Raw genomic sequence first — 72,089 nt, 5'->3', positions numbered from 1 at the left:
TGTCGTGCCGGTGGTGCATACTTTCAGTCAGTCATAGTTACCATTGCATGTGTAGTTATACCTTTCTGCCTACTGTTAGTACATTTGATAGGGTGTCAGTGGGGCACAGTTGACATTAGTTTTCACATTAGGGACATCCCTGTAACTCAGTCACAGTTGCTATGTCCGATCTCTTAACTATTAAACTATGGCAGTGTTTATCCTGCTCTGAGTATGTGTGTGGCTTGACAAATGCTAGTGACATTATTACCTAGTAGCTACCAACTAGCATGACTGTTTCTCAGCACAGAGTACTATTTTACAAATCCACTAGATTTGACAGTAAATATACATGACATGCTTTGTGTACTACACTTGCTATATTCCCTTTACATTAATTCCTACTATTTTATGATATATTTCTTTCAGCACAATGTTCTTGTATAGCAGTCATGGCTTAGTGGTAAGTCATGCAGACTAGTGTTTCCAAGGTCCTGGGTTTGAGACTGAGGGAGGTATTTTATTTTGCTGCTGAGAATACTACATGCCTTGTCATTCAGAGTGACTAAGGCACTTTTAAGCAGTTGTAAGTGGGTTAGCGCTGGTTTGCGTGGCACTCACGCATGCGCACCGCCGCTTAACCGCACACAGCAGCTAAGCGCACAGCACACTCACTTACTACTGCTTAAAAGTGCTTACTCTCAGACACCAGCTATTTTCTTTTAAAGAAAAGAAAATGGGGAGATAGGAAAGTGGTGAAAAAGGGGGCACAAAGAGGGTAGGACAGTAGGAAAACAAGCTCAGGTTTTGCAGGAGGGATGTAGGAAAGGCCCATAGCTGCCCATTTCTTTGTCAGCAACAGCTGTGCATATGTTTGTAATTTGGTGTGAAATTTGAAACCTTCCACCCCTGAGAGAGGTGTGAGGACAACAATAATATATGTTGTACAGCCAATTGTAATTGCCAGTTTACATGTCCAGCAGATATGTGTGCAAAAGGAACAGCTATGTATGGGGCATAATTTTTTTGTGGGTACAGAGTGTCCTTTTTTTTTTTTCAGGTGAGAGTGGTATGTCAGGTACAGGAAGTCGGTATAGCTGGGGAGGTAGGTAGGGGAGGTTAACAGACAAGACAAACAAGACGCATACAGGGGCGGTGTATGACACATGTGGGGGGGTTACACAATTGACGGAGACGGATGTTTGGATATCTCACGCCCATGAGCCCACAGATGGCAACAGTGGAACTGAGATCCCCACCCATGGGCAGTTGCCACTGTGCCTTCACTGCCCAGGACGGGACTGTGCTGGGGGCTGTGTAGGCCGGGCAGCATGCACACCCGTGAGTTGTGCCACCCATGCCTCAAGCTGGTGTAGGGACCCAAACACGGCGTGCCGGATCTCTCTACGCACCACAGTCCGGACACTACGGAGAGTGAGTGGATGTTCTCCTCCGGCCACGCTTGCAGAGGGGGGACGAGCCCCATCCCCTGCAGCGCTTCCACCCGCAGGTGGCACAGGGCCACCAGAGGAGGGTACAGCCTGGGCACTACTGCCAGGTGCACTCGGCAGCTGAGGTGGGAGAGGTGAATCCGCTGGAACCTGCCTTCCCTGTCGTTCTATGTTTTGCGTTATTTAGTGACAATTTGGGTTAGTAACGTGCAATACCATTCACACTTAGTTGTAACAGCATGCATTAGTATTCCCATTAACCAAACACCCATAAATTCAAGCCATTGAACAGCAAGCATGACACATGCATAATTTGAACAACAATACACAATCCAACAACATGCAGGGTTGATTGATGGCAACAGGCCATCAGGTTTGGATGTATGAACAGGGCACATGCATCAACGTACATGCAAATATGTATGAACCAACAGGACAAATGCCCAGGGGTGTTAATTGTGGATACACATACCCATTTCACGTGGAATGGATTATTTGTGGTTATAGGGTAGGGTGAAGAAATATTTCATTAACAACTTCAAATACCTATACATATGCTGTACATTTCTACTAGCTGCAGATATATACACAATACAGGTCTGACTACAGTTTCCTATGTGACAACTTATTCAGGTTGGTGATAGGAATGTTACTGCTACATCAATATACATTTCATATTTATTCATACACATTCATATCTGGCTCTGTTCAGCTACATCATCCTGCTACATTTGCTTTATATGGCTATAGACAACTGTGGATGTTTGGTATTTCATACAACCATACTATCTGCATATTGCAAACTGAGAGCAACATATCCAGATTTTGGGACACACATTCCAACTTCAGTACTTTTTTCAACACATGTTGCTGTTTGGTTCTGCCTGTCACATTCATTTCATTCTGTACTGACTGCAGTATACTTTATTCAGGAGTTATTACTACTTTATTGGTAGATTCATACCTCTTTCTCACACTCTCTCACTTGGTTTATTTTTACAATTCAGGATGGTACTTAATTCTAGGCTTTATTGACATGTTTTACTTTTAGTTATAACAATCCTTTCCAACAGTCTCACTTGTGTCATGTTTCAGAATTTAAACAGGGATATATTTCACACATGTGTTTTACTCATCTTCTGTAGCTGTACTTTTCAGCCTGCTGCAGGTTATGTACTATTATATTACAGGTGGGACATCTTTATTTCAGACTTGCTTCATTTTTATTTTTGGATTACAGGCTGCATCACACTTTTGTAATCAAACAATACTTTCAAACTCTCTTACACTGTTACTTGCACATTTTATTAATAAGTGACTACACTGCACTCTTTTGCAAGCTGTCATACTTATATTTTTTTACAGTTACAGGGAGAAAATTACTGACCTGCCTGGTGGCGCAACCGCACCAGCCTATCAGCATAGGCTCAACGGTTCGCAGAACGGACACCTGCAGCTGCAATATAAATGAAGTAATGTTGGAATACACATCTCCATAATATCAGCTAGGTTACTTTCTTACATAAATAATTACATGTAACTTACTCAGTAGTGGGTCATTGGGCATTTGTCGGGCCTCCTGGATCCAATGGTTCAGTTGGTCCTGCTTCCATCTCTTCAGGTCCGCATGGTGGTGATGGACCTGTTCACCAGTCCTTGGTATTCCTGTGGCACTGGTGAGATCATGTGCCAACCGGTCCCACGCCTCAGCCCTATATGCTCCCCACAGGACCTGGACCTGCATGAGTTGGGCCTCATGATCCTGGACGAGGAGCCAAACCATATATTTGGACTCCTCAATACCCCACCTCTGTGCTCGGAAGCAACTACCCTCTCCTACACCTGCCATCCTGACTGCAAGTCGGTTCCACAATCGGTTATGCTGTGTAGTCCCGCCTATGGGGCTTATATATGCCGTTTTTCCCACACTTATTTGTGATTGGCCATTTTGGAATTGTATCAGCTTCACAAAACCTGCTTTGTCATGCTCCTCTTTCCATTCATTCCTATATATATGCTATTACTGCATTTCTAAGAGCACCTGTCATGGCTTAGTGGTTCAGTACTTTGACTATGGTGCATGATATCCTGAGTTCGAGCCTGGCCATTGCTTTTTATATTTTATGACTGTCTACACAGGCTAGGAGGTGTGTCTGTGTAAAGGCAGTTTTGATACAGCTTGCTCAATGTTGCTCGCCGGTTAGCTTGTTGGAGCCATGTGCAGCTCCACGCAAACAGGTCACGCTGGTTTACACGTCGTTTGTCTGTCAGCACGCAAATTACACTCAGCTCAGCTATGGGCACACAGTTTCAGCATGTTAGAACTCTGCTCAACCCCGGGCACTCATTTTACACCTGTTAAACCACTGCTCACCTACGGGCACTCATTTTACACCTGTTAAACCACTGCTCACCTACGGGCAGATATACTCAACTTGTTAGAGTGTAGCTCAGCTATAGGCACATCTGACATTTTTTTTATTTTTTATTATCTCACATTTCTTCAAAATACATGGCCCATTTCATTACATTCTACATAAAATATAATTTTATATATGTACATATATGTCAGGGAATTGTTTTGTGCTTATTTCGCTAAAAATAAAAATTGATGTTGTGGGAGCTCGAACCATGACTGCCTCTTCTTCAGCCAACATCTCTACCGCTACGTTATTGCTTCGTGGCTTACTTTGTATATTTAGTTCTTATATGCTTTTCCACTGAGTGCTAACTGTGGCTAAGCATCGGGCACGCCCGCGCAAACGAGCGCACTCACGGGCAAACATCTTTACAACTTATAAAAAAAATATAAGATGTTCATTTATACATTTTATGTTCATAGTCTGTGGGGGCATGTGTTGTGTTGTGTTTATTCACATTTACACGGACTCTGTCATGGGGGTTTACTTTCAGGACATTTACTCTTCTGGGGGAGTGTCCGTTTGCAGGGCTCGCCCTACAGACATGTCCCCTACTGTCTTACATGGACCATGTTAACCTTAGGTGTGATTCAGCATGCCCTCGTGCATATGCATGGCATGCTGACGTCACACCGTTTAACTGCAGCATCCATGTAAGCCTTGTAACTCTTACACGGAGGCTTTGTGAATCCTGCCCCATATCTATTTTAGGAAGACTAATGAAATTTTGCTGTCATTTTCTTTCATGTATTAATAATTTTGTTATCCTATCACATTTAATGCATATAAGAATTTATCATGACTTTAGTGCATCTCATTTACAGTGGAGTCCCATTTACACTTATTTGTAGCAAACAATAAAACTTTTAGATTGAATAATAGAATTGTGTTGCTGTTCCCATTCTTAATTATTAAAATTCCCTGCTATCCTATTTTAGTTAGAATTCTTTTAATATAATCATAAATTTATTAGTTTTTAGTGCTGTCTGATTCATTACTTAATAAATGTTTAACTGGCATTCTTATTTGAAATGTAAGTACTTAATTTTATCAGCTCTTTCATCAGCTGTCAAAACACTTGACTTGACTTTATTGTTCTGCCTTCCTGCTTTGAGTAATTAATTATAATTCATTCTATCATGCTCATTTAACATTTATTAGTGAGTCTTAATTGGAGAAGCAGGGCATTTTAGTGTATTTATAGTACTTGTAAATCATTTATAATATAGATGGCAGGTAAATTTAATTTTCTCAGCTTGTTTTTTAATTGTTAAAACCTTTTATCAACTATCAAATGCATATGAACTAAAATGGTTGTGAACATTGCACTGTCTGCTTGTATCTTTTACCTTTCTTCTAGTTCATTTTTCTGAAGGAGTTTGACAACCAAAGTTCAAGTCTGGAATATATTCACACTACTTTATGCATGCTGCAGCTGATTTCTGTGATCTTGGTGACAAATGTTCGATTTTTAAAGTATTCAGAAGAGACAAAATTCATATTCTGTGCTATTTGATACCATTACAGGACATGAAGGTAGCATTCTGAAAAGCAGCTAAGTTCACAAAGTAGTAATATTCAGATGTATATGTACACACTAATGGCTGACAATCACCCGGAGGGAATCCCAATGCAAAAACTAGACCAAATACAGTTTGAAGAATACCAGAATGGCCATATTGTGATCCATACCAGTCATAATGCAGAATCAGGTACATACTGTTTACCATGGCTTGTTTGGCCTACATAATCCACAGTAGCTGCCTGCAAAGGGTGTGTACTGAGAAGTAGGTAATGTAAAATAGAAGGCCTTTTATACGAGTCAGAACTGCTCATGCAGAGAATCGTTATATAAATAGTACACATAAAAATGTCAGTAGTATATCACTGGTAGCTTGGTAGCAACATTTTGAAATACACTTTCCAGTTGGTAGATCACGCATTATCAAACAAGATTACTAGAAAGGAGATGTAATCCAAGGGTGAGGAAGAAGTAATGTTGATTCCATCCTGCTCATGGAAAAATGATTCAACACTTAAACCTTGAATAAGTAATGGAAGATTCTTGGAAGTTTTCTAACCCTGTCTGCATGTCTTTTGTGAACTTGAAGAAGGTATGTATCTGTCTACATTTAAATATTTAGTGCAATGTTCTTTCTGGACCTAAGCACTCTACTGAATATCATTTGATGGTATATTTGAGGTGTGAGAATTGTGTCCATATTTCATTTTGCAAGATCAATACTTTTAAGATCATTGGATCATATGAGTTGCAAGGCAACTGAGCCATGAGGGCATTTCTGCCTTTCCAGTATCTACTCTTAGGCCTTGACTCTCTTTTCAAGAAAGGCCAGACCAGTCATACCAGGGATGAGTTTATGAACACCGTTCGGTTGTCCATCTTCTTTAAAATGGCAGACTGTGTATCACTCTGCTTAACTTGGAGAGGAAATTTGTTGCAGAGAATTGGTAGGGGTTGTGCAACAAATCTATCCCCCCTGTTTAAGTTATTTATTTGTTAGAGTAGATTTAGATCTCTGGCCCTAGTGTTAGCTTCAGTGTTTGAATTTTTGAAGTATAGGAGAAAAACATATGATCTTGCAGGGATTTGAACCCTCAACTTGTCGACTGACAGCATATAAATAACTTTATGATCAAGCTGAGTCATGAACTCAGTTACTTTAATTGCTTGCATTCTTTTCCATTCATAATGCTCATTGTGATTAGACATATCACAAAACTTTTTAGAAATATCTTTCACAAGTACATTTATTCAAATACTGCTCTGTTTTGCAAGCAAGTCCTTTGTTTATCTTCTTTGTCATCAAACTGTAATACCAGTTCAGTTTCTTAGATGTAATTCTGTATAAAAATGATAAAACTGGTGAGACTTTTTTAGAGAAAATGTATGCATTAATAATTTATTGCATCTTAAGAGTATGTGACCTAAATGGCAAAAGATACACAAAGTACAGGTGATACAACTTGCTTGTAACTCCCTTGATTTATGTAAAATGAATGTACAAATGGAGAAAAATGAAAAGATTTTAGAAAAGAGAATCACCATAATATTAGATACAACTGACAAGAAAGGAATTGATTCAGAAAATATGGCAATGTTATGCAACTGCCTGTATTTGCTCTGAGAATGGGCAGGAAGTGAGCACTGAAGTGGATCAATCAACAAAACACCTACATTCATTCTGGCTACTCTATAAGCATAAGGTGGAAGAAGTCATTAAGCAAAATTAGAATCTGCTTTTAAGTAATAAAAATGTTTCTCAAGCTGTTGACCATAAACCTAGCTTTAAATAGTTGATGGCCTAATCTGAAAGTATGCCTTAATTTAAACAAGAAACAAACTTTTTCTAAAGACAGTTTTTACTTGTTTTGCTTATCAATATAAAAATAAATATAAATGTTTTTACACACTATGACAGGAACAGAAAACACTATAATCAGTTACAGTGCGTGGAAGAATTATTGGAGTGGTTCACGTTGCATAATGCTCCTTTGAAATGTATTAACAGGTAAAAAAAAACAAACTCTTGAACTTCTTCAGAAAAGTGCTCACCACTCCTGGAAACTGTCTACTGCAGGTAGCTCCATTTCTGCATTGGTGAGAATATGCAATTCAGTGACAGTTATGGCAGCAGTGAGAAAGAACTCTTTGTCACCTCATTTGCATGGCTTTTAATTGCACTGTAGCAAACACTACTGTGGTAGTGTTCTCCCTAGCAGCCCACGGATTGCTTTGACAAGCCACCATCCATACTCTCTCTCTGACATACACACATTTAGATACACATGAACATGCACACACGTCACACATCTATCAACAGAAAAATCTGAAACAGACAAATGCCACACAGTTGATCACAGTCATGGAATCACCCAATATGCTAAATGCAAACTCTAACATATATACATCCAGCCTCACAATTTCCTTCCTAGCCCCCCTCCCCCCCAACATGTGTGACCACCCAGACTGACAACATCCCCATACCTCTCAACTGTCTGGATTTTCACAGACTGTCCAGATTTTTGACTCATTTTTTTGGTCTTTTCCTCATTAAATTTGTTGTTTTTTGGAAAGTCACTGAGGATTGAAGTCAATAAATAATGACATATATTTGTGTTTCAGATTTAGTATCCTACAGAAAATGCATACTAACACAAATTCTGTTATTGTAGAAACCTCATAAGTTTGTATAGCAATATTTAAAATCTGTCCTAATTTTTTGGCCTTTGTCCCTCCATTATTTTAGGCTTTGTCCAACTTTCTTGCACTACGAAGTTGAGAGGTATGAAGCCCCTATATGTACACATGCATATACACACACGCACACACACACACACACACACACACACACACACACACATGCACATATATATATATATATATATATATATATATATATATATATAAAACACATGCATACAATCATATACACACATGCACATACACACATACATACGCCTGCCCCCACACACACACACACACACACACACACACACACACACACACACACACACACACACACACACACACACACACACATTCTTCATTCATGCCCCTAGAGACATGCTCACTCAGATTCATACACATCCACACATGAACTCTCAGCCAGTTCCACATATTTGTTGCACTAACTTGGAGCAGGACTGCTGTAGGAGTGAAAGGGTGACCAGTGTCTTTTGATTGTTCCTTTTTTTCCTCCAACAATGACATTTTATAGTGCTGAGTGATTACTTGGCAATATAAATTGGGATCCACTGTTTTCCTGGGGGACAACAAATGGCTAGTTTGCATTAGCCACTCCTCCAGATTGCCATTCTAACATTCAGCTATATCAAGTGGCTCCTCCAAGCCGAGGCCTCAGCTGTGGGAAATCTCAGTGGTAGGGCAGTGTAAGAATTAAAAAAAGCTTAACATGAGAGGGAAAATAGCTGTCATAAGGCTTTCCCCTTGCAGTAAGCCTTACTGAATCCAAATAATAGTGTACATTTTAGAAGATCTAAGCATCTGAGAGCCACAGAAAAAGCATGTAAAGTGTATTAAGAAATATATTATAAGATGCAGTCGTTGCATTGGTATTACTCCTATTGAGATGGAAGTCATTAGTAGCAAATGACTGGAGGGAACATAGTGACAAGCTACTATTTAGTGAAGCCAAATAGCGATGCGTGTTCAATGCTTATACTAGTAAGAAATTTATGTTAGAATCTTCCTGAAGCCTGCCCTGTGCAGATGTAGGTTAACCAAAGAAAAATAAATGACTTATCTAAGAAACAGACTGATGGAATCTTTTTGTTAATTAAACTTACTATATTGAATGCAACCTGAGAACAGTCCACAAATGTAAAAAAACAGATCAGCAAAATCTCCTGCCTCAGAAGAGAAAAGGCACCAGCACGACACAAGCACAGTTCACAAAAGATTTAATCCAAACGATAAAACAATACACAAGAAGTTAAGCGCTTTCATCCACTAGGGACTTCTTCAGAACACTTAATTGTACTACTACTACTCCATTAAATACATTAAAAAATGCTGATAATTACATCACATGTCATTTCCTCATTAGGAATTTAAAGTGCAAGTGCATGGGAAATCTCTAAAATTTCCTGATTTCATAGCAAATATACACTATATAAGCATAAAAAGTACATATATACAAAAGTTCTTTTTCGTATAACTTTTTCATAAAACCTTTTTCTTAAAACTTTTTCATAAAACTTTTTCATAAAACTTTTTCATGAACCCTTTCAGTGCGTGTTGTGATGCCAGTGCGTATAAATCTTCCATCAAAGCATGATAGTACTACAAAATCATGTATATATAAAAAAATTGTATGTCTGTGAAAAGTATATAATTATACAAAAAACAGCCCCTTTACTATTAGGAGCATCTATTTAATATTATCCAATATAGGTTTTATGGAAACATGTTCGTTGATACCAGGATATACTGATGCATTTAATTTCACCTGCCATCTCACCTCCTTATAAACACTAATTTCTTAACATCTCCTCCTCTCACATTTGTTCTAACCAGTTCTAGAATTCCAAAACTGAAGTTAGAACATTCCTTATTATTTTTCAGATGTTTCCACAAAGCGTTAGTCTCGTCCTTCTTCCTGATACTATACTGGTGGTCGTAGATCCTATTGCGTAAGCACCTGATGGTCTTCCCTACATAAAAGCAGGGACAGTGTGTGCAAGTGGCCATATATATCAAATTAGTGGATCTACAATTACCTTTCTGGAAATGAATTTTGGTTTTATTAAAATTCTCTAAAGTTAAGTTCTGTACTGTTGTTATGTACTGACACTGGGGGCATGTCCCACATTTTGTTGTTCCCCTCTTATTATCTGTGCGGTTCTGTTTTTTCTCTAATAAAGACTTTAAATTCTGTCCGTTCCTATACACGAAATGGGGTACCCCTCCAACAATATTCCAAATCCTTCTATCTGCTCTAAATACCCTCCAGTTCTTCTGAATGATCCCTTTGATGAACTTACTATGTGGTCCATATTGTATAATACAAGCTTTCCCAAACCTACTTGTCATGTCTGTACAAGTCTCATGGTTGTTTTTGGGGGGAACAGAAAGTGACCTTCCCCCTCCAAGCAGAGGGGTATACCTCTTACCCCATTGTTGCCAGACATAAGTCTTAAGCTCCTTGATCATACCCTCGGGGTATCCCCTTTCCACAAAAAATGAACCTATCTTCCTTAATTCTACATCCAAATCCATAATATCGGATGTCATCCTCGCTGCCCGAATAAACTGCCCTTTTACTATATTTCTTTTCTGGGCCCAAGGATGACTACTATTGAAATGTAGATAGGAGTTACTAAAAGTAGTTTTTCTGAAAATGTTGGACTTAAAATTCCCTTCTTCCAAAGTGACCAGTACATCTAAGTAGGAAATGCTCTTCCTGTCCATATTGATGGTGAATTTTAAATACTCAGTACATGAATTTATGTAAGTAAAAAAATGATCCAGCTCCTCTTTGCTCCCTTTCCAAACTAGGAAAATATCGTCAAGGAAACGATAATAACATCCTATAAGTTCCATCCATTTAGAACTAAGGATGTATTCCTTTTCCCAGTTTAACAGTACCAGGTTTGCATATATGGGGGCACATGCGGCCCCCATCGCAACACCTTTACTTTGTCTATAATATTTCCCCTCGTAAAAAAAGTAGTTGTGAGTTAGTACTATCTCCATAAAGTCCAAGATCAACAGTGTTTGTTCCCAAGTGGTCTTACCTAACTCATGGATACTATCTTGGAACCTTCTCATCCCTTCCTCATGGGGGATGCTAGAAAAAAGGTCGACTACATCAATGGTAACCAACCATTCAGCCTCCTTGGAAATATGTGATTCCAAACATCCTAAAAAGTCCCATGAATCAGCCACTAAATGGCTTATACTCCCCAGACATGGTTGTAACCATTTATCAACAACTTTTCCAAATCTGAAAGTTTTGGAAAAACTTGCAGATATGATCGGTCTGAATGGTGGATCCAATGTGTCCTTGTGGACCTTTGGGATACCTACTATCGTACCTATTATAGGATGTTCTACTTTAAGATATTTTTCCAGGTCAGTATCCATGCTACCTTCTAAAATAAGGTCATGTAGTAACAGATCCACTTTTCTGTACCCTTTATTAACTTCATTTAGGGAAGATTCCTCATACTTTCCTGAGTCATTTATAATACTATTCATCTTACTAACATACTTTTCACTGGGATATAATACTATACCACCCCCCTTGTCCGGTTTCATGATCCGGATAAGTTTATTCTCCTGTAAACTTTTTAACAACGCTTGCTCCTCCTTGGTAATATTATTTTCAAAATGTTTATACAAAGTTTCGGAACTTTGAATATGCCTATAAATATCACCAACTACAAGTTTTTCAAAGATGTCAATTAGTGGGTTCAGTGGGGGGGTATAGGAACTCTTAGTCCTGAATTCCTTTTCATTTACATAACTAGATCCTTCAAACTTAATACCAAGATTCAATTTCCTAGTATATTTTTTTACATCTAAAATGTTTTCAACTAAATTCAATTTGCTATGGGGAATGAATTTCATCCCTTTTGATAGTAAGGTAAAATGCTCTTTAGTAATGACTTCATCCGTATAATTATATATATATTAAAGTTATCAAAGCTACTAAGTACATCATTAACTCTTAATATTTCTTTGACTTTCCTTTTGTCCTTTGCACCAGTATTAATAAGGGAATTGTGGATGTGTTCACACCTACTACCTATCTCGTTGCTCTGCCATCCATAAACACCCCTTTTCTGGCCGGGTAGCCTCTCACATCCATGTCCCAATCCTGTTCTTCCCATAAAAAATTCCTCTCTCTAAATTGGTTCATGTCAGTACCTTTCTTCCTATAATTATAATGTGGAGTATCAACATATTTATCCCCCTTTTTTCCAAAATTGTGTCTATCTTCCTGAACCAACTGATTTCTTCTAACATTAAATTTATTTGTATTTTTATTGTTATAGTGTTTGTTATTATCCGTCTTATCCCATCTGTAGGCTTCACCCTTCCTATACTGCTCAATATCTCTTTTAAGTTTACTACATTTGCGTTCAAATTGTTTATTCAACATTCCTGATACCCATTTATATTGCATTTCGTACAATGTTTCAAAATCACTAAACAACAAATCAGAGGTAATACTGTTGTCTAAAAACTCAAGTTCATTTAGCAGTTTGCAAATTTTGCCATCATTTGATTCCATAATAAATCTCATAAACGAAAAGCCAAAACTATCAAAAAGTTTATTGCATTCTTTTTTATTGTCCTCGTCAAGCACTACCCCCATGGGCACTTTAAAGAAACGTAACCCCATGGGGACTACTCCTTTATCCAGACAATTTCTTAAATAATTATTGTCCATTTGCACACTTTTTAAAAGTTTTAGCTTGTTCCCAAAAGAAATGATGGCTTCTTTTAAATTCGGAGCCTTGTCATCAGTAACATCTGTACTGTAACATTGGTCTTTAGGTCGATCATCGTTGAAATCGAAATGCCCATCCAAAAATGTGTTGAAATTAAAGCGTTTTCTTTCCCTTATATCTCTAGAAGGGATATACTGTTTAAAAGTACCTGTTTTTTGGTCTTGCGCTGTAATGGCGTAAGTTTTCTTAGGAACGGTACGTTTAGGTCGGGCCCCCGATATGTTGTAATCCATCTCCGATCCTCGTGTACTGCTGGCAAACGCCGTCCGCGTCTGTATTCCGCCACCAACTCGGGATCCATAAGAGGCTGGTCTTCCTTCAACTCCATTACTCGTCCGACCGTCCTGTCCTTCCACTACGTCATCCATGGCGCCAATGCGCCTATCGTTACATGCACCTCCGACTCGGTCATCCAAAACAGTCGAACTGTTTTTTTGAGTCAATAAACAGTTTGGTTGGGTCATAAGATCTATGAGGCGGGTGAGTTCACCCCTCATGATTGCCATTTCAGATTGAAGTCCCCTAATCTCCTCACGCCTAGGGGAAAAAATTGATGGAAGCTCGTCAAGTGAATCCATGCCCGGATTCAACAACCAAATGAATGCAACCTGAGAACAGTCCACAAATGTAAAAAAACAGATCAGCAAAATCTCCTGCCTCAGAAGAGAAAAGGCACCAGCACGACACAAGCACAGTTCACAAAAGATTTAATCCAAACGATAAAACAATACACAAGAAGTTAAGCGCTTTCATCCACTAGGGACTTCTTCAGAACACTTGTACTACTACTACTCCATTAAATACATTAAAAAATGCTGATAATTACATCACATGTCATTTCCTCATTAGGAATTTAAAGTGCAAGTGCATGGGAAATCTCTAAAATTTCCTGATTTCATAGCAAATATACACTATATAAGCATAAAAAGTACATATATAAAAGTTCTTTTTATAACTTTTCATAAAACCTTTTCTTAAAACTTTTTCATAAAACTTTTCATAAAACTTTCATGAACCCTTTCAGTGCGTGTTGTGATGCCAGTCGTATAAATCTTCCATCAAAGCATGATAATGCTACAAAATCATGTATATATAAAAAAAATGTATGTCTGTGAAAAGTATATAATTATACAAAAAACAGCCCCTTTACTATTAGAGCATCTACTTAATATTATCAATATAGGTTTTATGGAAACATGTTCGTTGATACCAGGATATACTGATGCATTTAATTTCACCTGCCATCTCACCTCCTTATAAACACTAATTTCTTAACATCTCCTCCTCTCACATTTGTTCTAACCAGTTCTAGAATTCCAAAACTGAAGTTAGAACATTCCTTATATTTTCAGATGTTTCCACAAAGCGTTAGTCTAGTCCTTCTTCCTGATACTATACTGGTGGTGTAGATCCTATTTAAGCACCTGATGGTCTTCCTACATAAAAGCAGGGACAGTGTGTGCAAGTGGCCATATATATCAAATTAGTGGATCTACAATTACCTTTCTGGAAATGAATTTTGGTTTTATTAAAATTCTCTAAAGTTAAGTTCTGTACTGTTGTTATGTACTGACACTGGGGGCATGTCCCACATTTTGTTGTTCCCCTCTTATTATCTGTGCGGTTCTGTTTTTCTCTAATAAAGACTTTAAATTCTGTCCGTTCCTATACGAAATGGGGTACCCTCAACAATATTCCAAATCCTTCTATCTGCTCTAAATACCCTCCAGTTCTTCTGAATGATCCCTTTGATGAACTTACTATGTGGTCCATATTGTATAATACAAGCTTTCCCAAACCTACTTGTCATGTCTGTACAAGTCTCATGGTTGTTTTTGGGGGGAACAGAAAGTGACCTTCCCCTCAAGCAGAGTATACCTCTTACCCCATTGTTGCCAGACATAAGTCTTAAGCTCCTTGATCATACCCTCGGGGTATCCCCTTTCCACAAAAAATGAACCTATCTTCCTTAATTCTACATCCAAATCCATAATATCGGATGTCATCCTCGCCGCCCGAATAAACTGCCCTTTTACTATTTTTACTACTCTTTTTTAAAAAAAAAAAAAAAAAAAGAAATATAGTAAAGGGCAGTTTATTCGAGGATGACATCCGATATTATGGATTTGGATGAATTAAGGAAGATAGGTTCATTTTGTGGAAAGATACCGAGGGTATGATCAAGGAGCTTAAGACTTATGTCTGGCAACAATGGGGTAAGAGGTATACCTCTGCTTGAGGGGAAGGTCACTTTCTGTTCCCCCCAAAAACAACCATGAGACTTGTACAGACATGACAAGTAGGTTTGGGAAAGCTTGTATTATACAATATGGACCACATAGTAAGTTCATCAAAGGGATCATTCAGAAGAACTGGAGGGTATTTAGAGCAGATAGAAGGATTTGAATATTGTTGAGGGTACCCATTTCGTATAGGAACGGACAGAATTTAAAGTCTTTATTAGAGAAAAAACAGAACCGCACAGATAATAAGAGGGGAACAACAAAATGTGGGACATGCCCCCAGTGTCAGTACATAACAACAGTACAGAACTTAACTTTAGAGAATTTTAATAAAACCAAAATTCATTTCCAGAAAGGTAATTGTAGATCCACTAATTTGATATATATGACTGCACACACTGTCCCTGCTATTAAGTAGGGAAGACCTTCAGGTGCTCAGGCTAAAGGATGTACGACCACCAGTAAAGTAACAGGAAGATGGACGAGACTAACGCTTGGAAACATCTGAAATAAGGAATGTTCTAACTTCAGTTTTAATTCTAGAACTGGTTAGAACAAATGTGAGAGGAGGAGATGTTAAGAAATTAGTGTTTATAAGGAGGTGAGATGGCAGGTGAAATTAAATGCATCATATCCTATCAACGAACATGTTTCCATAAAACCTATATTGATAATATTAAATAGATGCTCCTAATAAAGGGGCTGTTTTTTGTATAATTATATACTTTTCACAGACATACAATTTTTTTATATATACATGATTTTGTAGTACTATCATGCTTTGATGGAAGATTTATACGCACTGGCATCACAACACGCACTGAAAGGGTTCATGAAAATGTTTTATGAAAAAGTTTTATGAAAAAGTTTTAAGAAAAAGGTTTTATGAAAAAGTTATACGAAAAAGAACTTTTGTATATATGTACTTTTTATGCTTATATAGTGTATATTTGCTATGAAATCAGGAAATTTTAGAGATTTCCCATGCACTTGCACTTTAAATTCCTAATGAGGAAATGACATGTGATGTAATTATCAGCATTTTTAATGTATTTAATGGAGTAGTAGTAGTACAATTAAGTGTTCTGAAGAAGTCCCTAGTGGATGAAAGCGCTTAACTTCTTGTGTATTGTTTTATCGTTTGGATTAAATCTTTTGTGAACTGTGCTTGTGTCGTGCTGGTGCCTTTTCTCTTCTGAGGCAGGAGATTTTGCTGATCTGTTTTTTTAAACTTACTATATTCTCAACTAAAAAAGAGACTAGGATACAAATGATCTGAAATGTGAAGAAAAATAAAGGGATTTTTTTGCCCTATTAGTGTTACCAGAATCTGGTTTGTTGATATTAACTTATTTTCAGCATGTGAGCTACCATTCTCTTGGTAATATTATCTCACTGTTGCCATCATGCAACACTCCTCAAGTTATGGAAGAGAGAGACTCTAAAATACATATATATATATATATATATATATATATATATATATATATATATATATTGATAGCCATTGCATCACGTACCATTGCACTGTATATGGAGTTGGCTGTTGTCTCTACAGTAGTCACAGAGGTAGCAGTGGCGGCTGGTGACTTCAAATCACAGGGGGGCTGCAGGAGACGCTGAATGGGTGGGGTCAAAGGGAAGGGGTGTGGTCAGCCATAAAGGGGAGGGGCTATGCACAAAACCACAAAAAACTAACTTTAATTAAATACGCTGCCCTGGGTGGCAAACCATCATTATGAAAGTCCAATCAAGACAAAAATAAGTGTAGAAGAATAAAAATATTTCAATGCATTGGCTGCAAGACAGCTTACTTAATATCTAGATGGAAACAAAAGGTTGTGAGGCATGAAAAAATAAATTACTTTTTAAATACATTACTGGAATGCCAGTCAAAATCAAGTATAAGAAAAACCAGAAGCACTCAACTCAAACCACTTCTCCTTGCACTGCAGTTCTAATTATAATATATTTAGCTTTAAAGTACCAAGCAACATGCTGAAAGTAGAAATCTATGTGATGCCCCCACTTGTAAAAATGTTTCTTATCCAAAAAAGACCTGCTGCCTGACAACTTGTTTCATGGGGAAAACATGATAAAAGTAAAAAATGAAAAACAAACAAGAAACAAGCTCAAGATACATTGCTTAAAGGATTACTGTACAGGTTATGGACCACACATGATTGGCATTCTGTTTAGTTTACGGGTAAAGCCTGTAGAGATGACTGGAAGTCTCCAACAAGTGTAATGAGCTTTTTAAAATAATGGAATCCTGTCCTTTAATACCCAAGGCTTATATATTATCTAGTCAAGTATTCTCTGCATGGCAACAACAGAAAGGCTTTCAATGTTGGCAATTCTTTAACAGTATGCTTATTAAAGCTTACTTGCATCTTACGATGTCAGACAAGCTTACCTTATGGTCATTAAAGCATTGCTACTTAAACACAGAGCAACAGGCACTTTGAGTAATAAGCATAAATCAACAGTACAAAAATATGACAGAAACCAGACCATTCTGCAAAATCAAGGACAGATGAAAAGCCACTGTAGTACTTATGCAGTGTGTCCTCCCCATCCAAGGTAGATACAACTACTCCTTGCCTTGCTTGGACACATCCAGAGTCACTACATGGGGGAGTGGGGTGCAACAAGCATGTCACAATTTGAAATCTCTCTGGCTGACTGTGATGGCCCCGACACATTTGTCATACCTCTCAACTTCAAGAGCAAGAAATCTGGACAAAGCCATACAAAGAAGTGGGACAAAGGCACAACAATAAGGACAATTTTTAAATATTGCTCTAATAAACTTAGAAAGATAATAGAATAGGTCTTGCATTAATATGAATTTTCTGAAGGGTATAAAATCTGAAACTCAAATGTCTGTCATTTTCTAACTTCAGTCTTTAGTGATTTGTCACTAATTTGCCAAAAAACACAATTTTATGAAAAATGGACCAAAAATGTGATGCAAAAATATAAAATAGACACACAATACAGCTTCTACCTGTCAAAGAAGGGACACTTTAATATTAGTACTGCTACCTTGAGCAGCTGACAAAATAAAAGAATCTACATGCATTTCAAGTAATCTATAACTTTGATTATTACAGTTATTTCTTAATTGTAAACCCTCCATGTTTTCTTCCAAAATTGCTATTTTTGGAGGGATTATTAGGGGAAGAGCAACATTTTGAGCCAAAAATTGGGGACAGTTGAGAGGTTGGCTATGCCTAATTCTATAAAGCAATTTATTTGCATGTACCTCTCAACCTGTTAATGCAGTAAATCTGAACAAGGCCAAATATATTGCGGGCACATATAAACAGTACTAAAAATTGCTCTTGTATAAATTGAGACAGTTGATAGAACGGCTCTTACTTTAACATGCATTTTTATGAAGGTTATGAAGTCTGAAACTTATTATTTAGTGACTTCTGGCAAATCATTTAGGAATTAAAACTACAAATTTTATGAACAACAAACCAAAAATAAGAAGCAAAAATCTATTCATTCTTTGAAAATCTGGACAGTTGGGAGGTATAGTTCAGCTGGGCCTGTCTGAGTTTGCTGCCCTTCCCCCCGCTGACAAAATAATGGTTGAACTGGAGCCTCTGCAGCCATTCCAATTAACCATTACTTGGCTATTTCACTCCATTTACCATAAACACTAATGTGCATACTGCTTTACTTCAATGATTGGACTTCATTTGAAAGTTTTATTTTGTATTTTACAGCACAAACATTAAGTCATCTGTTAAACAAAGCAATGCAGTCTCACAATGAAAACTTAGCATTAAAACTTCTCTGCCCTTGAAACTCACATTCATTGAAACAGCATTGAAACCCACATTCAAAGAAAATACATTTTGCCAGTGGCAGATAAAGATTAATTTTGGGCTGTTTTCGAATCATAGGCCCCTTGCATATGAAACATACATGTGCTCTTTGATACACCTTCCTCATTGTACTAAAATTATATTCCTTGTACAATACAGTACACTTGTTAGAGGGTGTTTTAAATTTGTTTTGAACATTTTTCCAGTAAGCAATGAAACAAAACATATGCACCCATAATGGCAAAACTGCCCAGTTGAGAACATTTATCATAAAAAGTCTACTCAGACTTCCACAGTCCACCATTATTAGTAAATATACACAATTCTACAGTCCACCATTATTAGTAAATATGCACAATTCCACAGTCCACCATTATCAGTAAATATGCACAATTCTACAGTCCACCATTATCAGTAAATATGCACAATTCTACAGTGCACCTTTATCAGTAAATATGCACAATTCTACAGTGCACCTTTATCAGTAAATATGCACAATTCTACAGTCCATATTCAGTGAATTCAGTTCTTGCCATAGCTGTCAACCTTAGCACAAAAACCTGGACGAAGCCAATAACGGGGGAATACAGTCCCAAAAATAGGGACAAATTTAAAATATTCATCTTATAAACTTAGAAAATTGCTAGAAAAAAAGGTTGTGCTACTATGTATTCTGAAGAACATGAAGTTTGAAATTCAAATGCCGGTCAATTTTACTGCGGACAGAACAAAAACAATTTTCAGCAGAGACGCAGGGATTAATACTGCAGACACGTCTTTGTAAAATGGCAGGGCATCAGAGCAAATCCACACAAACACAGAGAGGAGATACAGACTCCACACAGAAGCCACCCCAACCAAGCATCAAACCAGAAAACCTATAGCTGTGAGACAACAATACTACCACTGCACCATCAAATCTGCAAGGAATTAAGCATTCAGAAACCTGAAGTCTGAAATTCAAATGCCGGTCAATTTTACTACGGACAGAATAAAAACAATTTTCAGCAGAGACGCAGGAATTAATACTGCAGACACGTCTTTGTAAAATGGCAGGGCACCAGAGGAAATCCACACAAACACAGGGAGGAGATGCAGACTCCACAAAGAAACCACCCCAACCAAGAATCAAACCAGAAAACCTACAGCTGTGAGGCAGCAATACTACCACTGCACCATCAAATCTGCATGGAATTAAACATTCAGAAACCTGAAGTCTGAAATTCAAATGCCTGTCAATTTTACTGCGGACAGAACAAAAACAATTTTCAGCAGAGACGCAGGGATTAATACTGCAGACACGTCTTTGTAAAATGGCAGGGCACCAGAGCAAATCCACACAAATACAGGGAGGAGATGCAGACAGAAGCCACCCCAACCAAGAATCAAACCAGAAAACCTATAGTTGTGAGGTAACAATACTATCATTGCACCATCAATTATACAAGGAATTAAACATTCAGAAACCTGAAGTCTGAAATTCAAATGCCTGTCAATTTTACTGCGGACAGAACAAAACAATTTTCAGCAGAGACGAGGGATTAAAACTGCAGACACATCTTTGTAAAATGGCAGGGCACCAGAGCAAATCCACACAAACACAGGCAGGAGATGCAGACTCCAAACAGAAGCCACCCCAACCAAGAATCAAACCAGAAAACCTATAGCTGTGAGGCAACAATACTACCACCGCACCATCAATTATGCAAGGAATTAAACATTCAGAAACCTGAAGTCTGAAATTCAAATGCCTGTCAATTTTACTGCGGACAGAACAAAACCAATTTTCAGCAGGGATTAAAACTGCAGACACGTCTTTGTAAAATGGCAGGGCACCAGAGCAAATCCACACAAACACATGGAGGAGATGCAGACTCCACACAGAAGCCACCCCAACCAAGAATCAAACCAGAAAACCTATAGCTGTGAGGCAACAATACTACCACTGCACCATCAAATATGCAAGGAATTAAACATTCAGAAACCCTTAAGTCTGAAATTCAAATGCCTGTCAATTTTATTCAACATTTTTTAATCAGGACAGTCTGACTTGGAACAAATAAACAATTTTCAGCAGAGGCCCAGGAAGAAATAATGCAGACATGTCTTTGTAACATGGGAGGACACAAAAGCAAACCCACACAAACACAGGGAGAAGATACAGACCCCACAAAGAAGGAACCCCAGCCAAGAATCAAACCCAAGAACCTGCAGCTGTGAGGCAACAATGCTACTACTACACCATCAAATATCAAGCATTGCAACATTTACAAACCACAGATATTATGAGGAACAGATCAGATCGAATATGAGGCAAAAATCTGAAATTTTTTTACAAATGGTGGTGGGTAGGGAACTCAAGTCTTTAACACCTGCATACAGGGTACAGGGTTCAAGCCTGAGGCATTCCCTACCACACCACCATAAGCACCTGGGGCATTTACACACACACACACACACAAACTCCAGTAAAGCACATGCACCATACACAAACTCCAGTAAAGCACAAGCACCATACACAAACTCCAGTAAAGCACAAGCACCATACACAAACTCCAGTAAAGCCTGGCGGGTCTGTGCACTGTAAAAGTGCACAGACGTCTCCTTGTGTACTGCCTTGAGCATGTGCATAGACCGACAGTAGTCGGGACTCGGTCCATGCGCGAAGTCTGTGAATTTTGAAAAAATAATTTTTTTTATTTTTCATTTTTCTTTCTTTCTTTTTTTATTTTTGAGGGGGTTGCAGTCCGGCAGCCCTATGCCACGAGCCGCCCCTGAGAGGTAGACATCATCACCCTTGGAATTGGTGTGCCATCCATCCATGCCTTCTAAGACAGTGAAATAGTGAACCACTATCACTATCATGAACACCATGCAGGAGCTGCTTGAGATGTGTTACACTCATATGCAGGCTTGAAGGATGTGTGGAGTACCCATCTCAGGACAGCAAGGCATTTGTGGCTGTGAGAATTCCGGTGACAAAGATCTTTAAGCGAACAACAATTGAAATGATGGATGTATTACAGTCACCTTCTTCAAAGATATACCAGCATTTCCTCAACGGCATGTTATAGTGTATGGGGGACCATATGTAGCTCACACACACACGCACCATAGAGGAGGGAGCCAAAATCTCATGGGCATTTTATGACACAGACTTGGTATCTTAGGCACAGGAAGCCATTGACTGCAACCACATTATGATTAAGACCCAGAATGTGGAACAGGGGCAGTGGCATATCAACTGCATGGGATCCATTCCATCCATTGCCAGGTAGTCTGCAGTACACAGGGTATAATACACAATGTTTCAGCAAGCAATCTAGGTAGCGCCCATGATTCCCACTTCTGATATGCCAAGCTCTGATGTCACAATCTTGCACAACATGGTTGGAGGGAACCTAAGGTGATGCTTATGCTGGAGAGGAGGTCACTTCCTTGGCTGATGAATCAGCCTCTTCCTGTCACTGGGTTATCTTCTGGCTCTGTGAGGGGAGGGGGGTTGCATAGTCACAGGAGCTGTGTCTGTAGAGGGGGGGTGTAGTTGTTACCATCATACTGCCCAAAGATAACACTGATATTGTATTCACAACTTCACTGGGATTTTTCTTTCTTTATGATCAGAGCCAGAGTTGCCCCACATCAGACAGGCCAACAAAGCAGCTGATGCCAATATTAACAATCAGCACCCTATAAGTGCTGATAAGTATGCGATTTATACTGGGGTCCCTCATGAGTCCCAAGCAGGTGCTCTTGGTGTCTCACGTGCATCAAGGACAAAACAATCTTTCTCTCCTTAGTACATGACCTGGGAGCTCTGCCACCTTCAATGTCCTTCAAATCTATAGCCACTCCTTAGGTCACAGTCCGGGAAAATATGGTATCCATCTAGCAGTCAAGCATATTGTTGGTGTTTGCATGTCACAACTTCAGACAACTAGTTAGTCTGGCCAGTCACGCTGTCATCATTGCATAGTGCAAAAGAAGATGGCATGCATGATGGAGTGGCATGGAAAGAATATACATGCAACATATTGTATATGAACAATGGCATGGAAAGAGTATACATGCATCAAATTGTCTATATTTCTTACTACTTTTGTTCATCAGCACCTCTTCAGGCATTAATGCTGTAGTAATTTTTCTGCATGTCCTTCCTGGGGTCAGTGATCCACCCATGCATGATTTCTGCACTTTGAGAGCACTCATAATAGTATACAAAGACAACTGGACCTCTTTTTGCCTCAAGGGTGAATTGCACAATAAGATAAATGGGTGATTCATAAACATTCATCTAAAACAGGCTCACTAACTCAGTGGCTATACTAAGAATTTCACGACTGTGCGATAAAAGCAGTTGCAGCTATTGATAACATCACTGCACTATGGAAGACTGCAGAAATGTCAGCTGTTGAGATGCTGCCCACAAGCCAAAGCGGATACCAAACTGATATAAAAGCAACCAAACCAAAACAAAATAAAATATCAGTAGGGAAAGACCGCAACCACCAGTAAATGACGTCCAATGAGTTTATCAAGAATTGTCACCATCTATTTCTCCCATAGTGCCTAACGTTCCCTGTACCAATTCTGGTTCCTGTTCAGGTTCACATTCCTGCCCCCCCCCCCCCTGTGTGATGGATGTACCGGGGAAAAATACTGATTATTATTCTGTTGATTACGCTGTTTGCGTATTCTCTCAGACCTCCTAGGTAGTGGTTCTGGACCTAAATCCGTAACTTCCATATTGCAAACTAATGGGCCAATTAAGTCAGCTCATTGATTTACTTTTACCCTTAGGACAAGGGTTAAAAAATGTTATAACTGGAAAAAGAGATACAATTTCAGGAGGCAGAGACAATTTAGAGCCCCCTTGGTTGGAGCGTGAAAATGGTTCAGTCCATCAGCACGAGGGTGGAAGCAGTATTCTATCTACTGATTTTCTTAGGACGCCACTTGTTATGCGAGCTTCTAGCAACGGTTTGGATATACCGTCTGCCTTGGGTTGTGAGCGTTCTACACCTTCCTTTTCATTCCAGGACTGGTTCAAGGGCAAGCCTAATTTCAACTTTCACGAAGATAGCTCTGGTTCCACAGAAGACAACAGGACATTTTCAGACTCCTTAGCGGCATTACAGGCATCGGTACACAGGTACAGAAGCTTATAATTAGACAACATGTACCTTAATGAATGCCTTAAAAAACGGATTGTGCCTAAATGACTCCGTTTGTACAAATACCCTAACGATGTCACAGTTGGTAGTGACTTTCACAAAGAACTGGTTAGGGCATTTGATAATTGTGGACTTGAAATTGTACAAGCCATTGTTAATAAAAATGAAAAAGAAATTGTTAAATTGCATAAGGATATAGATAGAAATAACCAGGTTGTGGTTAATGATTTATTGTTTAATGTTGAATCTGAAAAGATAAAGTATTACAATATTAGAACACAGGTTGACAAAAAATGTGAAGAAATTCTTCAAAGAAAATATAAAAAGCTTAGCAGGGACATTAAGGAATATCAGAAGGGATGCCAGTACCCTGAGCCTCCACCTATACGTTTTGGTAAAAACTGGAATGATTATAATTCCAGAAAACTCCTTGAGTCTATGCCCAGGGGTGAGGAATATGAGGATATGGAAGTTACAGATTTAGGTCCAGAACCACTAACTAGGAGGTCTGAGAGAATACGCAAACAGCGTAATCAACAGAATAATAATTAGTATTTTTCCCCAGTACATCCATCACCCAGGGGGGGAGGGGGAACAGGAATGAGAACCTGAACAGGAACCAGAATTGGTACAGGGAACGTTAGGCACTATGGGAGAAATAGATGGTGACAATTCTTGATAAACTCGTTAGACGTCATTTACTGGATGTTGCCCACAAGGCTACTGTTAATTACTACAAGTAAGATAAGAGAGGTAAATGAGAGGGAACTGGTATTTTTTTTTCAATTTTGTTGTGCTGCTGTTTTATGTGTCTGTTGTTTATGGAAATGCATGACAGTTTAATACTGCAGGGGTAAGCTAATTAGTGTAAATGTTGATAATGCTACATACCATGTTGATGACTGTAAACAGGGATCGAGTGTATTGTGATGGGAAGAATACAGAAGGTGAAGTGGTGTGGCAGCTTTACTAAAAACAGCACTGGGGGTTATTTCCTTGTATAGTAAGGAGGAAACACAACACAGACAGACACTGTGCGCATCACAAGATGTCTAAAACCTTGTGAGATTATTACTCACGGCTGTGAAACTTCAAGGGGATAAAGCATAAAAATATATTTTTTCTTTTACTGTGGAGCAAGTACCTTGTGCCACTTGATATGATGCTAAGCAGCCACACCCCAAACTTTATACACACCAATTTCAAGATGTTACAAACATGAGGAGAAGGACGAAGTGATAAAAATTTAGCATTCACCTTCTTTGTCTTCTTTTGAGTCTAACCACACTAAAAGTCACAAGAAAACACCCATTGATGGCATTCTGATCATCGACCAATGGAGTGCTGACAAATAGTAGGTTCCCTATGTGTAGTCCTACAAATATAACACTGAAACAAAAGGGTCTTATTCAGAAACAATTAACACACTGCCTTAGATGAACTAGTAGGATTAGTGATGGCACATGGGGAGGAGCTGATTTGGATGCATATCTAAGGCTACTGTGTTAGTATAGAAAATAACATGGTTTACATGGCACCAAATAATGACCTAACACTAATGAGAGCCACTGCATGTGTGAGTGATGCAAACACATATGGTGGTACAATTAAAAAAAATATATAAAAGCAGTGTAAAGAGCTTTTTTGTGCACCAGCATTTCTTAGTAAAGAGGATTATCACTTAAATAATGATGTTAGGAATAAAATTTACTTCAGCACCAAGAATTTGTAGGTAGCCACTCTGGAAAGTCAGTGTCCATGATTCTATAAACTGCTATCATGTGAGTCACAGAAGGATCCATCTGCAGCTGACACATCATCAACAACTTAACACACAGGATATAGTTGCATAACAATCTTGTTCTTCCACCAGGTAGGCCTTTTGTCTCCCAGGTGGGTGGTTCAAAGGAAAGGGCAGACATTGTTTTAGACTTACTATTATAACCTTATGTTAACGTATTAAATTAGTATGTGAGGTACACCATTCATTTCTTACATATGTTGAAGCATATGCAATGGCAACAGGGCAACATTTTTTGTCACTGTTGATGTCTGTAGTGTGTATCCTTCAATACAACATACTTTGGGTTTGAAAGCTATAGAATACTTTCTGTACAATGAAGAAATTGTTCAAATAATATATATATATTTTTATTTTTCTGACAAGTATTTGTGTAGAACAGCTACGGGGGCTAAGTTTGCCCTTTCAGATGAAAACTTATCCATGAAACAGTTTAAGGAAGAAGTACTATACAGAGATTTGTATTTTTGGATTCAATAATATTTTACAACAGATGTATGCATGATTTAATTGTCATAGTTTGAGGGGATTCATAAAAGTTTGAGTAATTTTATAGACTCTATAATAATAATTTTGGATTGAGATATACATATAATAGGCAGAAAGATAGAATCCAATATTTGGATACACAGATCTGTTTCAGATGGTAAATTCTGTATTACTTTATACTGAAAACCAACCTAGATGAACTCCTTTTTTGTTTCTTATTAGTGCTCATGTACCATACTTGGTAGACTCATTACCATATGGAGACTTGTTATGGGTAAATTCATTGTGTTCTGAACAGGATGAATTTATAAGGGTAGCAGCTGAAGTAGTGAAGGGCTTGAGAAATAGAGGTTACGATGATGGGCTTTTGCCCATGAGACTAAAGGGAAAAAAGTGGTAAGAAATAAAAAGGTTGGTGAGCATGACATTAAAGATGTTTATTTTTTAACACAACATTTGTTTTTTAGAAGGAACTGTTAGAATTTTCAGGAAACATTGGGATATTATAACGGCTAATGAAAATTTGGGTAAAAAATTACATTTACAACTGAAATGTGGCCTTTAGAAATTTGCCTAACCAATGGATATATCAGAACATACAGATGTTGGGCAGGTTATTCAGAACATATTCTGGAACATCTTAGCGACATACATAATCCCCCAGATTCTCAAAAGCTTGCATGGAGTGTTAGAGTAGTGTATGATGTCACACAGGCAAGATGTCTGCCATGTGATCCAGGAACAGCCTGTAGGGGCGTGCACGAGAGCTGCTAAAGCTAGTCTTGCATGGACAGTATCATGGTATGCAAATTACCACATTTGCTGGTGAAATCCATGCAAATGAGGTAAATTTGAGATCCAGCAACCACTAACCTGTCTGTGGAAGATTAGTGTTACCTGCAGAAATGTACTCCGTTGGTAACGGAGTACATTTCTGCAAATAGCTAAACGGAGCTATGACAGCTCCAAATAAAGGATGCATAAAGTTGAAGAAGCATGCCAATGGCCAAATATAAGGCCACTGGCAGTGCAAAATGTTTAAAAACATAAAAAATTAACTTATTTTTTCCCCGATCACTGATGATTAAGCATAGCGCAGCACCACGCAAACGTGCGGCGCTTAAAAAATAAGAAAATTATTTACAAAAAGCCAAAAATAGACATTTTCACTAAAAAGCTTATTCTGTCATGCAGGTAAATGGCAGGATGAAGACAACATGGCTACTGACTAGTGGTTGCTAAGGGGGGGAAGCTCAGTGTGAGAGATGTAACCATGCATTACTAGGCAATCCTATGCAAATGAGGATAAGGATAGCGAATCCCAATTTTCCCCAGCATGTTAGGCATGTCCCAAGAGTGTAAGATTTGAAGTAGGTGAGTGTAAGGCTAGAATATAGGTGACATCATGAGGGGGTGTGTCTGACAGGCTGTAAGCTAATTGGAGCACAGTGGCTCGTATTTGCCCTGAGTTGCTCAGGATTGCAAAGAGACGTGTCTACAGTTGTCCTATTTGAAAACCTCAAACCCAAGGTGCACACTGTTATAAGATAGGAAACTCCTTGCAAACATGCACACAGCATGTGTGCGTGTTTGTGCTTGTTTGCACAGCACTTCCCCCCGGGCGGAAACAGAAAGGCAAAAGGAAGGAAAAGAAGTAGTAGGAAGCTAACCAAGGAGAACTAGCAGAGCTGCCAGGTGAAATATATCAGAATCAGCCAATTACACAGGCAGCAGACTAGCCCAGCCCAGCACTTTAAACTCTGCAAACACCATCCCCCCCTGTTTTTTCTCAAGAACTCTGCAACACTGCAGTATACAAAGAGGGAAAGCTGAAAAAAGCTTAAGTCAGACAAAATGTTAGGGGCTGCTCTTGCTATCATAAACCAACATGTGCAAGGTGCTGAGGGTGGTGATGTTGTGAATGCTGCTGAGCAACCCACTGTGAGGAGACTGAGAAGAGTGTACAGACCCAGGGTAACCTACCAGGGGCTACATGAGCTGGAGATAGTGGAGCGTTATAGGTTGGACTGGGACCTCCTACAGCAAATTGTTGAGCTGTGCCGGCCACGCCTCACACACAGAACCAACAGAGGAGAACCCATCCCAGTGGATACCAAGGTATGTGTTGGCCTAAGAATACTAGCTACAGGTACCTTCCAAAGACCAACTGGTGATATGATGGGGATTTCACAAGCATCAGCATCCAGAGTACTCCAACAGTTCCTGGATGCCATGTCACCACATGTCGGTGAGCACGCATATTTCCCCAGCACCTGTGAGGCATTGGCCAGCAATATGCAACTGTTCCACCAAATAGCAGAATACCCTGAGGTAGTGGGTGCTATAGACTGCACACACATATGCATCAAAGCACCACCTGGTGAGCAGGGTAGGGTCTACATCAACCGCAAGGACTTCCCCTCCATCAACTGCCAGGTTGTGTGCGATGCCCAGGGCATAATAATGAATATGTGTGCTGGCTGCCCTGGAAGCTATCATGATTCCCACATCTGGCATCTGACACAGCTGTACCAGATATTTGCCAATGGGGACATCCCTTATGGTCACCTAGTGGGGGATGCTGGATATGCACTGGAGCTGTGGCTGATGACACCCATCAGAAATGCACACACACCTGAACAAGAACTCCATAATGAGGCACACGCATAAACACGAGTCATAATAGAGTGTGTGTTTGGGATGCTCAAGTCATGGTTCCGGTGCCTGGACACATCTGGTAGAACCTTGCAGTACTCACCAACTACATGTACCCAAATTGTTATGACATGTGCCATGCTACGCAATATGATCCTGCGGAAACAGCTGCAGCAGGGACAGCATGGGGCAGGGCCAATCTGCCCCCCCACCATTGCCAAGGCCTGCACAGGCACAGGGTGACATGGAGGAGAAACAACCTGAGCCTGCTCGAGTAGGCAGAAGGAGGCGTGTCCAGTATGCCCTGGCCTTGGCAAAGAGGCAACGCATAGCACATTCACTGACTCGGTAGGAACCCTGGAAATGACACCTCTCTCTGACTCACACATACAGTAAAAGGGAAGCCTAACTTGACACTATCTGTTTTCAAACATGTATAAGAATTGTACTATGTGCATCCGACATAGGCAGCCCTGCAGCACCACCCTCAATACTGGCACAGACACAACTTAAGTCACTCACACATTCCATTTGGGGGGGGGTCACATACCTAATAGTCACAGGCAGCTGGACAGTTGTAGACAAACACAAACACAAACAAATACTGTATCATGCCCTCTGAATAGGCCTATGGGTAACCTCACCCCAGGCCTATGCAGACAGATAACAGCAGGCCAGACAGTGTGATGTGGGTTTTGTAGGCTATGAAGTCACAAACTAATATGCATGTAATTGGAAGCTAAGGTCTGTAGTACAGTGGTATGCCTCAAGCCAGTATGATAGGCAACAGTACAGACTGAAATGGAGTACCTGACATAGCAGTGCAGGACTAGCAAATGTGTATAAGTGTCAGGTGTAACCCTCATCCTATGTACACCCACAGTAACAATCAGGTGCGCCCCCCCCCCAGGTAGAAATGTACAAATAATAGCTGTCCCCCCTGTATGTAGAAATGTTGATAAGTCTATGCAAATTGACTCATGGAAGCCCTGCAGGCACAGCGTGCTTCAGGTCGATGTACAACACAAAGGTAAGCCCTGAAGTAAAAACCAACTTGATTTTTCACACACATATAGTATATATGCCCATAGTGGGCATGCTCACACACAAACAAATTTAGCAAATTTCAGTCAACAATATACTGTAAGGTGATACTAGGCATGCTCACACACAAACAAATGAAGCAAATGTCAGTCAACAACATACTGAAAGGTCATACTGGACATGCTCACACACAAACAAACAAAGCAAATGTCAGTCAACAACATACTGAAAGGTCATACTAGGCATGCTCACACACTTAAACAAACGAATCAAATTTCAGTCAACAACATACTGAACTGTCATACTGGACATGCTCACAAACGTAGGCCATGTCTGAGTACAGCAGTGGGCCATGCATATCTGGCAGTTGCAGTTCTTACTCCAGACACATGTCTCTATTCAACAATCCTGCCTTGCGCACACAGTGATATGAAAACAGACCCATATAATATATTGGACCCCTGTCATAATCAAACTATGTAATACAAGTACTTAAGTTGTTCAAACAAAGTTAAAATCCAAAGAAGATCAATAAATCTCCAATCAGTATCATCAAGAAACAATGAGCACTCCTAACATTATCCAAGCTGAGCTCTGTCAAAAATATTGCCAAAGATTCCATAGAGAGCCATGAAGCTTTCTTTAACTATGTCATAAATATCAATGTAAACTCATATATGCTCTGAGTTAGTGCAAAGTGTAAATGAATACATGTCCATGACTGACATTGCCAACATCTTGTCAGACAGGTTCATACATATTTAACCCCCCCCACTCACTGACGAAAGGGCCCATTGCCATACCTAGAGATTGTGAAAACCAAGAAATCACATATACAATGATTAAACAGCTCTATCCAAACCTAAAAGCACAGCGTCTATGGGATGATATGTTGTCCCTGGCTGTGTCATATGTGAACTCCAAAACAAACAGACCCTGCACCTGGACAGTCTGTTGAGACTCACCCTCTGTACAGGCAATGAAACTGTTGAATGGGTTACAGCAACATTTGGCACACTCCACAAGTGTTGGTGCACAACAGACCATGGGAACTATTGTCTTATAAGCCTAATAAGCCTGATCTACTAGGCCATGGAGTCCATCATTATGGAAATCATAAACAGAGCTATTGGGAGCCTACAAACACCGAGCCCTACCCATTTTGGTTTGGTCAGGGGCAGATCATGGTCCCTAAACCTGCTAGACTGTTTTCAAGGCAGTTACCCAGGACATGCATCAATGAAATGAGCTCCACACGGCCTACATAGACCTTGAAAAGCCCTTTTCCAACATCCCACACACACGTAGTATCCACAAAATCAACAACCTGTGCATAAACATATATGTCATCTGATGGATTGCCAACTGGGGCACAGATAGATCCCACAAGGTAAGAATTGTGGTCTTCCTGTTGGACTGCAAGTTGGTAACAACTGCTGTCCCCCATGGCTCAGTCCTGGGACCCCTCCTGTCTGGTGTATACTTTTCAGAAGTACAGTCAAACCCATGAGGGCTATGGTTAGCAAAGTTTGTGGATGACTGCAAAAAGGCTGTCATAATCAATGTTTGGGACAACAGAGACATCCTTAAAAAGGGTCTCAGTCAGACAGATGTGGTGTTAAAATTATGGACTCGAGCAACAGTCATACAAATACCACATAGGTGCCAACACCTTAAATATGGAGGTAATAATAAGGTATCTATGGACACATGGAGATAGTCATCTCTACTTTCACAAACACATTCACAAAGTGGTTAGAAAATAATGCTATGTGTCCCCACTTATTGCCAAAGCTTTTGCATGTAGGTCAAAGGAGGTTCCCTCTACTCATCAGTCATCAGACCCATCAGAGAGTACCACGACACACTTGCAATGTATCTGACTAGGCACCTTCAGCAGCTGTAAAGACCACTTAAGTACCTCAACAGGAGGATTACTGGCCTCAGACAGCTGCCCCATGCAACAAGACTGAAGTAACTCAATCTGTACTATGTTGCATACCGTGTACTCTGGCGATCTCTGCCCAACATACAGGTCCATGTCCAATGCAGAACTGATGTGCATGCTCTATCTGAAGTAAACCCAAGCTCACTGTGCCGCATGCTCTAGGGATATAATCATCACAACAATAAACAGAACATGTTGGAGGGATACATTACTAACTCACAGACTTCCCTTTCTTTGGAACAGGCTCCCAACCTACATTAAGCTGAGTCCCTCACTGACACTCTTCCAGAGGAGCCCTGATGAGTGTATGCAAAACTGAACTTTCACACCATGGATCACTTCATCAGCTGTACTACACAGAGGCATAGGGAACTAACCCCAGGTGTGGTGATAGCTGCACACTCTGGCCATACTAATATATGCCTTCATGCATATTAGCCTATTACCTACCTATGTACCTATATATGTAGGGGGAACACAGTATAATGAGCCAAATATGGATGGGCAGAGATGTGTGTAAGATGGTGACCATGACAAGGAGTCATCCAGTACTGTCCCACCCAGCACACATTCCAATGGCACAAAAGACATGAGGTGCACATCTCACCCACTGTACATAATAGCCACCAGTATCTGTAAGCATTACAGAGTATGTGGTGCATGTGCCTGCTGTACAACATGACTGTACAATGAAGTACACATCTACTATCTGTAGACATGTACCTGTCACATAGGTTCATAGGTATGTAGTACACTATCTTCACAAAGGCATATATTAGCTTAATCAAGTTGCGCAGCTTTCACCTCCCCATTGGTTAGTCTCCTAAGCCCTAGTTCTAATAGTTAGAACCCTAAGTCCCTATCTAGTGGGGCTGCTGATGTGATACCCGGCATGAATTGTCTGTTTACCATCCACTCATCAAGGTTCCTATTGAAGAGTGTCAGCGAGGGCCTCTGTCTTATGTACACTGGGACTCTGTTCCACAGTAAGGCAAGTGTCTGGAATGGTACTCTATCCCTTCAGCATGTTGTATTTATTGTTGTGATGAGGTTCATATCCCTGGAGTGTGAGTGTGACTCTGTTTTGTTTTCCTTAGATGGAGCATGTTCAACAGTTATGTGTTGGACATGGCTCTGTATGTTAGGCAGAGTTTGCCTCTGAGTAGGCAGTACTCAACAGAGAACAGATTTAGTTTTTCCAGTTGTGTTGCATAACACAACTGTTTGAGGCCAGTAATCCTCTTGGTGAGGTACCTCTGTGGTCTCTCCAGCTGCTGGATATGCCTAGTCGAGTACAACCAAAATGGTGCATTGTACTCAATGATGAGTCTGATGACTTAAGAGTAGAGGGCCACTGCTACCTCTTTTGATCTTGATGCAAACCCTTTGTTGATTAGGTGGGCCACATAGGATTTCCTAATCACTTTGGCAGCATAGTTGTCAAAGGAAAGATGACTATCTACTTGTGTCCCCAGATCACTTATTGCCTTGTTTGTTTTTAGGGGGTAACACCTATGTGGTAGTTTGTGGGTACTTTGTTTTTCCCAAAGGGGATTACTATGCATTCTTTCGCATTGAGCTTGAGGCCATGATTCTGACACCACACATATGTCTCATAGAGTCCCTTCTGGATAATATTTGTGTCATCCGGGGAATCTATTATGGCACACACTTTACAGTTCCCAGCAAACTTAGTCAACCACAACCCTCCTGTGTTGGCATGTACTTCTAAGAAGTATATACCAAACAGGAGGGGCCCCAGGGCTGAACACTGGGGGACACCAGTTGTTACCAGTTTAGAGTCTGACATGTAGCCAGCAACTCTTAATTTGTGGGATCTATATATGAGCCAGTTTGCAATCTATCTTGTGATGTATGGATTTATGCCCAGGCTGGTGAGTTCATCTATGATACCTGACTGGGGAATGGTGTCAAAGGCCTTAGCGAGGTATAGGTAGGTGGTGTGGAGCTCCTTTCAATCATCTATAGCCTGGGTAATTGTCTCAAAGAAATCCACCCAGTTCAGGAGGCATTATCTGCCTTTGACAAAGCCAAACTGGGTGTGCTCAACTGTGTGAAGGTTCCCAATGTCTTAATTGTTGAGTTCCATTGTGATTGGCTCCATTGCCTTGCAGATCAGACTCGTCAGGTTTATAGAGCAGGAATACCAAGGGTCTTTTGTGGCCCCACCCCTGTGGAGCGGGAAGAATGTTGCTGTGCAACATTCTATGGGTACATATCCTGTAGAGAGGATGTAGAGAGAGGTGTAGGTATCCTTGATGAATATGGATACATCCCCGCCCTATGTGTTATGATCCTGGTTCTGATGCCAGAAGGTATGGAACGAGTAGTATCCTGGTAGTGCTGGTGTGCTCTCTGGAGCCTTGAACTAGGTTTCTGTTACTGCACAGATATCAATATTCTCCATACTGAGGAGGGCCTCAAGTGTGTGCATTTGGAGGCTGAGACTTCTGACATTGAGTAGCATTTAGATCACTTTGTGGTTATTTGTGTTGGTTATGGGGATTGGTTTGTCCTTTGAGCCTTGCCTAAAAAAGGTAATATGGGGACAGCAAGAGCCTAGGCCATTATTCAAAAGCATAGGAGTGACAGGTGCAAACCATCTCTAGGGAAGCAATGAGGCTTGTCTATGATGTCATCCCAGGCAGACAGAGACTGGATCCCCTTTGAATGACACCAGAAGCTCAGCCAATTGCTGATGTTTATCATCTTTCTGTTATATTGCAGTATCATGTAGGTGAAGGTAAGATGCTACTCAAGGTCAGGGTCATATTAGCCTGGGCTACATGATTATGGAGCTGCTATATATCTCATGTCATGTTGTCCTGGGAGGTATGTCTCAGATCATTCACACTGACATGTACAAAGACAGCATCATATATGTACCTGTTCTGGAGTGATGTAAGTGCTTGTGTTATGTGGCGGATCATAGCACCTGACAGACAACTGACAGTAACCTTCCCCTTTATCTAGCCTAGTGAGTGGAACATCTGTGTGCCTGACTATGGAGTCACCTATTACTAATGTGTTGGGTATGTTGTTTTGTCTTAGGGTCTGTTGTGAGGCACACTCCTTTGGTGTATTATGTTTTTTCTGGTGTGTGCTTGGAGGTGCATGTTGCTTTCTTGTCTGCTTAGGAGGACACTTTCTCTTTTTCAGATTAATATTTGTATTTTCCGAGTATGTTAATGTGTATTTATGTGTATGTTTTGCTGGTGCTTATATTGTAGGTCTATGTGAGACTGTTGGTGTTGTGCTTGTATGACCCTACTCCTCTTGACTGTATTTTCCAGTGTTGGGTTGACAGAGCTTAGCCTCCAGTTTGACCCTGTGTTTGCCAGCATGTGGTGCATCAACCCATATATGATATGGTTATGGCCTATGCATGCAATACACTCACAATACACCTAGTATGATAAGCCTGCTGAGGTTAACAAATGTGAAAAAAACCTTTGGGCAAACTGTCAGCGAGTAATGTCTGTATTGCATCCTGTAACTCCATATTGCTTGCTGAAGTGTAAAAAAGTACTTAGTTTGGATTAAGAACCCCGCACTTGCCAACTGTGTATGTGTGTGGCTGTCAGTCTCTCCCTGGGGAGAGAGCAACCTTTTTGGAGACTACTCACACCCCTTAAAAGTGATATACTCATCTTTGTTAAGTCTGATGATGTCACCATCCTACAAATACACCTGTGGGAAAAAAACTCCTGGTAATGTGTATAGCGTGTTGTGTAAATGTGTGCTGCCATAGTACCATAATGTAATAAAGTAGGGTTTTGAATCCCGCATTTGCCAACTGTGTGTGTGTGTTCTATTTTTCCCTGGGGAAAGCACAACCTTTTTGGAGACTACTCACACCCCTTAAAAGTGATATACTCATCTTTGTCAAGTCTGATGATGTCACCATCCTACAAATATACCTGTGGGAAGTATGTTAGCCCTAAAGTGTGTATAGCGCATTGTGTAAATGCGTACTGCTGTAGTATCGTAATGTAGTTAGGGAGGGGTTTGAATACTGCACTTGCCACCTATGGGTGTGTGATGCTTCCTGGGTAGAAGCAACCTTTTTGGAGACTACTCACACCCCTTAAAAGTGATATACTCATCTTTGTCAAGTCTGATGATGTCAACATCCTACAAATACACCTGTGGGAAAGCAAAATTTCAGGAATGTGTATAGCTCATTGTGTAAATGCATATTCCTGCATTATCGTAATGTAGTTAGGTAGGGATTTGAATCTGGCAGTTGTCAACTGTTTGTAAGTCTGGTTTTCCCTAGGGAGAGAGCAGACTTTTTGGAGACTACTCACACCCCTTAAAAGTGATATAGTCATCTTTGTCAAGTCTGATGATGTCACCATCCTACAAATACACCTGTAGGAAGATCAAAGTTCAGTAATGAGTATTGTGTGTAGTTTAAATGCATACTCCTGTAGTATCATAATGTAGTTAGGTAGGGGTTTGAATCCAGCACTTGTCAACTGTGTGTCTGTATATCCTTGGGGTGAGAGAGCAACCGTTTTGGAGACTACTCACACCCCTTAAACGTGATATACTCATCTGTGTCAAGTCTGATGATGTCACTATCCTACAAAATACACCTGTGGGAAGGCAAAATCCCAGTAATGTGTATAGTGCATCATGTGAATGTGTACTGCTGTAGTATCATAATGTAGTTAGGTAGGAGTTTAAATCCTGCACTTGCTAACTTTGTGTGAGAGTGTGTGACACTGTTGGTCAATGTGGAGTGGATTTTGATTTTACCAGTGTATTACATATCACAATGACAACTGTATGTGCATAACACATGTAAGGTAGCTGTGGGGTAAAGCCATATACATACATGTGACCTCATTTTTTTCATAGGTGGGTACTATGCTTTCTCCATGAAAGCATCTGTTAGCCTTGCCAGAGCGTGCTGGCACTTTCCAGACCTTAGGCTACTTCTGTATGCTTGTGACAAGCTTAGCCACTGCAGTGATGCCTGGGCTACGTCTTCTGTTTCACATCCACTCATCATGGTTGCTATTGAAGAGTGTGAGTGAGGGTTTATGCTTGAGGTATATTTGAATCCTGTTCCAAAGCAAGCAAAGTCTGGCAAAGATGACTAATCATTATAGGTGTGCAATAACCTCTGTTGATCTGCATGAAAACCCTTTATTGCTTATGTGCTCCACAGAGGAATTTCCAAAATGCTTTGGTAATGTGATTATCAAAGGAGAGATGACTAAACACATGGCTCTATGTATACATTAGTACCTGTATCTCATTTTGGGGGCTACTACCTATGTGGTACTCTGGGGATACTCTGTTTTCTAAAAGTGGATACCTATACTTTCTTTGGCTTATAGCTTTACAGCATGATTTTGACACCAGGTATCTGACTCTATGATACCCTTTGGGGGGATGTGTGTGTCATCCAGGGGTGGCCAGTGCTATTGGACTGCCGGCTGCAGCCCCCTGTAAAAAAGAAAGAAAAGAAAAAAACTATCTCAAATAGCGGACCTTCGCGCTTGTGCACTAGCAGCATTTCCGATATCCGGACTGCTGCTGAGACAGTCTGGAGCATGCGCCGACTGTCTCAGCAGCAGTCTGGATTAAGAAACATTCAAGAGCAGAGATCCCAGAAGTCTATGCAGTTATAACTGCATAGACTGTCACTGGAAAGGGATCAGACTGCAACATCAGCAGGCTGGGAGTCTCACCAGAGGAAGAACATCTCACAGGCTGTGGTGGATGTAATGCTCCAACAGCTGTGGATTTAATGCTGCAACAAAGGGATCTACATCTATCCAGGGTGTGCATGTGTGAGTGTGTGTGTTTGTAATGCCCCAGGTGCTACATGGTGGTGGGTAGAGAATAAGGCTTGAACCCTGTTCCTTGGGCCCAGGTGACAAGAGCCTGAATTCTCTACCCACCACCATTTGTAAAAATGTTGCAGATTTTTCCCTCATACTTGTTTTGTTCCTCATAAAATCTGTGGTTTCTGTATTTTTGTGTCCTTACCAAGCCAGTAGTGCATTAGTGCAGTGGTAGGATTGTTGCCTAACAGCTACATGTTCTCTTGTTTGATTCTTGGCTGGGGTGCCTTACCTTCTGTGTAAAGTCTGTATTCCCTCCCTGTTTTTGTGCCCTCCCATCTTACAAAGACATGTCTGTCTGGAGTGTTTCTCCCTGGGCCTCTGCTAAAAATTAGCTTTTGTTCCAAGTCAGACTTTCCTGATTAACAAATGTTAAAAATGACACACATTTCAATATCAGACTTCATATTCTTCAGAAAGTACATGGTAACACAAAAGCTTTTATTCTAGCAATTTTCTAAGTGTGCAAGATGGATATTTGAAATTTGTCCCTATTTTTGGGACTGTATTTCCCCATTATTGGCTTCATCCAGGTTTTGTGCTAAGGTTGAGAGCTATGGTAAGAACTGAATTCACTGAATATGTTTGGGGGCTATATTCTCCCATTACTGGCTTTGTCCGGGTGTTTATTGGTAATAGGTTGAGAGCTATGGTGAGAACTGAATTCACTGAATGTTTGGGCGCTGTATTCACCCATTATTGGCTTTGTTCAGGTGTTTTGTGCTAAGAGGTTGACAGCTGTGCTATGGTGAGAACTGAATTCACTAAATGGTAGCCATTTAAGTTTCCATCTTCCTCTTTCACAAAACAGCTGATTTGGCATAGTGGTATGTTGCTCTGACTGTTTTGCACAGGGTCCCCTGGGTTCAAGACGTGGCAGTGAAATGTATGGTGGTAACACAGCATTTTATTCTAGCAACTTTCCAACATAATACAAGCAATATTTAAAATGTGTCCCTGGTTTTTGACCTTTTGCCCCCCCCCCCAATAAATTTTGGCTTTTTCCAGATTTCTTGTGCTGCAAAGTTCAGAGATTCAGCTGAGTGTCAAGTAGATTTTACAAGGAGCTGAGAGCTGCAGGGGAACAAAAGTTTAGTGCTGCTTATGCTAAGTCTGCATGTATTGTTAATAGCACAACAGGTAGTATATTTGCTTTTGATGCAGAAGGTTGTGGGTTCTACTCCCCCAGTAAGTAGGTGCATTGCTGATACTGTACTGTGTTGTAAAGGGGGTGGATGCTGCAGTCCTTTTTGGCAAAGATACCTAGTAACTATGAACCTGTTATCAGTTTGCTATCCATTCCCTGTTGCAGTATTACTAGTTTATCATTTTTTAATGCATGCAACATAGGCAATTTATTCTTCAAGGGCAACAGGCACTTTATTTGTAGATGAAACAATGACATATAAAGTTGTTTGCTAGCAGAAACCTCTTTATTAGTTAGAGATTGCTTTAATGAGGATTTTACTACTTCAGAGAGTGGTGCATATTTACTGATACTGGTGGACTATAGAAGGTTGAGTAGACTTTTTATGATGGAAATGTTCTGAATTGGGAAGTTTTGTCACTGGTGTATGCATTTTGTTTCATTGTTTACTGGAAACATGTTCAAAACAATAAATTTAAAATGCCCTCTAACAACTGTACTGTATTGTACAATGAATATAATGTAATACAGTCAGGAAGGCGTATCAAAGAGCATGTGTATGTTTCATGTTCAAGGGGCCTATGATTTTGAAAACAGCCCAGAGTTAATCTTTATCTGCCACTGGCAAAATGTATTTTCTTTGAATGTGGGTTTCAATGCTGTTTCAATGCATGTGAGTTTCAAGGGCAGGGAAGTTTTAATGCTAAGTCTATTTTCGTTGTGAGACTGCATTGCTTTGTTTAACAGATATCTATTAGGGTTTGTGCTGTAAAATGCAAAATAAAACTTTCAAATGAAATCTAAATCATTGCAGAAGTAAAGCACTATGCACATTATGGTGTTTATGGTAAATGGGGCAAAATAACCAAGGAATGGGACATTGGAATGGCTGCAGGGTGGAGGCTCCATTCGACCATGATTTTGTGAGGGGGGGGGGCGGGTAGCAAACTCAGACAACCCTGTTTGAACCATACCTCTCAGTTGTCCATATGTTTGCAGAATGAATAGATATTTGCTTCTTATTTTTGGTTTGGTCCTCATAAAATTTGTGGATTTCTAGCAAATCATTTAGGAATGAAGTCACTCAATGACAGACATTGAGTTTCAGACGTCATAACCTTCAGAAAAATGCATGCTAATGCAAGACCTGTTATTCTATCAACTGTCTTAAGTTTATACAAGAGCAGTTTTAGTAGTGTTTGTATGTTCCCCCAATATATTTGGCCTTGTCCAGATTTCCTGCATTAAGAGGTTGAGAGGTACGTGCAAATCGCTTTGTAAAATTAGGAATATCCAAACCTCTCCATTGTCCCCAATTTTGGCTCAAAATGTTGCTCTGCCCTAATAATCCCTCCTCAAAATGGCAATTTTGGAAGAAAATGTGGAGGGTTTACAATTATATATAACTGTAATGATCAGAATTTTAGATTACTTTTATTTCAGAAATGCATCTAGACGCTCTTATTTTGTTAGCTGCTCAAGTTAACAGTGTTAATATTAAAAAGGTGTCCCTTTTTTGACAGGTTCCCAGCTGTATTGTCTGGCAACTTTATATTTTTGCATCACATTTTGGTCTGTAAAATTGTAGTTTTCTAGCAAATTAGCGGCAAGTCATTAAACATTAAAGTTAGAAAATAATGACAGACATTTGAGTTTCAGATTTCATACCCTTCAGAAAATTCGTACTAATGCAAGACCTACTATTGTTCTATTATCTAAGTTAATAAGAGCAATATTTAAAAAATGTCCTTATTTTTGGGCCTGTGTCCCACTTCTAGTTCTATTTATGGCTTTGTCCAGATTTCTTGCTCTGAAGTTGAGAGGTATGAGTGTCAGATCCATCACTGTCAGCCAGAGACATTTCAAATTGTGACATACTTGCTGCACCCCACTCCCCATTGTAGTGGCTCTGGATGTGTCCAAGGCAGGCAAGGAGCAGTTATGCAGTGTAAGTGCGCAGAGTATTCCACCATCCAAGGTAGACCACAAGTACGACCATGGCTTTTCATCTGTCCTTAATTTTGCAGAATGTTCTGGTTTTCTGTCACATTTTTATACTGTTGATTTATGCTTCTTATTATTCAGGAAACGCATGCTGTCTCAGTGCCCTGTTGCTCTGTTTAAGTAGCAATGATTTAATGACCATCAGTTAAGCTTGTTGGAGATTGTAAGATGCAAGTAAGCTTTAATAAGCATATGGTTAAAGAATTACCAGCATTGAAAGCCTTTTCATTGTTGCCATGCCGAGAATATTTACATAACTAGATAATGTATAAGCCTTGGGTGTTGAAATGCATATGACAGTATTTGTAATAAAAGGACAGGATTACAGTATTTTCAGAAGCTCCTTACATTTGTTGGAGACTTGCAGTCATCTTTTGTTGGAGACTTGCAGTCATCTTTGCAGGCTTACCCGTAAACTAAACAGAATGCCAATCTATCATGTGTGGTAAATAACTTGTGCAGGAATCCTTTAAGCAATTTACCTTGAGCTTGTTCCTTGTTTGCTGTTCATTTTTTACTTTGATCATGTCTTCCACATGAAACAAGTAGATAGTTGTGTCAGGCAGAAGGTCTTTTTTGGATAAGAAACATTTTTACAAGTGGGGGTATCACAGAGATTGCTACTTTCAGCATGTTACTTGGTAATTTTATAAAGCTGAATATAAATTATAATTAGAACTGCAGTGCAAGGAGTAGTGGTTTGAGTTGAGTGCTGCTTGTTTTTTTATACTTGATTTTGACTGGCATTCCAGTAATGTATTTAAAAAGTAATTTATTTTTTCATGCCTCACAACCTGTTTCATCTGGATATTAAGTAAGTTGTCATGTAGCCAATGCATTGAAATATTTTTTTCTTCTACACTTCATTTTCTCGTGATTGGACTCTTGTAATGACTGTTTGGCACCCAGGGCAGCATATTTAATTAAAGTTCCAGTCGGTGTGGTTTTGAACATAGCTCCACCCCTTTCTAGTTGGCTACACCCCTTCTCATTGGCCCCACCCATTCAGCTGTCCACTGCAGCCCTCCTTTAATTTGAAGTCACCAGCCGCCACTGGTGTCATCTGGAGAATAAAGTATAGCCCACAGTATGCATTTTCATCACACATGGGCAGACATATCCCTACTGTGTTTGCCTGTTCCTAAGAAAACTACATGCCAAACAGGAGTGGTCCCAGGACTGAATGCAGGTTAATACCACTTGTTACTGGCAGAGAATTGTACATGGAGGCTGCAAGTGTTACTGTGTGTCCTACATCTGTGAGTCAGTTGTCAATCCATCATCTAACAGTCGTTTATGGTCAGTCTGTTGAAGTTATGTATAATACCAGAATGTGGGATGGGTATGAATTTCTGGGTGAGCTATAGCTTGGCAGTGTGGACCTCCCCTCCCTCACCTATAGCCTTGTTAACTGACTTGAGGTCTACTAGGTGTAGGAGCCATGATCTGACCTTTAGAGATCCTAAGTGATGCAGTGTTTGCAGGTTCATAATGTCTCTGTTAATGAGTTCCATAATGCTGTGCTCCATAGCCTTCCAAATAACATTTGTCTGGCTTATTGGGTGAGAGTTTCCAGGATCTGTTGTAGCTCTACCCTTAATCAATTTATGTTAACATTTGCACTGGGTGTGATGAGGGTAGATAGGATTATGCATAAGTATATTAGAGGGTCAGCCCAGGTTTGAAGGTTAGTAGACCAAGCCAGATAGGCAGGATTACATTGGTTTGTACATGTGCTGAGGAGGGACGCAGAGTATATTGTGAAATAGATGCTAAGGATGAAGCTGCCAGGTAACAGGAAAAGTGGAATGCCTAAGATGAGGTTTATGGATGTGGAGGGAGATGACATGCAGATGGATGGTGCGACAGTGCAAGATGCAGAGGGTAGGAAGAAATGGAAACAGATGATCTACTGTGGCGACCCCTAATGGGACCATCCAAAAGGAGAAGAAGAAGAAGTTGTAGCTCAACCCTTGTGGACTGTGAACACCATTACTCTGCGTCATTCCACAAGTATGTAACCTGTATAGAGGCTGCATCTGAACAGAGTAATTAGGTGAGTGGTTACTTCATATGTCAGCTTGTGTATGACACAGCCATGGACACTGTCCAGTACAATTGCCACTGTGGTTTGGACTTTGATAAAGAGATGCTTTAACTAAAGTGTCTGTGAATCATCAGGTTTTACATTATTCAGGTCTGGAAATGTGGCCCTTGTGTAATGACAGGGTGGTGAAATCCAAATTCAAACTGTCTGACAAGATATTGGTAATGTCATTCAGATAAGTGTACTTTGTGACCATTTACATTAACTCTGACCCGATCTGAGATTTCCCTTCTAGACTATAAACAACATTAAAGAAATCTTTAGTGTTGTCTTTGGAATCCTTGCCAATTTTATTTTGAAGCTTGCCTTGTATGATTAATGAGGGCTAGTATTTTCCCAATGATACTGACCAGAGAGGTTATCCCTTCCTGGTATGTAACTCTTTTTTGATACAAAATCACAGCTTCTATTATATATTTAGTTTATAGTAGGGGTCCATGAGACTAATGCACTTTTACTGTATAAGTGAGTATTTCTTGTGTTTGTGATAGCATGGTCCATGCAACCCTGTAGGTGAACAGTGTGCATTACTAAAGCATTATGCAGCTGGGACAGTGTTAACTTTAGTAATGCAAACCAATGACAGATAACAACAACAGCATCACCCACAGCACAGTGTCAACCCATGTCATTCACACACATGCGTACTCAAGTTCCAAAATGTGTGTACTAAAATGCATACTGGCCACCAATAGAAACTATGGAGTGTTAACACTGGCCAATACAGGGCATGCCACCCTGACCATGTGTCCAATATGCATGTACATGCAGACAGTGCACCTCCACAATGTTCACAAATGGACACCTGCAAACCTAAGTTGCACACACCCCACACTTACTGTCCACTGTATAAAGCATGCTGACACAACTACGCTCATCAGCCAAGTGGCACATGGGCAAACAAAACACAATTGGAATAAACACTGGTGAAAAGAATACAAAATTGCTAATTACAACTTTAATGCATCATGCCTGCTCAGCTACACCTTCAAGGATATCATTACACTTTACTGCTGACAATATGCTATACATCCAACCATTGCTATACTTTATTAAATTCACCCTGTGCATCAGCACCATGTTAGCCTGTCCGTGCATCAATGTTACAGATGACAGGAGGTGGCACAGGTTTCATCATATGCACAGGGTGTGTTGTTGGTTTGCCAGAGGCCTACACTGAGCCATACAATCAACATGTGTGTTTGAGTGTGTGTGAGGGCCATGAGTACTGTTATGGGCCAATGTTGATGTCATGTGTGCGGGTATGTGTTTGCCCTAGGTTTCTGGTTTATGTGTGTGTGTCTGCATGCACACAGTTTCACCATGTGACTGCCATATAAGGGGATTTGTGAGACAGCTACAGACTGTACCTGGCAGGCTTTACAAATCACCATCTCTGGCCATGGATATGGAACCTGTGCTTCCAGGGGTGCTACAGACAGTATCAGGTACAAATCCAGATTGGGTACTATCCTCAGAGGATGATATATGTCCACTGGATCCAAGTCCCTGCTGGGACTGGCCAGAGCCACAAGCACGTGGTCTGCTAGGACAGTCTATAGACAGCCCCCCCAACATTGTTGGGGCTGGTACTGGCACTCCAGGAGCAGCTGTGACTTGCTGGACGTCCATGGCAACCTCCAGCTGGTGATGTTGCTGGCATACGTCCACATTGACTTCTCAACTGTCCAGCACTGTCCTGACACATGGACATGACATTGTGGAGGACATCCAATGTCTCACCCCAATGTCTATCAATGACATCAGTGTAGTTACATATGGCACCTGCTAAGTCATGGATACTATCATTTACAGAGGTGTAATGAGCCCTCTGTGCCCTTAGCCCCTGTCTGGTGTACTGCTTCATTCATGTCTGTGCCTCCATGACAGCCTGGAACATGCGTGTGGTAGAAAGAGTTGTGGCACGTCTGCCAGGGGCATGATGACCAGCAGTGCTCTGATGAGAACCCCTAAGCATCTGCCTATGTGGTACCATTCCAGACATCTGGCTATGGCTGCTGTGTCCTGATACATGTGCTGTAGATACCACACTGTCCTGGCCAGTGCCAACCGTACACTGTCCCTCAGCTAAGGGCAATGGTGATGATGGATGTACAGGCAGTATAACTGTGTGCATGGATGGGGTGGAGACTTGTGTACTGTCAATTGGTGGCCCAGCAACAGACCCTGACAAACCTGCCTGTGCCTCAACACACCTATCCTCATGATCACTGTCTGTCTCAGTGACATCAGGTTCCCTCCTGTACTGAACCAGCCCCACCTTACCACCTGTGAGAGGAAAACAGGAAACACACTTTAAGACCTGAACATGACTTCAGACCACATGCACACATGCACACATGCGCACATACAAAACTACACTCCTCCCAAAAGCAAACACACACAACACCAGCAATCACAGAACATACAGAATAGCAGGTGATGGTGGAGTACAGAATCACAAGCAAAACTGTCATATCACACCTGTCAGCATGCATGACATGTGTTGCTCAACAGCATGCAGTGCAAGTGTAGTCAATCCTTATTACTAACAGTATACATGGCTTCATGGCTTTGATGCATGTGTTTTGTTATTAGGTGAAGGCCCTCCCCCTGGAGCACAATGCATACATGGACACAACATTGCTGTGCAAGTATTCATAATACTGTGATGTACTGTGCACCATAACTCATAGGTGTACATACCATTGCTGGATGTGTATCTGTGTGTCAGATAGGTATCCAACACTGATTATAGCCTCTGTGTCTTTAGAAAATAATTGTGGACACATGTCAATTGTGGACACGTTTTTAGCACATGCATGATGAGTATTCACACAACATCATCAGTGGTGCATGGATAATTGATTGAATACCATTCGGCCACATACCCAATGTATGGTACTTATGGTCAGTGTAGATCATATTGTGGACATGCCAGTCTCATCCATGACATGGCATGCTAAAACACAACTGCATATTTAAACACTACACATGCCCAATCTGTGTCATATGACCTAGCCAGTCAATAGCATCACAAGACATATATGTGTCAGTTGTGCAAATGGTGATTGGTATTCATACTGTTTAGAGGTGCATATGTGTGCACACACATCATTCTGGTGTGTAGCAATGATAGCTATGTGTAGTACTGTGGGTACAATAGCTGGATGGGGTATAGTACCATAGGATATCATCATGAGGCATCAGGTGGTCACACAAGGCTACAAATGATTCACAAACCAGCACAAATCATGCTGTGCCAGAACTGTACTACCTTGGCTAAATTCACAATTTCACAACCAGTTGTTACGTGATTTTATAAGGAGGCCAATAAGGAGCATTCCCTGACATGATTGTGCAGTGTGTTGCAGAGTGTTTAAATGCCCCAGGATAGGCCTCTACCCCTCAGGTATATTCTGTGTAATGTGTGGATGAGATTTTGGATACTGGAGTGTATCTTTACAGAGGGTTTGGGAATCCTTTATGTGTATCATGTTAAAATGCTCTGTGTATGACATAGATGTGTATGTTATGTGGATGTTGAGTATCAACTGTGCCTATCCAATGGTCACTACAGTCTAGCCACATTTGTTTAAGATGGTGTGGGTATTGCATGTGTCTGAGGCTGCTAATCACATTAGTGAGATGTGCATGCTCTTTCACCAAACATGAAAAGCATGGATTATGGGTAGGTGTGTTACATGTGTACATGGCCTACACCTTAACTATGACATGCATTTTTTATTTCCAATAATAAATGTAGAACACATTCACCAGCATCTGTCCATTGCCTTGATGTCACCCCAGAGGTACCTATATAGAGATGAGACAGTTTGTCAGTGGCCACAACTGTGGCATTGCTACTTTGTATTTGCAATCTTACAGTACAACAACAGTTTACATTCACAGGTCTTCAGATTATGTTCCAAATGATCAGTATTGCACAACAACAGGCTCAACATCTTTGAACGACACACTCCACATCTCACATATGCATGATCTACCAATACAGATAACAGTAGTCTACAGATATGCCATGTTACCTGTATGCTCCATGTGTGCTTGCTGGGTGGCTCCAACCTCCATCATGGTGTATGTCTGCTGCTGTTGTTGTTGGACAGGTGCCACCAGGCTCATGAGCAGCTCCTCCACTCTGGTGAGGGGGGATGGATGCTAACACCACCCCCTGTTGCAAGCTGTTCTGTACGCACAGCAGCTGCACACTGACGGACATGTCGGAGAAGATCACTGCAGTGGTGCTGTACCTGCTCATATGTGCGGTTATGCAGGCCTACCTCATTGACCCTGTGGACAAGATCTTGCCACATTGCAGTATGCTCCTGCTGGGCCTGTGATGGGACATGATCCCTGGAAGACATAAATACAAAAATATGTCTGAGCAAGTACAGATATCACTGAACTGCTATATATATATATATATATATATATATATATATATATATATATATATATATATATATATATATATATATATTTACATACATAATACAATATGTTGCACCTGATTGCAGTAATTACTCACACACATACATCTACATGTTGGAGTACATTTTCTGTAGTGTTGTATGATTGAATGGGATGTTATGATTGTGAATACATAAATGATATGTATATCTGAGATGGCTTAGTGGCAAATCACATATGATATGCTGTGATGTAAATGTTTGTGGGTTTTTTCTTAGTAAATGCTTTTTATTTTGGTACTAGCCAAAACAAAGGTCAGGGGCTACAGATGGAATAAGGCACATTTCAGCATTTGCAAGTGGGTTTTCGGAAGGGTAAGCACAGCTTATGGAAGTTTAGCAACCTATAAGCTAACCGAGAGTGAAACACTGTAACTGCCACTTATCACTGCTCACCCCACAACTGCTTGAAAGTGCCTTGCTCACTCTCTATCCAATGAACCATGTTCTGCACAGCATTAAAATAAAATCACTATATAAGACTATAAAAGAGTACCTGGCACACTGTATGCAACATGATGCACCACCTAGCCACAGCAGATATACATCAAGCTGATGTGTAAAGAAATATATCATCCATCACAATCAGTGTAAGGTCCAATAAATGCATTAATATTATACCAGACAACTTGTTAATGCCAAACCTATGGCCAAAATATATGCACAATTGGGAATATAGGTCACATACTGCTGTAGTACACTATGAATGTTGCTAGATACACAGTTATATGTATTACCACACATATGTCAAAGGACATGTTACAGACATACCTACACACACATCAGACATAATTACAGGACACAAAGGTATGACAACCCAGATAAGCTTTCAGTGTGTACTATACAGTACTGTGTGTCAGTACTTACACAACCATAATATTGAGAAATGTAATATGTGTTGAATACAGGGAACAAACAAAACAGTAGATGCAAGCAATGTGGACATAAACCATACTTTGCTGTACGGGCCCAGAGCTACAAGTAGTACTACAGCACACACAGGATTTGCTTTCAAGATCGGTACCAGTCAATAATCATAGATGTAGTGCTTTAGCCTCCAATGACACACCCTAGTTAAAACCAAGGGACTTAATCGCACTGTATGCAATAGCACTTGTTCTGCCTAGCAACAGAATACACAGCTTTTGCTAGGATCAAAGCAAGGACCCAGAATACCATAAAATAAACAGTTTCCCAGTAAGCTATCCCACAGATGCATATCTTTGACGTATTCACAAACATATTGACCATCACAGTCAGTCAACAGTACAGAGAATATATTGCAACAAGTAGATGTAGGTGTGTATGTATATACATATACACATCCATTTGTCTACATATATATATCTATATATATATATATTTTCTTTAAAAACATTTGAATGTGAGAGTTTTTTGTCTGAAGAAGGAAAAGCACAGTCTATTTCCGAAAGCGCTAACAACATTAAACTGTTTTCTGTTACGTATCTCCTGCTCGCTTTGGTTTTTCGTTTACAAGTTTGTCTCTTTGCCTTTCGTGTTTGTTTGGTATATATATATATATATATATATATATATATATATATATATATATATATAGAGGCACATATACAATTCACCTTTCATAGTGAGAATATCAATTATACAAAGGATGTAAGGTGTACAGTAATGTAATAACATCGCACAGTCTTGGGACAAATGCATTGAAGGTGTTCACAGCCCAGGTAGCTTTAGCAGACCTTACTGGCTTCAACATTGCAAATTGAATGAACCACCCACAGTGTTTAACCACCACATGTCATATACCAGCACTGTATGCTGTCTTGTTTGTCACACACTAAAACCTACATACAAATATGTGCATACTAACCTTCACCAACATATATACCCCCCCCTTCGCAAACAGTTGCAATATGTCCCCTGCTCTTTGCACATATACAGATGTGAATATATATGACACATATGTATTTCTCTGTATGTGTGTGGCATACACACACATGGTCCACACTGTTGTAAGTCCCCGGACCTCACAGCTGAACTGTTGAGCCTTGCTGCAACACAAACAGGTGTCACATATGAACACAGACTAATATTAGGGGGGTATATATGGCAACAGATGCTAGATAAGCATACTAGACTGTTACACTTTAATCTGACTATCAGCATATGTTGTTCTGTCACGCCCATGTTTATATAATGTCAGCACTAATCCCCCCAACAGCCATTGGCCACACTACTGTACAGAACACAGTTAGCATGGATCAGATATTTGACATTTAATGCTGAGCTACACATTTCACAGGTATGTCCCACTGCCCACAGGTACACACAGTACTGTCCATAGTAGTAGTTAAGCAGAACATCTGTGCAGAAAGAAGTACTGCTGCCACATATGAATGTTTCACATTATGTAGACTATTCTTCAATAACATCAACTATATGCCAGTAAATACATATGTGTCACATACCTTTCCTTTGTATAATTTGGTAATATTTATTTTTCCTTTTCTCTCTCTCTCTCTCTGTCTCTGTCTCTCTCTCTGTCAGTCTCTGCAATAGAGTTATTGAATTTGTTGGCATAGATTGCAGCCTGCTTTTGTAGGAATTGCACATGAGCATGTGATGGCCTCTGCACCAATTAGTGCCCACCATTTGCTGATTGCATGCAGCCTGCTGTGTAGTAATTGAAGTAATCACTGTCATAGCAACCCAGTACTATAAATTGCTGACTCATGTAGGCGTGGCCCTTTTAGCTTTACAAGATGGAGATCATCCTTGTTTGGTGTGGACATCATTGTTTAAGACAGAAGGTTGGTATAGTTCTTATATCAGAAGCCAGGGGTGTAGCCAGAGATTTACATTTTGTACTCAGACCTAATGTTGCTGCTTCCAGTACCCACTTGTCAGTGTAAAAATGTACTCACCCCTCAAAATGCTACATCAAGATACATGGAAAGATGTACTTTATTTTCAACTGTTAGAATTAACTGCCATACAAAGCTAGTTATAGAGATGTATTTCTTTGGCACAAATTTTGTTTGTGAACTGCTATACTGTGAATATTCATTTACACAGTTCCTAACATTTTGTGCTTTTTTAATGTTGACATTATCACAAGCTGCTCAGAAAAACTGGACACATTTCAGTACAGTGAGTATGCTTACCTACATCCTTGGTAGACTCTGCATACACAGGTAAATTCTACATTTGGGTAGGGTTGCAGAAGTACAAAGAGCGTAAGTAGTATTGTGTGCATCTTATCTTGCTGGACTTACAGGGTTGTTGTGTACATGTTACTTTATCAAGGAATGTAGTCTGTCTGTGTAACTCCCAACTGTGGACCTATCCGCACGATAGCCAGAGAATAGCTTGTTATTTTTTGTCTGTGCACCACACAGGTCTTTTCACCAATAGAGCAATGGCATTCTTACAGTTGGTTGCTACCAGTACATGGCTACATCCATTTGTATTTCAGTGTTTTATTCCTACATAAGGGTATGTTTCCAAAACTCCTTCCAAAGCTATTTGCACAGTGTGTAACAGCAAAAATGCTAATATGCCTCTGTGTTTCTGCCTCTGCTTCTGCCCTAAGCAGATATGCCAGTGTTTCTCCTGCTGTGATACTGTGTGGGGTTGTAAGGTGATGGTGTAACATTATTTCCTGCTAGAATGGCTGCTTCTCTTATCACAGTCATGTAATGTAATCCCACAACAACTGTTGGTCAACATCCACAGAACAAGCTGTGTGGTATGGTATTCCTAATTTTCCTTTACATTCACTCATTCTGATGCATGATATAATTTTTAAGCACCAACTTAATGTATATCTACCATGGCTTAGTGGTACTTCATGTTGTGTAGTGTGTGCAAGGTCTGGGGTTCGAGACTTACAGAGGTTTTTTATTTTGTTCCTGAGCAGAACAAGGGCCCCTCACATATAGAGTGACTAAGGCACTTTTAAGCAGTTGTAAGTGGGTTTGCACGGGTTTGCGCAATGCCTCACATTGCTTAGCCAAGCGCAAACAAGTGCAATCCCACACAAACCCGCTCACTACTGCTTAATAGTGCTTACTCCCACTCACGCCCGCACTAATTTCTTTGAAAGAAAAGAAAAATGGGGAGATAGGAAAGTGGTGAAAAAGGGACACAAAGAGGGGAAAACAGTAAGGAAAATAGCTCAGAATGTGCAGGACAGGTGTAGGGAAGGTCCATAGCTGTGCATTTCTTCAACAGCAACAGCTGTGCATATGCAATCAATTTGGGGGTAGACATGAACCCTTCAACCCCTGAGAGAGGGGTGAGGACAACAAAGTATGTTGTAATGCCAACTAAACAACATTTCATGTGTCCAGTGTACATGTGTGCAAAATGGGCAGCTATGTATGAGGCGTAATTTTTTTTTTGGGAACAGATTGCCCTTTTTTTTTTCAGGTGAGATTGGAATATGGGGTAGGGAAAGTAGGTATATTTGGGGAGGTAGGTTGGGGAGGTAAACAGACAAGACAAACAAGATGCATACAGGGGCGGTATATGACATGTGATGGGTGAACACCTTTGACAGGGAGGGACGTTTGGAAATCGCAAGCCCATGAGCCCCCAGATGGAAACAGTGAGACTGTGGTCCCCATCCATGGGCAGTCACCACTGCACCTTCATGGCCCAGAAGGTGGCTGTGCTGGGGGCTGTGTAGGAGGGACAGGCTGACCCGTGAGTTGTGCCACTCAGGCCTCAAGCTGGCATAGAGGTTCTGCCACAGAATGTTCAATCTCTCTACGCACCACAGCCCGGACCGTATGAAGGGTGATAGGTGCTTCTCCGCCCACGCTTGCATGGGGGGCCGAGCCCCATCCCCTGCAGCTCTTCCACTCAAAGGTGGCACAGGGCCAACAGAGGAGGAGGTCCCAGGCTGGGCACCGGTTCTGCTGGTGCCAGGTGCCATGGCCAGCTGAGGTGAGACAGATGGGTCCGCTGGGACCTGCCTTCCAATACGAACTATGTTTTGGAGAGTTTAATAAAGATATGGGTTAGTAACAGTCAACAGCATTCCCAATTAGTTATAACAGCATGCAGAAGTATTCCCGTTAACCCAACACACCAGATTTTCAACAGTTGAAAAGCAAACATAACACATTCATATATAGAACAATAGTGGACATTACAACAGCATGCAAGTTTAATTGATGGCAACAGGACACCAATATTGTGGTATTTTAACAGGGCACATGTATAGAAATAAATGCAAATATTTATAAACCAATAGGACATATGTCCCAACAAATGTTTTGAGATTAGACATACCGATTGAGGTGTGGAATTGCATTTTTTATGCACATACAGTAGGTTGGAAAAAGCTCAATTAACAACTTATATATCCTAGTTTTCACTACAGTCCTATTAACTGCAGTTATATGTCCCTTACATGTATTATTACACTACCCAATGTCCTTATATTGTGCAATTGGATTTTGCTAGATCATTATATACATGAGCTATATCTTACATACAAACTATCTAAGATGCAGATTTTACTGCAACATATTTTGAGAATTGCTCGCACACACTACTGCTAAGATGGTACACTGACAGCTCTACTTTCATATAATTATCTAGATATGTTCAGGTGGCAGTATCAGTTATATGTTAATAGCTCTCTACATTTCTGGCAGCACACTGACATTTCTGGGGAACACAATTCCAAGCTACGTATGTGCCAGATTAACCTGTACATGCTGGGCATGAACCAACAGTTGAGGGCTGTAAATATGCATAAAAGCTACTGGCACTCCCTTCATCCACTTTATACGGGCCTATCCAAGTGTGGGTTGACACTGCTTAATGCAACACTACTATTTGTAGAATGCAACAGTACAACAACATATCAAAGAAAATGACACAGATGCACTCCAGGAATTATACATTTATTAAAGGATTATTACACCTTTATTTATTGGGATAAAACACTTTTTGAAGGCTCTCTCATTTATTTTATATAACAGTACATGCAGAATAATTACTAACCTGCCTCATGACGCAGCCTTTGTACCTTATCTTCATGGGCTTGCAGATTCATAGCCCAGTCACCTGCAGCTGTGAAGTGCATGTTTGTGAAATGCTATCATGGATTAGTGGTTAAGTACTGTGATTGTAGTGCACAGTATCCTGAGTTTGAGCCCTGTCACTGCTTTTTATTTTCTTGCTGGGCAGAACTGACTGGTTAAGGAACAGTAAAGTAGGTGTGAGCGTGTTTACCTGACTTTGCCTGACTTTGCCCAATGTTGCACTGGTTAGCGTGGAGTTGCGCAAAGGTAATCAGCAGTAATGTGCATTGAACCTGTGTTACTCCTCCTTAGCATTGCGCAGCTATGCGCAAATGTACTTAAATATGCTCACTACTGGTAACATGTGGATAGCAGTGCTTTATATTGCTTAAAAATAAGGTACTCATGTCTCAGAATGCATAAACATTTCACCTTCATATATATAATTCATACACTACGAAATTTAACATTTCAATGCTTTTTACAAACTTATACATAAAAAAATGTCAGGAAATGTTTTTGTATACAGATTTCACACAGAAAATGGAATGTGCAGTAGTGGGACTTGAACTGGGAATGCCACCTCTTTGTGTGGAAGCTCTAACCACTACACTATCGCTATGTTGCTTAATTTGCATATATTTTTCTTGTAATCCTCTTTTGGTGTCTAAGCTGCTGTAACTGTAGCTAAGCAATGGGCAAATCCACGCAACTACGTGCACCTATATTGGAAGATAAAAAAATTATTTTTATTTTTTTATTCTTAGTTGTTGAACATATGGGGGAGTGTAGTGTTACACTGTACACATATGAGCTTACTCGCACATTTAAATGTGAAGTTGCGGCATTTCTTCATTGCAGGGGCATGGATATTTGGACTACTCAGCAGTCTGACATGCCCCCCTAAACTCGTCCATGATCCATGTAAGTTTTAGTGTTGAGGCAGCGCACCCTCATTAATATGCATGGTGAGCTGTCATCATACTCTTACACTGGCACATGAAAGATTATTAAATCCGCGGGAATATGTCCTGCAAAATCCCTGATGCCATACAGGGTAAAGAGGAACATGCTTCTAATGCTACTGGTTTAAAATATTGTATGGTTTATCCCAGTAATAACAAATTTATATGTCAATTCATCAGAGAAACTATTGTAAAAAGAAGCCTGGTGTATTTTTAATTATAATATTTTTTATGAAGGATTTAATAGTGAACTATTGCTTAAATGTTTGTTTTAATTGTTTAAGCAATTTCATTGGTTCCTTAGGATTTCATTAGGTAGCTATTAGTGATGTTAATGTGTATGTTTCAGCACCAATAGAAGGCTAGATAGCCACGGGGGGGGGGGGGGATCTATATCATAAGACCGACATTTGAAAATGTCGACTCAAGTTTTGTTGACAGGAAAATGTCAAACTCCAAGTTTTTTGAACGGCCAAATCAATGATTTCTTTCCAAGGAAAAGAAATCAGAAGGCCAACAGACACTCCCACATAAAAACAAACATTTAAACATTTAAGACCCCCCCATAACTAAATATTCTAACTCAGAGACCGCACTACAGTTGGGAAAGAGCAGGTGTGACAGAACTGCCAACCGATTTCTTTCCCTTGGAAAGAAATCAGTGATTTGCCTGCTTGACATACTTACAGTTTGACATTTCCATGTCAACGAAAGGTGAGTCAACATTTTCAATCAGTCGATCTTATGATATAGACCCAGCTGAGTTGCTAGTTCTTGTTTATTTTATTTTAAATAAAAGTTGTGTTTGTGCTCTGAATTGGAACCAAGAGTTATATTTTAAAGGTTTTATAACTATAATTTGTCCTAGGTAGAATAAGTGATACAACATTTTGAAATTTTGACCCACTACTATATGGTCAGAGATATCATTCAGGAACTAATGACTGGTGTCATCCTCATATGGGGTGAAGGGTAATTCATGGAATACATGTCCCACTGGACATAAAGGCTTGTATACCATTTGCCATTCTTGTTACAGAGACTTTCCAGTATCAAAATGGAGACACACAAGGAGTTTTGTAGCCATCAGCAACAGAAATACTTCATCAGTGGTTCTTACAAATAGCAGGGGAGAGATCCACAGCCATGCATGCTTTCAATGACATATCCTGTTTCTTGGATGCCATGGGGGCAATTGACTGTGCTGATATTACCATTAAGGCTCTGCTTGGTCTGCATGGTGCTCATTTTATCAACTGGATGGGTTTCAACTCCACCAACTGCCAGGTGGTATAATGCACAGGACATAATATACAATGTGTCTGTACACCATGCTGGCAGTTTAAGTGTCTCACACATCTGGCTGACATATAGTCTATATCAGTATTTTGTGTGGGGGGTAACTTTTCACAGTCATCTCATTGGTAGGTATACACACTGTGAAAACCAGTTCTCATGATGACCCTGTGCCATGACAATATGCAGCCATTCATAGACTGTTGTATTTTCTGTTGAGTGTTAGAAGTGATGCTCCTATGCTTTGGAACCATAGCCGATGACGTTCGTTTGTAGATATGTGGAAGAATTACATAACACTGCACTGGTGCTGACATGAAACATTGTCAGAAATTGGAATACTGAAGTCTGTCTGTTCTGCTGCCATGATGCATGTGGTGGTGCACTGCAGTGCACTGTTTATATGTGCACCAAGCTATATGTGATTTGTGCCATGCCAAACGACATAGTGATATGTAGATAATTACAGCAAGGGAAGGCCATAGCCCTGGCCAGCACTGGTATACCAGCAACAGAGAAGGATCCAGGCATGGAGTTGGATGAAGACATGACTGAGGCTGGTTCCAATGTGAAAGAAATAGAGGCACAATATTTTGTGGCACTAGCAAAGAGTTAATGTCTAGTCCACATGGACCATGACAAGCACAGGACAAAAGTGATGCATGCATTTCCACAGATGCAGCAGCTATATACTCTCCCTATCAGTGCCCGTTATGTGTGTTTTTGATTATATGTATCTTTGCCATTGTTAAGTTCAGCCAGGCAAATCCCAATTACAGTCGCCAAGATTTCCTAAAAATCAGATTTCAGCACAACTATGCCATTAGAAGTGAATTCCTGCACTCACACAAAATACTGGAGGAGATAACAAGGACAGTGGGACTGTTTTCAACGCAGGCAAGCAAAGAAGGAGGAAAATACACAGGAAGGAAAAGCATGAATACCAATCCGGCTTACCTGTTAGGCTAAGGAAACATTCACATCAACCACATCTTCCCAGCATATTTCTCGCAAACACCAGCTCCATCATAAACAAAATGGATGAATTACATCTACAGATCTGCGAGAACAAATTCATAAGAAATGGTTGCATTTTACTATTCATAGAGATGTGGCTACACTCGTGTATATGAGATGTAGCCATTGAGCTAGCAGACCTTACAGCATTTCACTAGGACAGAAGCAAAGATTCTGGTAAGAGCAAAAGTTGGGCAGCTTTGCATCTATGTACATAACAGCTGGTGTACCAACACAAAGATTCGAGACAGTCACTGGTCTCCTGATTTGGAGTACCTGAAATCAAATGCAGGCCCTTTTATGTACCTCAGAATCTTACTGCTGTTATAATTACAGTTGCTTATATTCCACCAGATGCTAACACTAGCACAGCTCTAGGCTACTTGCTTGGCACCATTAACTTGCAGCAAAACACACAGGCCGACTTCACTCACATCATAGCTGGTGATTTCAACCACATGGACTTAAAGACATTTATTCCTAAATTTCATCAGTACATCAAATCTGTAACTAGAGGGAAATATACACTGGACAAGGCCTACTCAAATAAAAAAGATGGCTGTAGGACAAAACAGCTGCCTCAGTTAGGCCAGTCAGTTCATTTATCTATATCCTGACCCCCAGCATACATTTCTCTTAGGTGAAAAGTCCAAACTACCACAAAGATGGTTAAAACATGGCCTGAAGGTGCATTCTTGCAGCTACAGGATTGCATTCAAAGGACTAACTGGGACATTTTTGAGAATCAGGACTTGGAAGTGTACACATCAACTGTACTCTGCTATGTAAAAAACTGTGTTGACAATGTCACTGTCATAGGTTCATAGGTCCATAGGTGTGTACTAGACTAATGGTCCTGGAGCCTTTACAAGCCTAGCCCATAGGATTACCCTGGCATTGACCACCCAACCTTAGTTCCCAGTGCCTCTGTCGAGTAGAGCCACTGGAGTGATCCCCGGGGTGAATTTTCTATTTCCCATCCACTCATCAAGACTTCTCTTGAAGAGGCCAGTGAGGTGCTCTGTTTGACATGTATGGGAAGTCTATTCCAAAGTATGGGCAGTCTCTGGGTTATGAACCTGTCCCTCCAGCACATTCTGTTGATTGTGGTAATGAGGTTGACGTCTCTGGAGTGTGTGACGCACAGGGATTGGTATTTCTTTAGCTGTAGCATTTCTAACAAAGCTGGGTCAGACATGGCTTTGTAAGTCAAGGCCTAGGATCATCTTTGTGAGATACTTTTGTGGCCACTCCAGTTGTTGCAGGAGTCTAGTGAGGTACATGCCAAATGAGGCATTGTACTCAATGACTGGCCTAATGAAGGAAGAGTAGAAGGAGACAATGACCTCCTTCTTCCTGGATGCAAAACCCTTAGTAATGAGATGTGCCACATAGAAAAACTTTCTGACCACAGTGGCAATGTGGTGGTCAAAAGAGAGGTTGCTGTCAACCTGTGTTCCCAGATCTCTTATAAAATCTTCTGTGTTCAGTGGACTACCATTGATGTGGTAATTCATGGGAACTGGGTTTTTCCCAAAGGGGATGATGACACATTTTTTGGCATTGAGCTTAAGGCCAAGGTTATGACACCAGTCGTTGGTCTCAGCGAGGCCTTTCTGTAGGATGTCAGCATCACTGGGGGAGTTAATAATAGCTCCCAACCTGCAATCATCTATGACCTTTGTCAGCCAGAATCCCTTTGTGTTGGCCTGGATTTAAGAGAAGTAGATATTAAACAGGAGAGGACCCAGGACCGAACCCTGTTGGACTCCACTCATGACTGGTCGGCAGTCTGGCTTGGAGTCAGCTACTTTTACAATGTGGGTTCTATCTGTGAGCCAGTTTGAAACCCACCAAGTTATATAGGGTTGATGCCTAGCTTAGTGAGTTTTTCTATGATTCCTGAGTGGGGAATGGTATCAAAGGCTTTGGCCAGATCAAGGTAGGCTGTATGAACCACCTTGCCTTCATCAACAGCTCTGGTGACTGACTCAAAGAAGTCAACCAAGTTGAGAAGACATGATCTACCCTTCATAAAACCAAACTGTTTGGGATCCAGAGTTTGGAGATTCCCTATATCCTTGTTTATTAGGTCCATGATGATGCATTCCATAGCTTTGCATATCAGACTCATGAGGCTAATGGGGTGATAGTTCCCAGGGTCTGTAGTTGCTCCTCCTTTGTGGAAAGCGATGACTGTAGCAAAGTGCCATTTGCTAGGGACAAAGCCCGAGTTGGGGCTGTGACTGAACAGGGCACACAAATGAGGTGCCATTTCACTCTGTAGTTCATGTAGAACATAGCCAGAGATATTGTCAGGTCCCATAGAAGCTGTATTCTTGGCCTTGGACAGTGCTGTTTTAACCTGTGCAGCAGTAATACTGGGTGCCTGGCAGTCTACTGATATTGTGATTGGTCCTTTGGGGGGGAATAAAGGGGTAAAGTAGGCACTGAATTTGTCAGCCAGTATATTGGCAATATCTGTTGGCTCAGTATAGGAGGTACCATTGTGCAGTAGCTCAGATCATATCTGGGTAGTGACGTGGAGATTCTTTACATATCTATAGAAGGCCTTGTGGTTGTCTTTACTATCTGCTGCAATTCTGTTTTCATAGCTAGTTTTAGAGTATTTGATGAGGGATCTCAACTTTTTGTTGCGGCTGATAAGGGAGTTTTTCCAGTCTTGGGACTTCAGTTTCCTCCTTCTGTTGTAGAGTTTGTTTATGGTAGGGGACCACCAGATTGGTATCCTTTTTTTGGAGGAGAGCATCTTGGTTCTTTTGGGTATGGCGAGATCCATGCATTTGTGTACATGTTCATACAGTGCATTGGTGTATGATTCGGCAGTCATGCAACTATTCTCCCTTTGCATGGGTGCCGTGAAGTTAGCCATCTCTGTTTTAGGAGCCCAAAGTTAGCTTTGGAGAAGTTTTTCATGGTGGTTATCTTTGTGGGGGGTGGGGGAGGGTGGGGGGGTGAGACATATGTGGATTTCCAAGGTGATTAGTTTGTGGTCAGATCTAACCAGGGAGGAGTTGACTATTGGTGTAGAGCAACAGTTGCCCAAGTTAGTAATGACCAGGTCAAGGATGTTGCTACTTCTAGTTGGGGTAAGAACGAGCTGGTCCAGGGCATTGGAATTAATGAATTCCAGGAAACGTTGGGCAAGTGTATTAGTACTTGAGTAGTTTTCCCAGTTAATGGAGAGGTAGTTGAAGTCACTCAGTACGAGAGTGTCAGGTAGGACCCTAACATTCTCCAGGGTTCTTAAGAACGCGGAGTGTGAGTCTTGGGACATGGTTGGAGACCTATAGCAGGCTATGACCTGAATTACTGTCTTACCCTATGTCAGCAAACATATCCCTGTTAACATTTGATTGTTCAGTGCCTTATACATATGTGATTACCACTGCATCAGCAGCACAAAAAAACCTCACGAACCAATGAAAACGAAAACGCCAAGGAAACACACCACCAAAGTCGGCTCTTACAGGAATACGATACAACCACTGCAATAATCCAAATATCAAGTAAGATGGAGCAACGAAAACTGTGTGAAATAAACGTAAGAACTTTTATTTTAAAACAAGCACTTTCGGAAGGCTTCGTATCCTTCCTTCCTCAGACGAAGACAAAACACTGAATGACAAACCATCTCCGTATTAAATAGAACAACAATTATTCAATTAACAACCTCTCATTTGGGGTTGGTCTCATGCAAATCTTCTAAAAATTGTTTAAAAATTGTTAAAAATCGGCTTGTTTAAATCCACAATAACTATTGTCCTCTATAGAGCATATAAATATGTATAAACACATAAATAAACCTAAACTATCTACGTTATGAATTGTAAACGTACAACCCTACCATAAGCCTATCCACCAGCAGTATGTTAATGTAAAACATTAATAAATTAAACCATAACTTTTAAACATAATCATAATGTATGTGCATTGATTCTGCATACTCGAATTAAATACAAATATATTGAATGTAAAAACTGTTGTTATCGCTCCGATCATCAGTAACAGTTATATATCTAAATGTAACCATACTTTAATTCATAAATCTAATAAAACCTTGACGTCCAAATTACACCTTTGCCAAAGCGTGTATGCTATATGGCCAGTGACATGGTGTTAATAAAATGTCTCAAATATATATATGTCCCTTAATCATAAAAAATAATAAAAAATAATAATAAATAATAATAATAATAATAAAAAATGATAATAAATGAATAAATAAAAAATAAAAAATATAAAAAATATAAAAAATAAAAAATTGAAAAAAGTAAAATGCGTACAGGAGTCTCTTATATAAAATTATAAATGTATGCTCCACCTGTACTATAAAAACTAGATTCTATCTCCTTAAGGCTAAAAGTTTTAATATACAGGTCAAAGAAATAGATTTGTTTAAGCCTGGAAATATATGTGCAGCCGTCCTTAATTGCCATAAAAGCTCCTCTTTTTCTAACAAGTTCTGCCATGGGCCTAAATTATGGTCCGCCTTAATTTGCTTCAAAACTACAAAGTTAAAGAGGTGGTCATTATGTTGCATAATGTGGCAAGCTAGCGCGTTGTTAACATCCTTCCTGGATATTGCATACAAGTGTTCATAAATTCTCTTATGCAATGCCCACTCAGTCTTTCCAATATATAAAGCTGGGAAATTCTTACAGCTCGCTAGATAAATCACTGCTTTAGAAGTGCAACTAAAACTCCCCTTCAATTGATATTTCTCACCGTTTATTAATACATAATTCCCCTCTTGTATAAATTTACATTGATTACAAAACCCGCACCTAGTCATCCCCTTTTGCCTTTGGAAAACGGTATTGTTGTTCCTTTCTAGCAAGGCCTTTAAGTTAAACCCCTTTCTAAAAGTAATGTTCGGTGAATTACCCAACAATTGTTTTAAATGTCTGTCTTCCACTATGTTTGCCCAGTTCTTCTGTAAAATATTTCTAATGAAATGATGGTCCACAGAGAACGTACAAAGGAACCTCACCCCTATGTCAGGCACGTTGGAATTTTTATCATCTACCTCAGCCGTCTGTTGGTTAAGTCCTACGGGCCAATCTTGCTTACTTAGAATAGGTTTAAAATGTCCAGATTCTCTTTTAAACACCACCTCAGATTTAACCTCCCGTATCAATGAATCCGGATAACCTCTATTTAAAAACATAGTACTGAAGTTACTACACTCATTCTGGAAATCCGCGTCCTTAGTAGTCATACGTGCCGCCCTTACCATCTGCCCTTTCACTACTGCTCTTTTTTGATGGTAAGGGTGGCAACTACTAAAATGGAGGAAACCATTAGAGTAGGTGGGTTTACGATGAATCTTACTAATGAATCTGGATGCCTCGATGTCTTTACTTAATTTTATATCTAAAAAACTGATCTCCATTTTGTTGACCTCATATGTAAAATCTAAAAAATCAGTCAATGTCCTAATGTCATTTATAAACATTGTTACAATTTCCAGCGGCCCCTTCCATAGAAAGAACATGTCGTCCTGGTACCTGGTGTACCAGGCGACATGTTCCTTAAACAATGTGTTGTTAAACAACAATTTATTTTCCCATTGTGCCATAACACAATTAGCAAATGCCCCCCCACACGGTGAGCCCATCGCGACTCCAGAGGATTGCCTATAGATCACATTATTGAAAGAAAAGAAATTATATTTTAACACCAACTCTAATAGAGTCTCAATAATGCAAATAGTGTTTTGTTCTACTCTTCTTGCTTCGAGAAACTCCCTGACCCAATCTAGGCCCAGTTGTTGTGGAATGACCGTGTATAGATCTTTAACGTCCACAGTCATAAATGTTAAGTTAGGGTCAAAGGGTATCTTGTTAATATTCTCAAGAAAACCCCACGAGTCTCTGCATATCTGAGTTTCTTTTTCAATGTATGGTTTTAAAAAACTGTCTACATACTTGGCACAAGCCACTAAAATAGACCCTCTGCCGTCAACGATGGGTCACTGCATCAGTTGTCATTACACCTGATATATTGCTATTATGTATCTTGTTTTTACCAATGCAACTGTCATACACTGCACTAGTCATTCTTGGAAGAGTGTGGGTGTGGCAGTTGTCATGAGGCTCTGTGCAACTGTACTGAGATTTAATTTTCCAGCTGGATCATTACAGCAATGATTTATTCCCAATTATCTGTTCATGTTATTGTAGTTAGGCATGTTCTAAATGTTTTTGTGCCACTCTGCCACATACATCCTTGCATTTGCAACTCCATGTACAACAACTCCACAAATATTTGTTTTACATTCCACTGTAGAGTTCATCTCTGCAGTTTGTTTATTTCTTCCTTCCTTCATTGTCCATTGGAGACACACTGGTTACCATCCATACCCAATGCCTCTGTCATGTAACTGGGGTAACAGTGGCATAGCCAGTCACATCCCTCAGGATTCCCTGTTTTATCATAAGAAGTACTCTGGCATTTAGATTGCCACTGCATTGCTGACTGCATTTTTCATCTGCCAGAGCCTGTCGTATAAAGGTGCACTACAGCATAATGATCATTGCTGTTTTTGTATGGTTCTCTTTCACTCTGTCATCTTCTTCTTGTTATTTGTTCTTTCTTGTTTAGTTTCTCTTCAATGATGTTAATTTGTTCTGCTGTGTGAGTTGCAGAGCAGAATATCATGCAGTGCATTAACAGTCATCTCGCTCTGTACTGCCCCCCCCCCCCACAACTGCTGGGTCCTAAGTAGTTACTACACACTTCTCTGCAGGGTAACAAAGGTAATTCTGTGGGGGGGTTAACTGGACAGCTCACAGACAGCCTCTGTTAATGCTTCTTTGGTGTGGGAGTTTAGGATCCTCATCAGAGAATGGCACAGAGGATTCCTCTGCAGTTAACTAGCAGGAGGTGTGTCAGGCTAGTTAGGAATGAAGAGATCCAGTTGTCTCTTGCATGTACTGGCAGAATTTTGTTAGCTACATGGCCCAGACTCAGGCCATCAGTGTCAGGGCCAATCCATAATACAACCATAATGATAAACAATGTGGTTGAATTCCTCACTGGGGCATTTCCGTTATCATAATGCCTCCATTCACTTTGTGTCACTAACCCTGCAGTGTTTATTGTCCTGTTTTTCCCATCACAATTATTGACACCCTGTCTGCCTACAATATATACGTAATCTTGGATGGGTTGCATTGTGCAATTCAGGCTGTGCTATTTATCACAGTGAGATTGTATTGCTGTTCTTTATGAATCCTCCTCTGAATGTAATTGTGCACTGTCTTGTGGCTTAGGTTTTATCTGACAAGTGCAAAAGCCCCAGCACTTGCACTTAACAAACAAACTAAGTAAAAATATGAATTTCTGTGTGCTTCCTGCACATTTTCATTTGAATGAGGTAAGGCATGTTTTTGCATCTGTAAAGCTATATTCAACTCCTACAACCCCATTTTCACCTTAACTATTTCAGAGTTTACACTAGTTAATGATTTTATTCCCTATTAATTCCAGCAGCTTTTAATTATACAATGGAATCAGAAACACTTTTTGTTGTATATGCTTTGTCATCCTGTGATTCTTGCCTATCCTTCAAATTAGATGCACCTACCCCAGCAGAAAAGGAATAGTTATGCTTAGAGCAAATCCATTCAGGACTGCATGGTGACTAATGAAGAAGCAGTGGTCTCTATTTCTTCAAGATGTTTCTGGAACCATAAACAATACACATGCAATGCCGAAAGTATCAGCTAACTGAAACTAGAATTATAAAAATATCACTTGGGCTGCAACCGTTACAGGTTACCAACACGTAACTTTCGGTATCTGTCAAGAAGTAGCAGAATTCTGCAGCTGTTGCTTCTCCAGCCAGCTATTAGTGGGAGTTAACTAGATGGAGTTACAGGTAACACAACAGTGACGTGGCATTAAATTTGACTGTGGTTTTCAGTACTGAATGCTTTATTATAGTGCAAGTACTATTGTTTCACATTGTCTCTGTAAATCTAATATATTTACATATTTTCAAGAGAAATGCAACATTTTGAGGAAATACATTTGTTTTGTTCAGGGGTCTGGCAGAATTAATTATCTTAATAACATCTTTTTATTTCATTTTCTTTCTTTCTTTTCCTTTGAAAAGTTTTTAGAAATGAGTCCTTTATTTTCAAAATAAATATTAATAAGGCTTGGTTTCTACACTATAGGCAGAACCATCACCACATTACACTAACTGTGATACCCATGTAATAAGCATTCAAGGCAAGTCTTTGTTTAAACTCCATTCCATCCCTAACCCTGAAAGCTATGCAAACTCTGACATTATGAAGTATGCTTCAGCTAATCACTTGGCATTCACCAATATCTAAAAGGAAAAGTGAGCACTGTGAAATTAAACTTCATTTAAAATGTAACAGTTTTGTGCAATTATTACAGAAAATATCTGTTCGCCATTGTAGAGTGTCAGCTGTTTTCTTTTTTTTTTTTTTTTTTTTTTGTGCCGATACAAAATTCTATTGCAAGTGACAAAAATCTTTTTAAAAGACATTTGTATTACATTCCCATATGGCTGATATAGGCTGAACCTGAAAATGGATGAGTTGGACCAGTGTTCTACCTTGGTCATCAAATAATAAATAAAATAAATGCATAAATAAATAGTAAATAAACTGTTTTATCTTCTGGAAAAATCATTCTAAGCATTCATTTAAGTGATTATTACATACTCATAGGTGGTTACACCATATGTAGAAGGCAAAATCAGTAACAACAGCTACAATTGATATCCTTGTTTCTAGAGGTCTTGTCTTTCAGCTTTTCCCGGTTAGGGGTCACCACAGCAAAACTCTGGTCTGCTGATGATTGGCAGTTGGTTTTTATGGTGTCGAGTTGCCAGCCCGATGCCAGACCTTCAACGAAGGCACGCCCATTCAACGCATTTCTTTCGAACGCCCACTCGACTGCAGGGAGGACATGCAGACTCCACACAGCAGGCACTCCCAACCCAAGCTGAGAATTGAATGGGAGAAACTCTTGCTGTGAGGCATGTTTCCCTATTTAAGGATGCAAACTGCTCTGTCACCTCCTCTGTGGCATCTGCATCTCTTTAAATACAGAAACATATTTTAGCCCAGTAAAATGCACTTTGGCGCCACTGTACTTAAAATATTACAGTCTGCTTAACTAACTGCAGCTGATTTTCTCCGAAGAGCAAAGTCACATTTACAAAATCTATTTTACTGCATACAGAATTAAATTATTGATATTTATGGCACAGTATACATTAATTTGGTGAACAGAGACTGATAAAATCTAGACATAATCACTGAGAGCTTTGTTAAATATTCCAATAAAGGTATTTTTTCTAGGAATAATGCCAACACAACTTACTGAAAATATACATGATGTAGAAGAACGAGGATTTAAACTTTTGTATAATGCAAACCCCGGGATTCAATAACACCTACACATGTATACACCATTCTGAGTGAACAGACAACACAGGCATAACTCACACCTTCTTCCTCCTAATTTTAGTTTTCCTACTGATTTTCTTGCAGCTTTAAATTTTGACAGGGATTCATAAAGGTTACCACAAAGTGTAGACTACATGTACACTTAGTGTGATCTTTCTGAGCGACTAGCAAGCACAAAAATGTGGTAGGGATGTTCTTGAATACATATCATGTACACTTAGTGTACACTTTGTGTAGACTTTATTGAATCTGCCTCAAAATGTTTACCAGACTCACAAGTAATGAGTAAAAACAACTGCACATATGGGTTGCTTTTGTCCATAGATCTCACACTTGTGGCCCTCAGGCCTCTAGCAGTCCTCAAATAAAAAGAAATTTGGGTTAAATAATCTACTCTACTATATTCTTAGCTGTACTCACCACCTTTAATTTTTACTTTGAGTCTATGGCTCTCAGATGAGTGTTCTAGTCCTTGGTCAGCAATCCTTTTCATTTGAGGTTGAGACCCCTGCTTTTGTCTCTCAGGTAGTGGTCTGGTTTTGGGCCACCATGTTAAACCTAAAACCTAAATTAAGAGGGAAAACTATTGATATTTCTAAAACATGACACAGTGCAATAAAAATAAAATAAAATAATTTGCCTAGAAATAAGAATTCATTATTCATTTGCACAACATAAAGCTGTATCAAACATATTGCAAGCTAGTTATTCATTACAAAAACCTACAATAGGTTTTTAGATGTTATAATGCATTTTAAAATGCTGGACTCAAATTTCCATTAAATATGCAACATTCCAGTAATAAAATGTGCAATATGATTTAAGTTATTGTTGCTTAACCATTTCAGAAGACAGTTCTGATTCTTTGAGATTGGAAGGTGTGCTACAGAGACAGCCGTGGAATCTTGACTTCAGATCCTATTTCACACTAATTTACGAGAATGTAGGCTTAAATGAAAGCAAGCATTTACTTTACTATCTCTTCAGCATTTCCACTGACAATTCTAATTTCAGCAGATGTTACACAGTTGCTGAGAGTGGTCTGAAGCTCTCTTCTGGAAAACCAGCCTGAAAATTACTCTCTTACAGATGAATAAGTTTCAGTGCTAAAATACTATTGTGAATCCTGTATTTCTGTATTGCTGATAATGAGAAACCATCTGTCCAGTGTAGCTGTTTGCCAAAGAGCACTCTATCATGCATTCCCTCAGTGTTCTAAAAACACAGAAAAGCAACATTCCAAAAGTAATATTATACTTTAACCCTTTCCACACTATCTTAGTGCTAAAAAGGAATAAGAAAATGAATGTAATACATATAAAGAAAGACACATAACAGTTTCTTTGCAAGTTACACATATAATTTGCTGGAAAATATTAATTTATATTTCATTAAATTGTTCTTACATTGTTAATAATATTGAAATGTCTGTTAATAAACTACTTTTTTATTTTGCATTTTTAATTTTCTTTTCCTTGTCAGAATCTATTCAATGAGCAAATGATATGTTAAGAATAATCTCATACAGTGCACCCCAAACATTGTGCTATATCCCAAATACATGCATTTACTTTGATGCTGTATAACAGATAAGAGACAATATACTATAGATATTTGTGGTGTTGTAGGTGAACATTTCATCAGTATGTGCTATCATTTTTGTCTTTTGATAGTTACAGCACATTACTTTATTAGAAATAGCCATTATTCAAAAAGAAATAACTATTACTTAGCTACGCTAAATATATAGTTTCATAACCTGTAAAACCTATAACCGTAAGGCTGTACAGTCTGCCAGGATATATGCTGTTTGCATTGCACCCCAAAGCCTTAGAACCTGTTGGAGTGTTGTACATGTGGGGGCCAACATTGTCATGATATTTGCCTTCTGAAAAAAATAGTTTATAGGCTTTACAGTGGTTTTATACATGCAGGCATCTGTTTGTGTATTTTTATTACACCTATCCTTTTAAATGTTCATATATATACTCTTTTTCAATGCTGTATGCATTTCTAAAAGGAAATACATTAAACAGATTAACATGTCAAATGAAAATTCTTTTTCTGAATCATATGCCATCAGTTTGGCAAAATATATGCCCTCAATACCAGGCTTTTGCACAAAATAAGGTGTGTGTGCATCTATGTATCCTGAAATTAGTCCTTAGGCATTGCCTGACAGCTTTGAAAATTACAGAGCAGAAGTGAAATAAAGTTGTATAATACAACACAAAATTAAAATCTTTTATAAAAGCCTTCAATGGAATAATACATAAAACGAAAAAAGGAATTAAGTTTAAGTTACATTAAGAATGATGTTTTCTGAATGCTATGCTTTCAGGACTATATACAGGTAGGTTGAAAAAGAATGTGCTAAAATGAGGGTGCAATAATAGAAGTATGTGAGGGGTCCCCAAAATTTTAATATATGTAAATGATACATTACATAATATCTATAATTTTAATTTATGCAGATGATATATTATTGACCAATGACTGTAATAGTTAGAGGAATATAAAAGGGGAAGCCTGAACATGAAGAGATAGGAAAATGTATAAACAAAGAGATGTAAAAATGGCATGAGAAAGGGGGGGGGTGAGAAATAAGGATTGTATATCTGCAAAGATTATGGGGGGAATTCAGTAAACCCTACATAAAGTGATTTTCCATGTAGACATAGTGGCATGGCCACAACATGGAAACCGGCAGCCGTGTGATCCAGTAAACAGAGCAGAGGAGTGTGCACGAGCATGTGGACAGGCAAGTGCCTGTGGCATGTAAATCACCTCATAAGCAGGTGAAATGCATGTAAAGGAGGGTGATTTGTGATCCAATAAGCAGAAAGGTATCCGTGTAGGACCATGTTGGTGTTAGAAGTGTACACGGAAATAACCATGTACAAAAATATAAAACTTAAACAGGGGCTGTAAAAGCCCAAAAAGAAGGTTTGATATTGCTACGTAGGCATGGAAATGTCCAAAACTATGGCCAGTGAGTCCGAAAAGCAATGCAAAGCAATATCAAATAATTTTATTAATACACATATTACGTTTGCACTGCACACAGCAATGCACAAACATGCCGTTATGCAAAAAAAAAATAAAAATAGAATGTTGAAAAACTAAAAATAAGACATTTGCAAAAATAATGCATTATAGTGCATTGCATGCAGCATGTACAATGGCAGGTTACAGTGGTTGCTAAGGAGGCAGGCCCTGGAAAAGTCAAGTATCCCGGGTATATGCAAGGATCTGTATGCAAATGAGCTGGGGTTACTGAATAGCAAAACTAGGCCACTGTGTCCATAGATAAAACCGGTGTAGGCCCAGAATCATGTTGGTGTTACTAGAACAGGTAGCTGACATCAAAAGGAAGTGTATCACACTTTGTTTGACCAGATTGGAGCTCAGCAGTGCCCGTTTGTGCTCAGCTAAGCACAGCTAAGCAGGGGTGTGTGCCCATGCTGCTAAGCTATGTTTAGCCCTGCGGCATGTGTTTTAGCTGGTTTAAGCTTTGCTGAGCATGCCTGTGCATGTTGATGTGCCAGACTGCTGAGCAGTATTTACAACAGCACCACGGGTTTGCATGCTGCACCGCAGTGATTAGCAGGTAAGTTATTTCAAAAAAGAAAAAAAAGATAATAGCTTGGGAAAGCCAGTCATGTATAAAGTACTGTCAAGCCCTGTTCCACAGACACTGGGCCATTCAAAATCCTCACTGATATATCTGACAGGTGGAATGCATCATAGTTAGCCAACCGCACAGGCTGCATCTGTAGGACACCATTTTAAAGTATGCATACACCCTACAATCTGATTTTTCCCACATACTCTACATAATTGCAGTACACACTTGGGAATTTTAACTGACAGAATGCTAGGGGCTGCTGCTGCTCTGCTACATCTGTATGTGCTAGAGGCTGAGGGCAGTGCTGATGGTGCTGCTGACAATAGGCCTAGACTGAGAAGGAGAAGAGTGTTCAGGCCCCAATGTAACCTTGCAGGGGCTACATGAGCTGGAGATTGTAGAGTGCTACAGAGTGGATAGGGACATACTACAAGAACTCACAGAGCTTTGCCACCTACAACTCAGACCCAGAGCCGACAGAGGGGAACCCATCCCAGTGGAAAACAAAGGTATGTGTAGCCCTTAGAATATTAGCTACAGGTACATTTCAAAGACCATTGGGACATAATGGGGGTCTCATAGGCATCTGCATCCAATGTACTCCACCAGTGCCAGGATGCCATGCAAACACATGCCATTGAGCACATTTATTTACCCCACACCCCTGAGGAGAGTGCCAGCAATATGCATCTCTTCCACCATGTAGCACATTACCCTGAGGTGCTGGGTGCATAGACTGCACTCATGTGCACATCAAAGCTCCACCTGGTGAGGAGGGTGGAGTCTACATCAATGGCAAGGGGTATCACTCCATCAACTGCCAGCCCATGGTTAATGCCCAGGGCATTATCATGAGTGTGTGTGCCGGCAGCCCTGGCAGCTATCATGACTCCCATATCTGGCATGCATCACAGCTGTACCAGACGTTTGCTGGGGGGCATCCCATATGACTCTCTACTGGGGGATACTGGCTATGCACTGAAACCATGGATGATGACACCCATCAGAAATGCACACACACCTACCAAAGAATGCCATAATGAGGCATACGCACAAACTAGGAACATCATAGAGCATGTCTTTGCACTGCTCAAGTCATGGTTCCACTGCCTTAATATATCTGGTGGAGCCCTGCACTACTCTCCAGCAACATGTGTACAGATGTTCACAGTATATAACATGCTACACAATATGATCCTGTGGAAACAGCTGTGCAGGACCATCACAGGGAAGGGACACACAGCCCTCCACCAGATCCTAGGTCTCCACAGCTACAGGCACAGGGGGACTCAGAGGAGGAACCCTGTCAGCTTGTCCCTGTAGGCAGATGTAGGCATGCCCAGTATGCCCTGGCCTTGGCAAAGAGGCAACGCATAACACATGCACCGACAAACTATGGTCCTAGGGACTGACACCTTACACTGACTTGCATACATAGTAAAAAGGATGCCAGCCACACCACACGACCTCTACCTTACCATGTGTTGGCTGTGTACTGTGTGCATCAGACAGGGTCAGCCCTGAAACACAGGTCTCCCAACTGCTGTATCCACAGGGTAAGTCACTCTTCTTTACTAAAAATGTACTGGGTACTACACTATGGTAGCACATGTATGGATCTGATGCATGTATGTAAGGGAATAGAGTGGGTTGCTGGGCTACTTGCAGAAAACTAACAGCTACTTGGAACAACAGGTATTCTGTCCAATACTGGGTACCCCATAATATGCATGAGGTCACAGGGCTGTAAAACCCACAGCAATGCCAAATAGAGGGGTCATAGGACAGAAGTAACACTATCAATGCCATAGTCCACTACCCCCAACACACCAGTGTTCCCATACAACTGTAATGACAATTATATGTTTTGCAAGGATATAGCTGCAGATGACACAATACAAGGGTGGTCACAAAGAACCTGCCCAAATGCCCTATTTTACACAAAATACAGTCTCACAGTAGGGCTCACACAGTGTTATATCTGTATGTCTGCTGTTGCTAGTATTTGGAATTAAAC

Source organism: Protopterus annectens, chromosome 2.part0 (assembly GCF_019279795.1).
Source record: "Protopterus annectens isolate FY-2018-M chromosome 2.part0, PAN1.0, whole genome shotgun sequence".
Lineage (NCBI taxonomy): Eukaryota > Metazoa > Chordata > Ceratodontiformes > Protopteridae > Protopterus > Protopterus annectens.
Note: the sequence above shows the minus strand (reverse complement) of the source record.